The 61,395-nt window shown below is 39.0% G+C and overlaps 1 protein-coding gene and 1 non-coding gene across 2 annotated transcripts; both read right to left on the bottom strand.

Annotated features, from left to right (window-relative positions):
- Positions 1 to 29,512: 29,512 nt before the first annotated feature.
- On the bottom strand, positions 29,513 to 60,366 carry DSG3 (desmoglein 3). Its single transcript, XM_036245794.1, has 16 exons — positions 60,202 to 60,366; positions 50,760 to 50,795; positions 50,130 to 50,258; positions 49,088 to 49,243; positions 48,487 to 48,631; positions 47,803 to 47,969; positions 46,857 to 46,985; positions 46,399 to 46,584; positions 43,391 to 43,662; positions 42,633 to 42,772; positions 40,913 to 41,140; positions 38,969 to 39,217; positions 34,652 to 34,791; positions 34,040 to 34,103; positions 32,433 to 32,698; positions 29,513 to 31,228 (listed from the first exon to the last, which is right to left on the bottom strand). Exons 1-16 carry the CDS (start codon positions 60,247 to 60,249, stop codon positions 30,578 to 30,580), a joined length of 3,006 nt encoding a protein of 1,001 aa, XP_036101687.1. The 5' UTR covers positions 60,250 to 60,366; the 3' UTR covers positions 29,513 to 30,577.
- LOC118619449 lies at positions 41,253 to 41,387 on the bottom strand. The gene has a single exon (XR_004957224.1). It is a non-coding gene; the product is annotated as a small nucleolar RNA SNORA64/SNORA10 family (small nucleolar RNA).
- Positions 60,367 to 61,395: the final 1,029 nt, after the last annotated feature.

Raw genomic sequence — 61,395 nt, 5'->3', positions numbered from 1 at the left:
GAATCAGAGAAAATATAAATGTGGCTGTTTCCACATTTTTGCTTCAATACATTCCTGAAAATTACACTAAAAGGATAGAATAAAGGAAAACAGATCCACCCGCTCTCCCAAGAGCTTCAGATTGTCCTTTTCACCATTAGGTGGCACTGGTCTAACAAAATGGCACCTTTTTAAAAAAATGGAAAATTTTTTAGTTTTTTAAAAAATTATCTTTATTGTTGAAAGTACTATAGATGTTCCTCTTTCCCCCCATGACACCCTCCACCCTGCTCCCCCGCCCCAGCCTTTACTGCACTATTGCCTGTGTCCATGGGTGATGCACATGTGCATGTAAGTTTTTGTTCATCTCTTCCTGCCTCCCCCCATCCCTCTTCCCTCTGAGGTTTGTCAGTCTGTTTCCTAATTCCATGTCCTGAATCTATTTTGTTAGTCAGTTTATTTTGTTCATTAGATTCTACATATAAGTGAGATCATGTGATATTTGTCTTTCTCTGAATGGCTTATTTTTCTTAGCATAATACTCTCCAGGTCTCCCCAAGTTGTCTCAAAGGGTAAGAGATCTCTCTTTCTTACAGCTGCATAGGATTCCATTCTATACACGCACCCAGCTTTTTTTTCTTAATCCTTACCCGAGGACATTTTTGCATTTATCTTCAGATAGAGCGGGAGGGAAAGGGGGGAAGAGAGAGAAAGAAACATCAATGTGAGAGAGACACATTGGTTGCCACCCACACGACCTCAACAGGGGCCGGGGACAAACTGCAATCGAGGTACATGCCCTTAGTGGGAACCGGACCAGGGACTCTCTGGTCCGCAGGCCGACGCTCCAACCGCTGAGCCAAACCGGTCAGGGCTGCACACAGCTTTTTTATCTACTCATCTACTGATGGGCACTTGGGCTGTTTCCAGATCTTAGGTATTGTAAATAATGCTGCTATGAATGAACATAGGAGTGCATTTATTCTTTCTGATTGGTATTTCAGGATTCTTAAGCTATATTCCTAGAAGTGGGATCACTGGGTCAAATGGCAGTTCCATTTTTACGTATTCCATAGTGGCTGCCAAAAAAAACCCCCAAAAAACCAGAAAAAAAGAAAAAGAAGGCAAACTTCAGGAACTACCAGAAATTGGCCAACAGCTGACGCCCAGGTCCACAGTGGAAACAGGCCTCAAATAAGTAGACAGCAAAATTAAAAACAGTGATGATCAATTGCTTTTTGAAAGTTGTATGAATAATTTTGCAGGACTATATCTATGAAACTAGACAAAACCTAATTTACATTTCATCCCTTTTTTTCCTTTCTGGCATTCTAATTTGTAATAAACTAAACCAATTATCTCATCCCAGAAGTTCAGGCCTTAATGATGACAAACCACAGAAAACTGCTCCAAAAGGCGGTCACAGTGAGGCCTTTGGATTGACAAGAGAAACAAGGTGTTGGGGGATCTGCGTTCTATCCAGCTGGGCGCATTAATAATCTTCGCTAAATCCAATGGCTGCTCAAAAAATGTCAAGTTCTCTTCCCTGTACTCCTGTTCCCTCACTGTGAGCTTTCTGAGCACGAGACAAGTTCACGAGCACCTGGGAGACTCTTCGGCACACAGTAAAAGCATAGTGGTAACTGATGAATGTATTAAAATCAAACAAACATCACATAACCTACCCAGGCATTAACTATTTCTTATAACAAATGAAATTCATATTATGATTCCAGCTTTTCTAAACATAGATACTTTAACTCTTAAAATTTTTACAGAATACTGCTGTGTCCAAGGCACTGAGCTAGTTCATTTACGACAGGGAGACCCTGCTCCAAAGCAGCGGAGATTCTAGGAGATAAAGTGTCCCCGCACTACTATGAGACGAAGTAGGAAAACTTAGCTGTGTGAATGATAGCCGCAGAGACAGTTCTGGGGAGCGTGGAAAGGGCACAGTCACTGCCTGCCCGGGAGATGAGGGGAGGTCAGGGCAGGAGGTGGCAGCGGCCCTGGCCTGGGAGAGCAGAACCTGCGTCTCTGCTTCTGCCACAGGGGAAGCGGAGGGAAAGGATTCGCCTCCGAGGCGGCATGCGCCAGAACTTGCAGACTGCGGGCAGAGAACACGAAGTTGGGCAGTTTGGCACCCAGACGATATGATGGGGGCCAGCAGAAAATAAAGACAAAAGGCTGGCTAGGGATCTTCACTGATCCTCTAAGGAGTGGGGAGCCACTGACAAGTTTCTGACTGGGGATACCAGACCTTTAGAACACTAGACCTTCAGAAAGACTGTCTGGCACTAAGTTGAAAGTCAGAGACGTAATGAGGGTGGCAACAGGGCGCTGGCACCGGGACGGGTGGCTGGAGGCAAGGCTTTGGCAATGCCCTGTGTATACAAAGAAGACAGAAGGGGTCAGAGGGTATAACATTTTAAGTCTGAGTGGCTAGAAGGATGTGATTCTCAGAGCACAGATTGTAGAAATCAAGCTTAGATCCTGGGGGAATCCTTTGATTAGGGAGGAGAGATACCAGACGAGGTAAAGGAATGGGGCTCAAAGTACGCAAGGGCAGCATCCTCTCAGCCACTGCTGCTGCCACCCACCGTCGCCCACCCTGCCCCACACATATCTGTAGGTCTCCTTGTGATGTGGGGACAGCATATCCCCCTGCTGTGCTTGATTTCCTCGTGGGCTTTACTCATCTTACCACAGACGATGGTATAGATCCTGGTGTTCCAGCTTCCTTCACCCTAATCCCCAAGCTTTTGCATATGATAGAAATCTCAATAAATTTTAAAAATAATTTGAAATAAGGGAAAATAGTGCAAAGTCATATGTGGTCAGAAAAGAGGGTGAGAACCACTGCAACTTCCTAGAGGGGAAAGGACCTCCAGCAGAAGTCTGTGGAAGCGAAGGAAAGAGGAATTTGAAAGACGAGACCCTCGAAGGTGTTCAAGGATGACGACTGCGTTAGGCCCCCTGCCCAGTCTCTCAGGGAGTGCTTCTGAGGTCTATGGAGACTGGATCTCTAAGAGGAGGGGGTGGGTACAAACTATTGTAACTTTATTATTGTTTCAGTTTGCACTGTAGGGCACTTGAAAGAGTAGTGGGAAGGGGGTGTTTTAGAACAGGAGACATCTGAACTCTCTCTCTTCATCCCCTCTCATCTCCCTGCAAATCTGCCCTCTGACAGCCCAGCCAGCACCGCAGCACCTGCTTGGCTGGTGAGAGTAAATCCTATGACGGTGTGATTTTGGATGTACGACCTAAGAAAAGCATTTGGCACAGAGTAGGCGCTCAATATTTGCTGAATAAATGAATGAATCAAGGCTTAGTCAACCAGATACAGTCACATTTTCAAAAGAGGACAGAGATGAATCCCTAATCAGAACCTCTCACTACTGATCTATCACCATTTCTCAGTGGCGGTTCTGTGATAGGAAAAATCTTCACGAGTGGCCAACTCTTCTCAAAGCTTCTGCAGATTGTAGGTTTACCACCCCTGGACTTGGGAGTACTAAATACTAGTAGCAAACCTGGGACTTGTGACAACTGAAATGTCCCTTCCACAACCGTGTGCCCCCCAACCCTGCAATCTTTTACTTGAGAACTCTTGCAACCAAACGGGCAGTACCCTCCCTGCTCTGTATTCTTTGGGCTTTTCTGTCTGCCTTTGATCCCAACATAGTTCTGGAGTGCTTTCCTTTTTTAAAAATAACGAGTCAAAACTGGACCCAGTTAACTACTATCTCTTCTTTCTTGACTCTTTCCTAAACAACTCAACCAAAACTCATCTTTTATATTCTTAATGATTTGAACCTTCCTAAAAACACTCACTTTTCTATTAGCCCCTTGTGGCTTTCCTTGGTACTAAGTATGGTACAGAGCCATCTTTCTACATGTTACTCTGTCTTATTTTCTATGTTCTAGCTATAATGAACTCTTCCAGTTGCTCCAAGGAACTACACACTTGTGTCTTCAGGCCTAGGCACCTGCTTTTCTCTACCCAGAACATTTTTCTCCCTCCTTCTCTGCATACCATCTCACTAATTTATAATTATTCTCAGATCTTAGCTGGAACGCTCAGTGCTAGAGCTCCTTCTGTAGGTTCCATGGTACTAAGTGTTCTTGTATGTGACTCTTCTTACCATCACATGTTTGGTAGTTAGCCATTGGCTTGTTTACTAGGCTGTAAGCACCATGAGGGTAGAACATGTCTGGCTTTTTTACAGTCTCCCAACGATCCAGAACACTGCCTAGAACCAAGCAAGATGTCACTAAATAGTGGTCATGTGTGGTTAGTTTCTACATAACTTATTTTGTGTGTGTAGGCAGTACTCATCTTACCGTAGACTATGGTATAAATCCTGGTTTCAGGTTCCTTCACCCTAATCAGCAATATTTGCATGATAAAAATCTTAATACATTAAAAAAATTTTTATTTTCTTTATTGAAAATAGAGAGAGAGAGGGAGGGAGAGGGAGAGATAGAAACTTTGATGAGGGAGAACATTGACTGGCCACCTCCTGCATGCTCCTCACTGGGGATTGGGCCCACAACCTGGGCATGTGCCCTGACCGGGAATCGAACCGGCGACCTCTTGGTGCATGGGTCGATGCTCAACCACTGAGCCATACCAGCCAGTCAAATCTCAATACATTTTAAAAATAATTTGAAATAAACAAAAATAGTACAATGTCATATGTGGTATACATCAGATACTTTAAGATAAACTTAACTGAGAAAACAATCTCTCATTATATGTGAACTATATGTTCGAAAGTGTTATCAGCCGTTAAAATTTGTGGCACATTGAAAGACAAAATAAGAAAGCTGTGATTAAGAAATGCTCAAATTGATTTAAAGGTCATTTATGATTTCAATTGAGGTTTCTAATTTTTACTACAAGTTGGTGATTCTAAATATACCAATCCTGAATCAAAATTACAACTAAACTACAGAACAACCATCATTCAGGACCACCTGACAATGAACTAAATTAAAGAGACTGGTAGGAGGGGTGAAGATGTGGACGGGCTGGTGCCCCACCTACATGTGGCAGATGAAAATCAGGAGGGATACCTTGGCTGTGAAGGTCCTCCCTGAGGCATGAGGGGTCCCCATCCCACACCTGGCTCCCAGCTCAGGGTTCCAGTGCCAGGAAGAGAACACCCCATCACTTCTCTCTGTAAAACCAGTAAAACTGAGGTTGAGGGAGGTTGAGGCTGCTGGAGCCCCAGGAAGTTCCTCTTGAAGGGCCCATGTATGGACTTACTCGGATTCGCTCCATCTGGGCTCCATCGTTGGAGAGGCAGCTTGAAAGCCACCAGAGACATACGGGGAAGAACTGGGGCGAGAGCTGGAGGGGCAGCTTTCTCCTGGATAGACTTGCTGTGGGAGGCTGTTGTCCCTTTGGTGAGCCCTTCCCTGGGGCAGCAGATAGCCGCCATATCTGGGATTCCAGCAACCTGGCTCACACCTGCTGCCCTGCTTTGGTGATTCCCTGAGGCCCTGCCCCACCCAACTTTCAGGCCCATCCAAGCTGTTTCCAGTGCCTTTACCACAGGATTGGCCTGTCTTGGATCCTGCTTCAGAGTTTCCTAATATCTCTCAAACAAGCAGCATCTTGGCTCAGCAAGCCCCATACCTCTCTTAAGTGGCCCCAAGTGTGGCACTAGAAGCAGCCAGCCTGGGTTCACAACTTGGCTTTTCCTGGGTACCTCCAAGTCCAGCACAAGAAGCAGCCATCTGAAGATCGCTTTGGAGCTTATGCCGGGTGGCCCTGGGTAGAACACAGGCAGTGGCTGACCTTGCCCCAGAGCCAGCACACCTAATGGATAGCCTCAGACCACCCAGAAGAACCACCACTCAACCACCTCCACAAGTGATACACTCAATGAGTGGACTCAGTGGGTACCAGAGGCCTGCTGAAGTAAGTCTTGCTCTGTGCGTTGGGCCTTACACCACTGATCCTCCAAGGTAGACAGAGGCCAGTGGTCAGTGGACATAGCCAGTCCTTGCAGCTGATCAGCCTGAGTAAAATCCCTCCTATTAATGTGCCAACAGCAATCAAGACTCAATTACAACAGAAGGGTGTACAGTCCACACTAAAGGTGCACCTCGAGGGCCTAGCTGGGGTGATCAGGGAGGCTGTGCCACTGGACCCTATAGGACACCTACAACAATAGGCCACACTAAGAAGCCTAGGAGACATAGCAACTCTACCTAATTCATAGAAACAAACACAGGGAAGCAGCCAAAATGAGGAGATAAAGAAACATGTCCCAAGTGAAAGAACAGAACAAAACTCCAGGAAAAGTATTAAACAAAATGAAGATAAGCAATCTAACAGATGCAGAGTTCAAAACACTGGTTATAAGGGTGTTCAAGGAACTTGGTGAGTCCATCAGGGAATGTAAGGAGAACTCCAAGTAACTTGGTGAGAACATCAACAACATAAAAAAGGACCAGTCAGAAATGAAGGATGCACTAATTGAAATAAAGAATAATTCATAAGGAATCAACAGTAGAGTAGGTGAAGCCAAGAAGCAAACCATCGAATTGGAATATAAGGAAGCAAAAAAACACCCAATCAGAACAGCAAAAAGAAAAAAGAATCTAAAAAAATGAGGATAGTGTAAGGAGCCTCTGGGACAACTTCAAGCATGCCAACATTCGCATCATGGGGGTGCCAGAAGGAGAAGAGAGACAGCAAGAAATAGAAAACCTATTTGAAAAAATAATGACAGAAAACTTCCCTAACTTGGTGAAGAAAACAGACACACAAGTCCAGGAAGCACAGAGAGCCCCAAACAAGATGACCCGAAGAGGTCCACATCAAGACACATCATCATCAAAATGCAAAAGATTCAAGACAAAGAGAAAACCTTAAAAGCAGCAAGAGAAAAGCAGTTAGTTACCTACAAAAGAGCTCCCATAAGAGTGTCAGCTGATTTGTTTGTTTGTTTGTTTGTTTGTTTGGTGGTACGTGCCCCTAGCGAGAACCGAACCCGGGACTCTCTGGTCTGCAGGCCAACGCTCAACCGCTGAGCAAAACTGGCCAGGGCCATCAGCCAGTTTCTTAAAAGAAACTTTGCAGGCCAGAAAGGAGTGGCAAGAGATATTTAAAGTGATGAAAAGCAACAACCTACAACCAAGATCACTCTGTCCTGCAAAGCTATCATTTAGAATTGATGGATAAAAGCTAAAGGAGTTCATCACCACCACACCAGTATTCTATGAAATGTTGAAGGGTCTCTTGAAGGAGGAGAACAAAAATATGAATAACAAAATGGCAATAAATGTTTCTATCAACAATTGGATTTACAAATAAAATGAGCAAGCAGAACAGAAACAGACTCATAAATACAGAAAACTTTTTGTTGCTTGCCAAATGAGAGGGTGAAGAAGATGAAGGAAATTAAGAAGTACAAGTTGGTTGCTAGACTAATGAACCTCAAAGGGAAGGGGGGATGGAAGGCGGGAAGATATAACCCAAAGAACTTATATGCATACATGTATAACCAATGGACACAAAAATTAGTGTGGGGAAGGCAGGAATGGGGCAGGATTGGGGAGGTGGGGGTCAATGGGGTAAAAAAGGGAGGACATCTGTAATACATTCAACAATAAAGATACATTAAAAAAATATATAAACAAGCTGAGAAAAACAAAAAACAAACAGAAACCCAATCCCTATTTAATGTGCAATTTCTTTCCACATTAATATTTGTATGCTTCATTCATGAATACTACTTTACAAAATTCAGACTGGTTATTGTTATTCTTAGACCTAATAATTAGATTAATGGAAAGTTTCTATTAGTACATATTTCTAGATCTCAGCTTTGAGGATTTTAATTTAGCTCATCATATATATCTAATGGTCATGGAGAATACTCATGTCTTTTTGTAAAGTCCTGTCTCTAAGTTTATAATTAAAGAAAATTATGTTAAGAGTTGCCATTTTCCCATTACCTATTAAATTTTAGAAATAAAAAAAAGTAAAATCATGCATTTCTACAATTCCTGGATATGATCACTGATTATTCTTACAGGCTTTAATATTTACCATGTTATTTTATCCTTGAATTTATTCTAAAATCTGTTGTCCAGTTGCACATTAGAACACTGTATAACTTTGATGTTATTGATAATATATGAGTTGAATTGTGTTTCCCAAAAGAAGATAAATTGAGGTCTAACCCCAGCACCTTAGAATGTGACCTAATTAGAAATTGGGGTCTTTGTAGATTTAATCAAATTAAGGTCATTAGTGTGAACCCAATATGATCAGTGTCTTTATAAAATGGGGATATTTGGATAGAGACTCAGACATGCACAGAAGCAAGACAGTATGAAGAGATACAGGAAGGATGCTATGTGAAGACAGAGGATTGAAGCAATGCATCGGCAAGGCAAGCCACGCCGGAGAATGCTGGGAAACCACCAAACAGTAGAAGAGGCAAAGAAGGAAACCTACAGGTATCAGATGGAGTATGGCCCGGCCGACACCTTGATTTCAGACTTCTAGCACCTAGAACTAGAAAACAATACATTCTGTTGTGTTTTTTTTTTTATCCTCACCCGAGGACATTTTTCCATTTTTTGTACAGATAGAGTGGGAGGGAGAGAGAGAGAGAAACATCGACGTGAAAGGGACACATCGAGTGGCTGCCACCCGCACGACCAACCAGGGCCGGGGACAAACTGCAACCGAAGCACGTGTCCTTAGCGGGAACCGAACCTGGGTCTCTCCGGACCGCAGGCCGATGCTCTAACCGCTGAGCCAAACTGGCCAGGGCCATTCTGTTGTTTTGATTCACCCAATTTTTGGTACTTGCTACAGCAGTTATATCTACTGTAGATATCATTGTTCACAGTACAATCTGTCATCAGTGAATCATTAAAATGTAGTTTGATTTTAGAGGACACGCTTTATTAGTCCAAGGCAAAACTGAGGCAACCATCAGAAAAATCTCTTCTCGGAGAGCTCTCTTTGGCAGTCTAGAGAAGCCTATGGAGCCCTTCTCAGAGTGACGTTTTAAAATTCATAAAATAGAAAAAACTAACATGGAATTATGAATGAACCCAATTATGTCAAAATAGTTGCAGAATTTTAAAACACCCACCATATTTGTGATGCAATAATATCACACACTTCATTATCAATGCATTAAATCATAAGATCCAGTAGAAAGCGATTAGCGATAAGGATGGTATTTTGAGATAACTACAGTATGATGTAAAACTACTTGTGAATTCTATTGTGATGAAGTCACGGGTACTGTTAATGTTATTGTAATGTTTTTCCTACACTCATAATTTAAAGAAAGGCTAAATTTCAGTCTGAGGTTAGAGAAAATAGGTATGTAATTTATCCCCAGCCATGTTTAAGGACCCTCTGGATTTTACCTATGGACCATTTAGGAGTTGGTAGATCCCAGGTAAAAAATCTTGAAGAGGAAAGATTCTTTGCTTTTATTCACAAATTATCTTTTTTTCTCATTTAGACAGTTGGCCTAAATGACTGTGGCAGCTATGTGGGCATCACTCAACATCTTCTGGTGTGCCTTCCTGAACTGCAGAGGAAAGTGAAAGCCCACGTGTCACAGACTTCCTTGCAGCTATGATTCTGAAAGTGATTTAGTCAACCAAGCAGGACTTACTTGAGATGTGAGAGAAGAAACTGAAGCAGAAGCTGTTTGTCTGCTATTTTCGCTGGCAAGCATGGGCGTGGATGTATTTGGATTTTTGTAGCAAACTTATTAGGGTGCTAGTGTCCACCACTACATTCATGGGTGCCAAGACAGGGTACAGGTGCCTTTAGTTGGTATGGATCCTAGCAGTTGTGGCATGGTTCTGGGAGGTGGCGGCAATAGTATCCCAATCATGCCAGCTTCCAGATTGTGAGAGTGGCATCGTGTTTCCGGTTCACAGGAGAGGCAGCCCCTCCCTAAGTGCTTGGGTTCTGCTGTGTGGCTCTGAAGTCATTACTGATAGCACAAACTGTAGTCTGTTTCCTCAATCTTTCCTACACTTATGTAATCAACTTAAAGTCCTCTTCTTGCTTTAACCAGCTAGAGTGAATTCTGTTATCTGCAACTGAACTCTGACCCATACAGACTATAATTTATATTCCCTTATATAAAAGACCTGTTTCCTTAAGAACTACTTCTGTCAGATGAGTTGGTTGCCATTCTTTAGGAAAGACGATACAGACGGTCCTTGACTTACAATGGTTTGACTTAGTGATGGTGCAACATGCTAAGCATTCAGTAAAACCATACTTCAAATTTTGAATTTTGATCTTTCCTCGGGCTAGCAATATGTGATAGATACTGTTTTGTGATGCTGGCCAGTGACTGTGAACTGCAACTCCTCGTCAGGACACGATCAGAAAGGTAAACAACAGATACTCTACAGTGTAAAGTGTACTACCTAATGTTTTCGTCAACAATGGACCACATAGATACAATGGTGGTTTCATAAGATTATAATGGATTATAAGCAACAGGTTTGTTTGCGGTGTTGGAAGAAAAGGCTGACACTGACTGCACTATGGTGTTGAATTTCCTGCTAGCTCTGGGTGGTTTAAACAGAAGAGGAGGCTCAGCATGCTGTCTACCTGCCATGTGCCCCCCACTCCTACCCCCACACACGCACACACACTTGTGTGCACACAGTCCCTCCCCTCCCCTCCATTTCCCTTCCTCTTTCCTCTCAGTCCTGTTCCTCTCTCCCCGTCCCCTTCTATTATTTCTCACCTCAGGCTTAGTGCTCTGGGTCTCTTTGGATCTCTGCTCTCCCCTTCTCTGCTCTTCTTTTTCTTCCTCCCTGCCCCCTCCTGCTATTTACTTCCTCTCCAAAAGTGTCTCCCTCTGCAGCCCTCCCCTAACCCCCAAAGTATACATACACATTTTTATACTGTATTTTTAATATATTCCTTAAAAAATACAATATAAAAATAATGTGCATGTATCTTTTATGTTTAGACATACAAATACCACTGTTTTACAGTTGCCCACAGTGTTCAGTACAGTAACATGCTGTGCAGATTTGTAGCCTTGGACCAATAGGTTATACCAGCAATTTTCAACCTTTTTCATCTCATGGCACACATAAACTAATGACTAAAATTCTGTGACACACCAAAAAAATATTTTTTGCCAATCTGACAAAATAAATAAACAAATAAAAGGTATAATTTTGATTCATTCACACCAGACGGCTATTGTTGCATTGGCTGTTGTCATTTTTTCACTTGACAATCTAAGGGAAAAGAAGTCAGTGCTCCTGACTAAATAGTCAGGTATTGCATGTTTTAAATTTTTGTGTGTGGCACACCAGTGTGCCTGTAGCAGCACACTGGTTGAAAATCACTGGCTCTACTATAGTTGTGTAGTAGGCCATACCATGCAGGTTTGTATAAGTACACTCTATGATTTTTGCACAATGATGGTAATGTCTAACAACACATTTCTCAGAACATATACCTGTCGTTAAGCCAAGCATGACTGTGTCGGCAGCATTTTTTGGATCATGTCTTGTGCTTTTGTATCTCATAATGTCTACAAAACGCACATCTCTGTCTCATTCTGATGAGAAGAAGGAACTCAAGATGTAACTCAAGATAACTGCCCGCTGTACCCTAAAGTAAGTAGATAGGCTAGGCTAGCCTATGATGTGCAGAAGGATAGGTTTATTAAATGCATTTTCAACTTACATTTTTTAAAATTGATTTTTTAGAGAGGGAGGAAGGGAGAAATAGAAACATCGATGTGAGAGAGATACATCGATTGGCTGCCCACTGCACGCCTCCCATTGGGGACCGAGCCCAAAACCTGGGCAATCCAACAGGGACCTCTCAGTCCATGGGATGCCACTCAATCCAGTGAGCCATACCAGTTGGGGTCAATTTACGGTATTTCAAACATATAATGGGATTATCGGGATGCAACCCCATCATAAGCAGAGGAGCATCTATCTGTACTTCCAACTTAAGATACATGGCCTCCTGGCTGATGTGGCTCCGTGGTTAGAGTGTTGGCCAGAACACCAAAGGGTCTCAGATTCAATTTCTAGTCAAGGATACTACCTGGGTTGCAGATTTGATCCCTGCCCCATCAGGGCATGTATGGCAGGCAACCAATTGATGTGTCTCTTTTATATTGATGTTTCTTTCTCTCCCCGTGTCTACTCCTTCCTCCCTCCCTTTCACTCTCTCTAAAAATCAATGGAAAAAATACCCTTGAGTGAAGAATAACAAAAATAAAAATATGCTTAAATTATTTACCCACTTCTCTGTAACTGTATTTGAATTAGCCTGCTTGTTATACCATTTGAGGATAAAGGTGATTTCTTTTCTTATACGGAAGGAATTTACTATTTAAGTCTCAAAGGCAGCCAGGTGCTATGTCAGCTTGGTATTTATTACCCTTTGCCAGGAAGTATCACATCGAGGGAATAAACTTGCTCTGTTATTCTGGAGGCCAAAACAAACCTCAACATTATGTCTTCAAAAAGGTTTACTAACAAGATGAACTTGAATTGAAAATTACCTCAATGACTTGGGCAAAATAAAATGGAGAAACACAGCATGAAAATAAATTGGTGTGCCCAAAGTCTGTGGTCCGAATTACCTTGCTACTGAAAGCTCACTGAAACCCATAGACTGGAGTAGTCCTATATTTTTTCCCTATATATATCCGTGTTGGATTATCTATCTAAATTATCACTAGACAAAAATTCATTTAACAAAGCCCTATAAACCAGATACATTTCTAAATCACATGCAAGTCTTCTAACAAAGAAAAAACAAATATACTTTAAAACCCAATTGGAGCATAAAAACTAAGCATAGGACATGTAGATGTAGAAAAGAACATTTTCCAGTGGTTGAAACCCTTTTCTTTAAGATTCACCTCCGAAAACCCCATTGGACTGTGGCTCTACACTTCGATTTTCTGTAACCCTTTAAAATGAGACAAATCTTAACACTATGTCGTATATTATCTTTAACACTAGGAAATTGTTTTAAAACACCAACTTTGTGAACTTTAAGTGAAATAAGTTAAAACTATCTTTGTGTGGGTGACTTTAAAAAGGGGGTTTTAATAAACAACAAAAAAATTTATAAATGTAAAAAATATTTTTTAAAAAGCATATTTAGCCTTTGTGTCTGTGCGCAGTCCAAGAATACAGGCATTTCCGCGGTTTCCCGGCTCGCTGACGTGCACCGGTGCACCTGGGGAGTCGCAGAAAACTTGAGCGAACTTGGAAGAAGGCAGAGCTGTCGCCTCTATCTGCCTCCATGTTTCCGCAGGAGAAGGCTTCAGACAAAGCCCCAGGTCTCCAGGGAAGGTGTTCCCCGCTCCAGGGCCCTCTACACCCACAGATCGCAGATAGAAAAAGGCGTAGGGCTTGGGTCTGGCGGCAAGAACTGAACCGTGGATAGGTTCCAACCCAGCCGGCTCCGCTCCAGCAGTTTTCCCGGAGCCGCAGGGCTGGAGCTCGCCGCTGCCTGCCCAGCCCGTTCCCACCTCCGGGCACAAAGAGGGAGCGCCGGGCGGGCGGGGACGGCTCCGGCGGCGGCGGGCGGGTCGCGGCGCGAGCCCGGCGCCCGCCGGCGTCCTGGCCTGTCCGGGTCCGCGTCCCCTCCCGCGCACTTACCAGAAGCAGCAGGGCGCCCTCCGCGTGCCGCGCCATCGCGCCCTCGGCCCGGCCGCTCGTCCCGCTCGGCGCCGCCGGTTCGGCGGGGTCCCCGTGAGCGCGCACTCGGCTCCTCCCAGAGCCCCCACCCCGCGCCCCGCCCCGCCCCGCGGCACCCACGCGGCTGCCCAGGCGCGGTCTCAGGTGTGGGCGCCGCGGGGAAATGGAGCCGGGGTCTCCGAGCTGCTGGCGCTGAGGTGGGGAATTCGCGGAGGAGAAAGGCGCACGGTGACTCCCGCCTTCCGTCGCACACGCACCTGGGACCGTGACGTCCCCGGTTGGGGACTTTGGGTGGCAGGCCCCGCCCCTGCCTGCCGTCCTCGCCTTCCCAATCCCCTCCTCCCAGGAGAGTGGCCGGGACTCTGGGCCACGCGGCAGGGCCCGGCGATAGCGCAGTCCCGCTCCCTGCCGCGGGGACCAGCTGTGTCTAGTGAGCTGAAAGTCCCAGAGCTTTGTGCACGTGCGTGGGGCCTAGAGCTCAGGTGGCGCGAAGGAAGGCGAGTGACGTGGGAACCCGTGTCCTCACTTCGTACATGGTGCGTGGGGCCCGAGGGTGAGAGAGAGAAACATCTGTGATGAGAAAGAAACACGGGCAGCAGAGGTTCTGGAGGAAGATCTCAGGTGTATGTCCCCGCGAAGGCTTCTCACCTCTTCCCAAGGCCTCTTCAGTGCTTCCCGCAGGTTTGCATCTTACCTGGCTCAGGGAGACAGTTATTGGAAGAATCACAGGTGATCTGAATGGACAGTTCTGTGATCCCCTGTTAACTAGATTTGATTAGGAAAAAAAACTCTAGAGTGTTAAGGTGCAATGTAAACTCTTTGATATGATTTACAAGATTTCTTACAAAAAGCATAATTAGAGGGCAGAACCTCACCCCGGCAGTTGCTTGCTGTGTGACCTGGACAACCTTTCCATGCCTCAGTTTCCAGATCTGTCACATGGGATTAATAGCACCTAACACATAGGCTGTTCTAAAAATTAAATCAGAAAATCTATGTGAAGCATTCTACAATGTCTAACACATAAGGGTAAAAAAAAAAAATGCTAGTTGTTTTAACGATAGTTATTGCAAGTGTAAATGTTAACTTGAACTCTTCTTGAAAAACAGAAACACTAGTATCAGCACCAGATTAGGAAACTTTTAAGAAAGGTTACCTATTGATGTTGGAATAATGGAAGAGCCTGTAAAAGGTATAAAGGGTTGATTTGCTATTAGAAAATTTGTCCAAAATAGCAGAGTTCCTTCCGTGATCAAAAGTGCATTAATCACCCCTCCCCTGGGATCTCCTACCCATCTCTCCCCAGTTCTCATTTGCCAGTTTGCCAGATCTTGTACAATTGTCATCTCCTCTTTAGTCCCCTTCTTCCCCAGCCATCAAGGACCAGTCTCTCTTTGTGCTAAGAGAACCACATCCTCCTCTATTTGATTAGGTCTTAACTGCTGGGTGACTGTTATTTAAGCGGTGGTTAAGTTGGCCGAGGACTAAGTACCAAGGAAGAGTGTCTGCTTAGCTTACCATTCTGTTTCGGGTGCCTAGACAGTGCTGAGGGCCAGGGGTACAGATGAATCAGGAGGGAAGTATGTCTTCTAGTGTCCACTCCTTCCTCCTGAGCCAGACATGGGTGCTGGCACACCTTGGTGATAATTCTCATTCGCCATCACGCTGGGAGAAGTCCTAGATAAACAAGGCAGGCTTTTTCAAAAACACTTTCACAAATCATCCCAGGAAACTTTAAGACTTATCTGAAATTAAAGCTCTTGCAATTGAGTCTTACAGGCAAGTATTTATGCCTCATTATTAAGACTTTGGTTTCTGTTTAGTAATGAGGATAATTGTAGCTTCCAGAGTGCGAAATAGCTAATGCATATTTTACTTCTGTTGGGTTATTCAGCCTCCCCCAGAGGCTGTCAAAGTCGGTTTCAGGGTAGTATTTCTTCTATAAGACCTTTAGTCCAAGGCTTTGAGGGAGCTACAGTGTGTCATTCTTGAACTAGTTCTTCTTTAAAAATTCTAAAACTTGTCACTCAGTGAGTTGAAGAGACTTATTGGAAGTCAAATGATACACAGCTAGTTCTCTGGCTCATGACTTCTCCTTTCTGCTGGGAGGAGAGGAAACTTATTTTGTAAATCTCTGTGCACGAAAACAAATGTGACCATTGCCAACAAAGCATTAATGATCACTTTAAAATAAATTGAAGTGTTAACAACATGTGAAAATTTTAACTTATAAGTTTTCCCTCTAAATTATGTGAACATTATGGTAATTGCACTTTTATTAATAAACGTACTTATAATGCGTGAATTCAGAATATATTTTGTGCAAATAATTGACTTTAACATCTAGATATATCCAAAACACCTACCTGAGTTATATTTCCCGGAGTGCTTGGCTGAATTCATACATATACATGGATGAGAATAAACTTCAAGTGGTTAGCTTATTGATATCATGCCGTAATATTATCTGAAACAAAAAGCTTGTAAAAAAAAAAAAGTTTTATAAAGACCAAAAAAATTAATGTGTCTCTTTTCTACTATTATGACCTCCTTACTCCCAACACATTCCAGCATTTAAGGTCACTTTGTAAATCAACAGTTCTTTGCTAACGGATGGATGGCTGACGTTTGGTTCCATTGAAAATCCCAATGAATATATGTATTAGAATTAATGCCAAAGAGTTGGGAGCTAAATCTGGTTGCTACCTTGTGAAATATCTTAGAAGCAAATAATAGAAATGTGTGGCTGTTGAAATAAATACAAAAAATTGGTTATCATGGTCAAGAGGCTTACTCATCGGAAGTTGATTAATAAAACGTGTGGATACAGAAAAAAATATGGACTACCCCTAGGTGATGTGAGAAGGGCAATGAAGGGAGGAGTGTTTTCTAGTTTAGCTTCACTCATGTATTCCTTCATTTAGCCTGTTGCTGTTCAACAAATATTTAATTTGCACTATGTCAAGGATGCAAAGATAAATGTTACTTCATCCAAAGAAACAAAAATAGACCTTTATGAAATAGATCTTATATTATGAAATAATATAACTATAACTATTTATAAACTATTATAAATGCAGTGGTAGAAATATATGCATGGTTATAATGTAATCACAGGGAAGGGAGTCCCTAACCCACACTTTGAACTATGAGATGAGAGAAATCTTTTTTGGGGGTGGTGGTGGTGGTGGTGTGGTGAGCTGATTCTTAAAAGAAGAATAACTGTGAAAGAGACATTGAACCTGCCAGGACAGTGTAACTCAAAGCATAGACGCTATTGGTAAAGAGTCAGAGGTTTCAGATTTATCCATGAAAAAAGCATTATTTTCATCCTATTGACACAGAAAGGGAAGTCAGAGTAAAAGCTGTGTGTGTGTGTGTGTGTGTGTGTGTGTGTGAAAGTCGAATTGAGCCATATCCAATTAGAAAATTCTGCTGCGTAGTTTGAAATGAGAAGAACACAATTGCAGACTGATTTAGGAGGCAGAAACAGTCACCTAATTTTCTGTTTTTCTGGCTATCTTTCTCAATTCATTTCTTATTTGCTGCCTACCTGTTAAATGCTTATGCCTTTTGAGTACTTTCCTTCTTACTTGGTACCAAGCATGAATCTGTAGCCACTCCCATTGTGCAAACCTATCACAGCTTTCTCTCCTGAGCCTCAAACATGGGACAGTACCATTTGGGTACTTCATAGGGATCTCAAATGACTGCAGTCATTTTATAGGGATATCAAACTCAGCATACTGGCAAAAAGATTTCCCCACCCTTCTATAGCTCTCCAGCTCAATCTTCCTACTTCCTCGTATGCCTTGTCAATTTGGCCACCCAAGCCAGGAACCTGAGAGTCATCCTCAATTCTCCTTTTCCTATACTCTCCATATTCAATCACTTCACTGTTTCCTCCGTTTCTTTCCTTCTGTGGCCCTGTACAAAATGATTCATTTACCTGCCTAGTACAATCACCCTGTGGCTTCTGGTTATTTCATCCATGTCTGCTATTCCACCCATCCCTCCTCAAGATTATTAGTCATATCATATTCATAGTGGGCCCAGCCCCTTGTATCTAGCACATATTAGATGATCAATAAAACTGTATTGAAACAAATGGTAGAGAAAGGTGTTTGGAATATCCATTGTGGATAAGTTAATAGTGGATCTGGTCAGAAAATGTTGGTTTGAGATTGTGTATGTGTGTACATGCATATGTGCACACACACGTACATGTGTTGGCTTGTATGTGTGTTTTCTCCAACCACACTGCAGCCAGGAACAGAAGAATAGCAGATAGTGGGTGTGAGTCAGGGTTGCCTGGTTGATAATTAAGAGTGTAAGTGTCCAGGAAATACATGGGGTTGAGTGTGGCAGGAGAGATGGACCAGGCAAAGCTGGAGGAGTTCAGGGACCGGTTGAGAAGACAGTGTATTACATCAGGTGTGGAGAATGGGAGAGGACTGTTCTCTTTAATTTGGAGAAGGAATCATGGTCCTTTTCCACAGAAACCAAGGCAAGAGTGACAGCACAGACGCTAGGAGTCAGGATGTTGAGATTCTCATGGACTCTCCAGTTACATGGACGGAGAGTCACCTCCACCGTAGGCAATGAAAGAGGAGCATTGGCCAACTTGGGGGTGGGGGTGGCCTCTGATAACAACAGTGTGGGGAAAACTTTGCTGCCTTGCTGAACTAGGACTTACAGAGTAGTAGTGAACACCCAGCAGACTGCAAGCCCGATAGTCTAACACCGAGAAGCCGGCACCTCCCTAATGAACAGTCACCACACTTCGGGGGCCACAACAGTCAGCCCTGAGAGGTCAGCCCCAGATGCCAACGCCCTGAAAGGGTGAGGGAGCCCTGTGCAGTGAGTCACGGTGTCTAACTGAGCCATTCCCCACAGGCTCCTTGTGAGTCATATATGAGAGCCGGCTGCTTGGATGTTAAGTCTCTGAACCAAAATGGCTTAAAGAAATTGTTAACTTTGTTCATGGGATGGAAGAGAATTAGAAGATACTATAGTTGCAAAATAGGATTTTGCTCAGCAAAGAAAACAAAATTGTCTATTCTCGGATCTGAGTAGAGTGCTGAACATATTTTAAGAGACTTTTTTCAAAATACATCATACTGGTTTTAAAAGGCGATAAGACTAATAATGCTGGATTGAGGTGTATTCCAAAGCAGCAATTTCATTAGAAACCTCAGCAAGGCCTTGATGCCCCATCACAATGCCTCTCTCCTACTGACTAATGTCTAAAATCCTTTAGCCAAAGGCTCTCATGTCACATGAGTATTATTGGAAGGGTGGCATGTTATCAGTTCTTCACATCACAGCGTGATACTGTTATTACACCAGGCATGCTCCACCTCAGAGCCTTTGCAGTCTGTTTCTTTTCTCTAGAAGGTTCTGCACCAGACAGGAACAAAGTTTACTCCCTCACTCTTGACCCTCACCCCAAATACTACCTTATCAGTGAGGCCTTTTCTGACCACCCACTTAAAAATTGTAATTACCCCCATCCCTAGAGCTTCCCACCTTCCTTCTCTGCTTTGGTTTTCTTCTTGGCACATCAAAATCTGAAAGACTAAGCGTTTACTTTTATGTATTACCGGTTGCCGTTCACTAGAAGGTCAATTTCATGACGACTGGGGTTTTACACTGTGAACTGCTATGTATCCAGTGCCCCAAACTGGCTGACCCATTGAAGGTCTTCAGTAGATATTATTTGAATGTGTGAATGATGAGTAAATGAATACATTTTCAAGTTATTTTGGAGGATAAGTTGTGTGCATGTGTGTGTAAAACGAGGCTAAAGAGTCAGAGACCGTTGCCCTGGCTGGTTTGGCTCAGTGGTAGAGTGTCGCCCAGAGGACCAATGAGTCTTGGGTTGGATTCCGGCCAAGGGCAGCATGGACCTTGGTTATGGTGTGTCCCAGGCCTCAGTCAGGGTCGTGTGGGAGGCAACCAGTCAATGTGTCCTTCTCACTTCTATGTTTCTCTCTCTCCCTTTCTCATCTTCTCTCTCCCTCCCTCTCTATGATAAATAGAAAAAAAAATATATATATCCTTGGGTGAGGATTAAAAAAAAAAGAGTAAAAGACTATTATATTCCTGGAAGAATGTAAATGTTACCAAACTGATTGAAAGTGTGCTGAGAGGCCTGGTTCACTATGGATAACACCCCCTCCCTCACCGTTTTGTCAAGGATGGGCTTGGCTAGGACTGCCCGGTAGGAGGAGGTCAGAGGCCAATGGAAAGCATTCTGTGTTCCTCCTCTTTTATAAGTCTCCTTTCTTTACAGGGGAACAAGGTTCAAAACCATAAACAATATGGAAAATCCCTTTTCCCTCTGCAGTTGAACAAAGTTAAGTATTCATTAGGGAAGCGAGACACTCGGGAATGTTGATTTTATCTATCCAACTCCATTCTCTGAAAACATTTTGGAATGCATCTCTTGCTTTGGTTTCACCCTAGGATTTGTTTATGGGAATTCTTGGAAAGATAAGGGAAATAGCAGTGACTAGGGGAGAGAGGTGGGGAGTGTTCGGTTGCTAACAGCAGCCCTGGACTGGAATTCAGCACCTGCATGACAGGATTTGCGGGTTCTTAGCAAGCGCAGGAGTGTTTACTCAGCATGTCAGACAGAAACCGTAAATCTGACCCAATGTGACTAACGACCTTAGGAGCTATGCAGAAAAACCCCTCACAAGACAGGAAAGGGTGCTGGTTCCTTGGCAATTACTTTATTTGCACACAAACAAATGACATTCTTAGGTATAATGAAAAAGTAAAATAGAAGTGATGCAGTAATTTTGGAGAGTAAATGTAGAAGTAAAATACTTGCTTTAAAGATCTTTTCAAAATGATCCAGAATAGTGACTTTAATAGAGAGAAGCAGAATCTCAAAAATAAATAATTTCCATTTTAAAGAAAAAAAATGGATTCAGAGATATTAAATTACTCATTTTAATTTACTTTCAAAATTAATCTTGTTGGTGAGGTTTATCTTGGCATCAAACCACTTGTTAAAATGACTAGAGCACATTTCAAGTTATTCAATAATGATGCTACTTACTAACATTTTTGATAGCCCCCTTGGAAGGAGATAGAGGGTAGATTCTAGCCCAGAAGGAGAATGGAGCCTCGGTTCAAACTTGTCCACGAAAGGCATGACCTTGTGAATGTCGTCTGTCACAGGTGTCCTGCACAAAACATTTTGGGCATCACTACTTTGGCAGACAAATTGCAACAGCCGTGCTGACCAAAAGTTATAACATTGTTATTCTCAAATCCCAAATTAGATATTACAGATGGCAAATTATTTGTATGTAGTAACTCTACTTTTGATAAAAAGTAATTGAAGATCTTGTAACAGAATACATAATAATTTAATGAAATTGGTTACATCTATACACCCCCAGGAGATTGCAATGCTGAAGCTGTTTTCAGATATAAAGAAGAAAATCAAAATGTCGTTAGTGTCTGAGCATTTCAGGAAAATGTTTGTTTTTAAACTTGTTTTGTTTGTACTGTGCATTTTTATCTTTTTGTTTTTGCAGTGGGCCTACTTTGAATTTCATTGCCTCGTCTAGTTTCCACTTAAAATAGAGATTTTATTAGGTAGAAATATGATCAAACAATAAGCAAACCAGTTAAGCAGAACTTTGATACAAAGAAGGTTGTGGGAGAAGTTTTCCTTCTACCCTTCTAAGTTGGAAAATTATTTTTCTTCTTCCCTGACAATGGGTAAAAACTGCTCCTGATAATTTAGTTTTAATAATCACAGTGACCCTTACCAGCTTTTTTGAGGACAGTTGTGTTTAAGATTTTTAAAAATTATAATATTTGGTATGAACATTACTATATGCCTTTAAAGTAGACCTCTTATTTATTTTACAGGGCAATTTTCTGTTCATTTACTGTAACTTTTTTTTTTTTTTTTCCCCAGCTGGACCTGAGTAACGTCATACCTTTGCAGAGAGTCACACCCATTTCATGCAGAATCAGCTACAATAAAGGTAAGTCAGTCAACAATGACTTCTTGTGACTAATTCTCCTATGAAAGAGGAAGAGAGTGTACCATTGTACTTCTTTCTTAACTTCAGGATTAGAACATTCACCTCAAGTAATCAGTAAATTTGATGACAACTCAACAAGTTAAGCAGAGAAGACAGAGTTGAACAAAGTAAAATCCACCTGAAAGTTCCTGTGAATTGCTTTATGGTTCATAAAAGTGCCACTGTGAGTTCGCATTGTTTGGCCCTATGAGAGAATCTGCCTGAGCCTCAGAATTTTCAATAATTGGACTTTTAAGTTCACAGAGTATGGTTTATCGTTCTTCATACCATGGATTTACACTTTAGAAGTATGAATAAACCATCAAAAACAAACAAAAAAAATTGGAAGAAGATTGTGGCTTCCTGGCTTTCGGGAATAACAAGATGATGGAAATTCTATAGAATATTTTACTTACTTGTACTTCTTAGAGACTAGATGCATTAGGTCAATTGATCAGAATGAAAAACCTGAGTCCCAGGTGTGCTCTGTGGTCCTACATGGACAGATGCCAAATATGTGATTTGAGGAACATTGGAAAGTGTGCAAAAACACTCAGCCTCCTGATCTATGACCTAATGATAATAAAATTTCACTTTTTTGAGTCAACAGATATTTTAAGCATTACAGATATTTACTCCAGGGAACAGTAACAAAGTGCTTTGTGTGATTTATACTTCATTGTGAATTAATTTATCAAACAATTAAAAAATTAATCAGCTAGTTATAGTCAGATTTTTTTTTTTTTTTTGATACATGCCCCTAGCGGGAACCAAACCCGGGACTCTGGTCCATAGGCCAATGCTCCAACCGCTGAGCCAAAGCAGCCAGGGCTATAGTCAGATTTTTAAAGAAACCAGGAGGTAGTGATTATGAAAATATTAGACGTACATGTTCTAGAAATAATGTAAAAATACATGCAAAGGTAAAGACAAACTTTACTTCCTTTCATTTTACATTGGGTTAACTAACTTTTGCAAATAAAACTCTTTTCACTTGGCCAGAAACTTGGCATCACAAATCGTATAGAAACTGAACATAAAGCATAGTCAGTTTTTTGTTTGTGTGCAGTCACTGCTATTCTAGTAGCATTACCTAACACATGTGTCCTAAAGGGGGTGGGGTCACTAGCATTATTCCTTTCATGCTAATTTTCAAGTAATCCTCCTCCCTCCCCCATCCCACAAAGCCACCTGGCTGCCCTATTCTACTTGGTGGAAATAACATAATTAGAACTCTTAGGAAAAAAAGCCTTCCGCTCTGCCCATTTCCAAGTAAGCTCAATTTAAAATTTCAGTGTGATTCTCATGAGTTTGGCTATTCATCTCTATTTGTTTGTGTATTCAGAGGAATTTTGAGTGCAGAGTAGACTAGACAGAACAAGCCTGTGGCTAAGGCAAAAGATTAGTGAAAGAGAAATATTACAGTCACAGTTTAGAACTGCAGAAAGAGAATTAGCTTAGTCAATTCCTAACTCTGCCTTTGATCAACAAGTTACTTTTCAGCCTGTTTTTTCAGCATCTGTAAAATAAGTCTTTGGATCAGATAATATATGTTTTGAGTTTGTATGGTTCAGTTGTTTGGATGTCAGCACTCTTAGCTTTGTGTTGAGTTCATTTGGAAGATTTAAATTATGAATTACAAAGAGATGCAAAGAGGTTAAGTAACTTGGCCCAAAGACACACAGCTAGTAAGTGGGGAGCTGCGATTTGAACTCAACTAGTGTGTCTCCAAAGCCTGAACTCTTAACCATTAACTTAAAACACAGAATTAAAAAAACACAAACCAACCAACCAAACAAAAACATTTCAAGTTAATTATTCAAATATGTATAACATACCATTATTTTTGATTGACTAATAGATGGAATGAAATTTAAAAATTTCCTCTTAGATCCTCCTGTAGTGGTGTTAATTTTCTGCAAACTTTTACAGGTTTTCTTTCCTTGACAACTCATTGTTTCCCGTCAAAATATCCCACAACATCTCCTGACTTGTTCTATCAGTGGAGACATCCTATCCTATCCTACCCAGAGTTGGTTGGCTGAGTCAGCAGTAGCAAGCGTTGGCTTGTCCTGGAGGCCCTGGGAGAATCTTTGTTGCATAGAGGAGAAGGTCTTCTGTCATCTTGGCAGCGTATGCCTTTGTTGTTGGTTTGAATCTTTAAAAGAATATTCAAAGACCAGCACAAAAGGACAGTTTGAGGGTCCAAGAAAGTGTATATAAAAAGAGTGGCTAGTTAGAAAATCAATTTAAAGCTTAATGATTAGCAGCCATAAAGTATGGGTTTTTGGAGGAAAAACCCATAGCAATTTTTAATAGCTGAGAGGCAGAGGGAAGATACAGAAAAATAAGTATTATTAGAACTTATTAGACTAAGGGTTTATTACACATTAACTTTTTTGACATACAAGAAGTTGTACATAATTAATGTATACAACTTGATGAGTTTGGAGACAAGTACATAACCATAAAATCATCTCCACAATTTAGGCCATAAACCAATCTATCACCTCCCAAAGCTTGGCTACACCATCTTATTGTTATTATTATTATTTTTGTGACAAGAGCAGTTAGCATAAGATTTAACCCTCTTAGCAAATTTTTTTTTTCTTTATTGATTTTTAGAGAGAGAGGAAGGAAGAAGGAGAGAGTGATATAAACATCGATGAGGGAGAACATTGATTGGCTGCCTCCTGCATGCCCCTGGCTGGGGATTTGGCCCACAACCTGGGCATGTGCCGTGGCCAGGAATTGAACTGGTGACCACTTGGTGCATGGGACAGTGCTCAACCACCGGGCCACACCAGGGGGCCCTCCTAGCAAAATTTGAAGTATAAATATGATATTGTTAATTATAGGCTCTATGCTGTATAATAGATCTCTAGGACTTACTCATCTTTTATAACTGAATCTTTGAACCCTTGACAAATCCTTCCATTTCCTATTACACATTTTTTTTTTTTTTTTACTAATCAAAAGTTGTGGATGTCAGTTCTGGATGAGAATAAGTAAAAGTATGGTCAAACAAGTCCTCTTCATTGTGCTTTACCTAAGAAAGGTGACAAATCTAGGTGATTCTTTTCTTTTGAATAATAAATCTAGAGAGCTGACTTCTTGCATGTGTGTTCGGTCCATGGATTTGATGATGGAAAGACACTGCTTCAGCTAAGCCAAGCTACATGGTTACCGGAGGCAGATATGTGTGCATGTGTGTTTGTGTGTTTTACCTCCTAGTTAGGAACATATAAATCTTATCAGTTCTAGTCAGTTGGACATGGAGGGACATGACTAAAGTTAATCACACATTTGGTGTTGAGATACTCATTTTTAGCTTAGTAAAAAAGCCTCCTTGCAGGAGTGAAAACCATGTCATTATGCCATTTAAATAAATACAGGATTACCTGATTCTGTACTGCTTTATAATTAAGAAAGCTTTCTGCAATCCTCTCTTGATGATGAAACAATATAAATGCTTCCTGTGCTTCTTGGGAAAAGAAGAGATACATATTCTTCCAATATCAATGCTTTGCTTATATTATCATAATTTGATGTTCTGTGTTTTCATACAAAATTTACTGCTTTTTCATTTAATAATGAAAAACTCAGCACACAGAAAAAACATCAGAGACGTTCTGAGGCATAAAATTAAAAATGCAATGGTCCCATGTACTTCAGGGGAATAAAGGAGGAATGGAGATAGCTTTAAGGAGTAAAATAATTGCTAAAATGTGTTGTTTTTCACAAATCATGGAAAAGCTAAGATGAATGGACCCATTTAAAGTTATTATTAAAAAAAAACAAAAAAGCAAAACCAAGCTTATAGATACAGAGAACAAATTGGTAGTTGCCAGGGGCCAGAAGTGGGTGGAGAGGAAATGGGTAAAGGGGATCAAAAGGTACAAACTTCTAGTTATAAAATAAATAAGCATTGAGGTTGTGATGTACAGCATGGTCACTTTAGTTAATGATATGGAATAGCATATTTGAAAGTTGCTAAGAAAATAAATCTTCAAAGTCCTCATCACAGGAAAAAAAATATTTTTTTTGTAATTATGTAGCGTCATGGATGTTAACTAGACTTTGATCATTTCATAATATGTACAGATATAAAAATTTTTAAAAATTTATTTTTATATCTAGACACGTCACATAATTTGTTCTAAAAAGTACACTGTCAAAATAATTTTTAAGGAATTTACTAAATAAAGATTCCATGACTTCTATGTAGCTTGTTTTCATTATTAAATGTGCAAGAGAACTGGTCATTGTGCCATGAAAAATAGCCTCACATATACTTCGAAATAGTTGCAAATAACTTATTTGCATTCTTTTAATCCCTCTCTCCATCTCTACCTCTTTCTCTCTCTTTCTTTCTCTCAATGTTAGATATATAGAGAGACATGTAGAGTCCTTTGTTTCTCTCATCACAAACGCAGACACACACACACACACACACACACAGATATGCAAAAGTAGGTTTATAGTTGTTTATGTGGAAAATAATACATAATAAATAACATAAGAATAAACTGTTTTGTGTAATCACAACTGTAAACCTAATTTTGCCCACGCTTGTGTGTGTGTGCGCGCGCGTGTGTGTATGTATATATATATATATATGCCTACATTACACTGCTTCTTTAATCTTTAGAATTATATATAGATTTCTAATCTTTTAAAATTAAAAATAATAATTTTCACTGTTTTCTTTGCATTTTTTTTTTTTATCCTCACCTGAGGACATTTTTCCATTTTTTGTTCAGATAGAGTAGGAGGGAGAGAGAGGAAGAGAGAGAGAGAGAGAAACATGGACACAAAAGGGACACATCTACTGGTTGCCACCCGCACGACCCCAACCGGGGAGAGGTATGCGCCCTTAGTGGGAACCGAACCCGGGTCTCTCTGGACCACAGGCCGATGCTCTAACTACTGAGCCAAACAGGCCAGGCCTTCTTTGCATTCTTTCCAAATCTTCATGTTGTACTCAAGTCTTAGAGATGAAAATAAAGAGATTATTCTGAGGATAATAATGATCAGTAGGCTGAATTATTAGAGATAAACATTTATATTGATGACACATTATAATATGACCTTGAGGAAGTTATTCCCAAGTCTCTTTTTTCATGACTGTAATCTTAGGGTTACTTCAAGAACTACATTAGAATATATAAGTCTCCTGGCCACCTGGTAGGCAGCACTCACCCATGTCTGGTTTCTTCCTACTCTGGTAACTACATACATTTACACTTGTTCTTTTAGACCATCATTCTCTTGAGTTTTTACATTTGTGTTGTGTTTAGATTTTTTGTTTGTATTTGTTAAAAAAAAAAAAAAAAAAAAAAAAGGTCAATGTATAAATGAGAAAGAAAGCAAACAAACTAACCTAGAACGGCTAGTGCCTTGATATCTTGTCATAGAAGGAATCTCAGTACCGTCTGGATCAGATAAAGCAGAAGGAACCTCAGTATTCATCATGAAAAACGTGTCGTTACAGTCACCTGGAATTTAAATGATTGTTTGTCTTGGTTTCTGATCAGTTATTCCCCCTTCCTTAAAACAATCATAGACTATGTTGTTGAACAAGTGTTAAGACTATATAATCTGGGATTCAGAATTACTCTTTGTACGCCCAGTAAAGGAGCTGAGAAAATGCTGAATTGCCAACAACAAGAAGGAAAGATCCTGAATTTTTACTTATTTCTTAATTGTTAGTTGCACTGAAGCTAGTCAGTTGAATGTGTTCCTTTTACATTCTTGATTTTTGAAAGTTAAGGTTTTTTTTTTTTTTATCCTCACCCGAGGACACTTTTCCATTTTTTGTTCAGATAGAGCGGGAGGGAGAGAGAGGAAGAGAGAGAGAGAGAAACATCGATGTGAAGGGACACATCGAGTGGCTGCCACCCGCACGACCAACCAGGGCCGGGGACAAACTGCAACCGAGGTACATGCCCTTAGCGGGAACCGAACCCGGGTCTCTCTGTACCGCAGGCCGACGCTCTAACCGCTGAGCCAAACCGGCCAGGGCGAAAGTTAAGGTTTTTATTCCTTGAATTTTCTAAGACTGGGAGAAACCGGTGATATTTTTGGAATTTACCTACATGGCTTTCATTTTTCCTGAAACTGAGTTGGAACACTCGAGTGAAGCCATCCACTTCTCCTCACTCGGCATCCACTCTAATGTAGTTTCTGCGGCCCAAACACCAAGTCCAAGTCTGCATTTAAGAACGAGGGAAGTCAGTCAGCTGCAAGATCCGAAGTTCTGAAGAGACTTACTATGTGGCATTGCTTTAAATAAAGGCATAAAGATAACAAGTATTCACTGTGGCTAATGGCTGTCAGCAGAGACATGATATATTTTTTTTCATCATGTTAGGCTAGAAATCTTACCTTCTCTTTATTTCAACTTTTCTCTCTGAGTCATCATAGAATGTCAAAACTTTTGCCTGAAGGACAAGTCTACATTACCAAACAAATAATAAACGAGTTAAAGAAACCAGTTAGTAAAAGTTTGCTTTGACCTCATCCAGTACCATCTAGATTCACCTGAAGAAGAGCTCCTGAGTCTCCAGGTATTTTCTTCCTGCCTGGGAAGGTGCAGAATAGGTATCATCTAGAGAAAAAAAAAGTAATATACTGATAAAAACTTATATGTAAGTCACTTTCTTATATCATATTTTTAAATAACTATTAATTATAGAGAGTAGTTGAGCTTGTAGTGAATGGTTAGGGGAGTACTCATAAATTTGTTGCCAGTTTTATTATAACAATGTTAAACTTTTAATATATACTGTTTAAAATTGATGATTCGTCAAGTAAAAGGACAGTTTAGCATTTTCTTTTCTTCTTAAACATTTTTATTTTTGATGAAAAAATACAGGTACATTTTTGGTTGAATTAAGTTTTACACAGCAAATCAGTTTTAGATCCTTATAGACAAGATTGATCTATTTTTGTTTCAAAACACATTTAATTTCACTTATTCCATTATATAACTTTTACTACTATGGCATGGTTTCCTTTCCAGTCTGACAATGCAGCAAAATTTTTATTTCCTGAAAAGTTATATTTTAAGAGGCAAAGTTAAAATACTTTGGGGATCCTGAATATACTTTTGAACTTGGAATAAGGGTTGTTATGACTATTAATTTAATTCATGTATAAACAGAGGCACAGCTCAACAGTGTGTGTGCAACATCCCAGAGAAAGCTTCTTTTGAGAAGTAAGAGAAGAGGTTCCCAGTGATAATAGCAAAGTGACTTCCTCAGGACCTGGCAGGCTGCTCCATTGGGTCAAGTTCCCCTCAACTCAAGTGCATTTCAGGCCTTATTGCAGCAGAACCCTTGTCTTGGAAGAACAGGCTACCTGCACTTCTCAGGCTAACCTAGCATATGCCTTCCTGGAAGTCATGGCATTTGGGAGAGGGAAGAATGCTAGCTATAAGGACATTTAAGGGATCTCTCTCCCCCAACGTATCCTCAAGACTGCACACTTCTGGGTTAAAACACAAACATTTATTACTTTCCACTCCATCTGAAAAAACAAAGATCAGTTTTGAATATGGCAAAAAAAAAAAAAAAAAAAAAGAAAGGAGAATTGTACATGCAATTAGAGATAATGGAACTGGACAATGACCTTGTAAAGACTCAGTTAAGACAATAATGTTGATAACCAGGTAGGGTGCATTCTATGGTTTAAAGGCTCAAGAACTTGAATGACCAGAAATGATTTGAAGAATTGCGTTGCTATCATGGTAACATGAATGAAATAATATATCCTAAACCTTCACTAACTTATTGTTACACTCAAGAATTAAACTTCTGTAGCTGTTTAATTTTAAATTTGTAAGGCTTAAAAAAAAAATAGAGGTTCCTAGTAATCCCTTTTCATATCCTATTTGACCTAAAATTCTGCTTATAATACATATTTACAAATTTTATCTTGTGTTATTCTAGTTAGAGGACTCTTTTGCTTATGAGAAAAGGCATGTTTTGTAGTCCCATGAAGTCTGTAGACATTGTTAACATAATAAACATCATGATATATCGTACGTAAGTTACATCCATCCACTGACATTTAAAAAATAAAGAGCATTTTTCATTAACATAGGATCTGTTACTGAGAAGTGTGTTGGAAGGAGTTCAGTATAAAACATTTTCTTTGGATAGATCATTTCAAGATGATTAAAGAAACCCAAAATACTATTTACACCATACTAAACTTTCCTAAATGTTCTATGATAAAATTATCTTATTGTTAGAATATGAGGCATATAGATGTAGCAAGTTTAATTCATAAGCCAGTAGCACTCAGCTTGAGCAAAAGATGCACTTAGGGTCTCCCAGCACCAGGCAGATGGAAAAAAATTCAACTGTGACTAGTTCTTGTTTTTCCCTACCCAGCAGCTCAAAATGCTTTAGCAAACACCTTAGGTCACTTACATCATTATTAATGATATAAGAAAAAGTGACAAAGACAAGAACTGGGACTCTTGACTCCAAGTGCTTAATCTACTAAAAGTGCATTGCATTTTAAAGCGATAAACACCTTTCTTTGGCACTGCAAAAGTAGAAGCTTAAAAATTGTTAAGAAATTTTCCTACTGAATATGTTAAGGTTTTTCGAAAAACATTAACATTTACTACCACTCAAATGATATTTGAGAATTAAGAGTGGCAAAATCTTCAGTTTGGGGGTGTGAGCTAGAAAATTTTTAACTGTAATTATGATCACTTTATGAGAGTAGCCAGTAAGTGCCAGATTAGACCAATACTCTGAACCTTGCTATGATATTATGGATAATTTGGTCCAAAGATGCTTTTGTGGCCAGTTAGGTCATTCTGATCATATTAGACGGGAACAAGGATCTTCACTACAGATCATTTTACATGGCCCTTGTAGCTCAGTCGGACCATGTATGTTGCCAGGACTACTGGAAATGGGACAAATCACTCTTTCTGTCATGATGACATTTTGCTTGAGAAGTGGATCAAAGATGGCAGGGGAAGGTTGCACGAGGGAGCCAGAAGTTGAGTAAGTCTCCGTTACCAAATAGCTCCCCTGCTGCAAAGGGTCAGGAATGGAAATGGCTGGTTGGAGGACAGAGCCAGAAGCAGACAAAACACACACTCCATGACTGCCTGACAAGGTCTGGCACTTAGAAGGGTCTACCCATTCTGAGTGCTGGATTTCTACAGAATGGCCGCAGGATCCAATCCCAGAACCGCCGCAGGATACAATCCCAGAACCGCTGTCTTTGGTAGGTAGCTGAGATTCTTTGGCTTTGTCGTCAAGCCCAAGGCTTATCTCTGCAAGTTGTTTAAATTTTGGGCCCAGTGAGTCCAAGAAACTCTCATCTAGCTCATCAGCAATAAAACTGCAGCAACCCAGGGAGCCCACAGGAGAACTGGGAGCCCCCAGTCCTTCGTTGTCATAGATCAACAAGCAGTCATTTGCTTCCTGGCCATCGTCTTCCTCTGCACAGGCACATGCTTTCTAAAGGTGGAGAAAAGTAGAAAAATGAAGTTTAAAAGAGACTCAGTTGTTGAATATAATAGCATTCATAGAAATCAAGGTTGGATCATGAATGCGTAATTTAGGCAATCCATAGACATAAAGACATTTTCTTTTGTATCAGCAATCTTACAGAAATTATATGGTGTTTGGAGAGTAGTGTAGTGGACATTCTCTTGAAATTGAGCCTGGGCTAGGCTTATGTTTTAATTCTTGAGTTTGAAGGCACTCATATGGATTTAGGCCTACGAAACAAATGTGTACGGAGCCTGGAGGTTACTACTTGGGCCAAGTGTGAGGGTCCTTGTGTGTACTTGTGTTAATGCATGTCTTTGTGTCTGGGGTAGGGGGAAAGACATCCCACTGTGCACTGTCTGACACAGCTCTCACCCAGACTGGGGCCTTTGCCTAGACCCTGAAGCTCTTGTGGGAGCCTGTCCCTTAACTAGAGCCCACACCACCTCAGAATATCCCAAGAATCCTCATCCCAAACAAACCCTCCGTACCAGGCTGTCCTGAACACAGTGTCAGCTTCCATCTGCTTATACAAGGGCAAGATCCTGGCACTTACCAGTTCTGATACCAAAACTATATGTGAGACCTGTTTGAATGACACACCAGCCAGGAGGCAAGCGACCTGCTCCCAAAGCCCTCTCTGTTCTTGCACCCTTGACCCTTTGCGGTTCTACTCTCACCAAATCTTCGATCACATCCCTCCTCCCCGCTTTATTTTTGGGTCATTGATTCAGTGGTTCTTCAACTTTTCTGGACAGGGACACCTTTGTAAATGTGAAGAATATTGTATCTCTTTCTCATAAGAATGTATATGCACATATGTTCTGACATTCTTTATGGTATAGGAAATACAAAATGTGCTGCTTTGTGTTTCTAAAGAGGATGCTGCAGATCCTGAAATACAGATTTTGCTGTCTGTTGCTCTTCCAGTTGGCAGGATAAGGTGCCACTTGCTACATTCTCTCACTTTGCGTCTATTTACCCATTATTCCTTTGACCAGCAGCCCAGTTTGGGCAGCCTTCCTAGCTGATCTGTATTACTTAGGCAAAGAAACCCTATATTTCTTGCATTTTAACGAGCTGTAAAACAGTGAACTGCAAAACTGAAATACAGTAAAGTAAAAAGATCTCTCATGTAAATAAGACATCAGAGCCAAAGTTTTCCAATTACCTGAGAAAAGTAGGACTCCAAGAAATTCATGCTTATTGCTCCCTCGCAGTAGTCCTTGTGGGTTCCTCCCATGGAATGCCTTGTTTGCATTGTTGCAGACTGTTCTGCAGAACAGAAGCCAAGGCCAGTGGTGGCCCCGAGCCCTGCGACGGCTCCAGATCCCATCGTTGCCCCAGATCCTGTGGCTGCTCCAAGCTTGGTGGTCAGTTCTATTCCTGAAGCTTCCTCCACCGCCATTCCTCTGGTACAGGTATTTGTACAAACTTCTAAAAACGGGAGAAAATTCTGTAGCATATCATGCTGCGATTCTTTTTTTTTATGCTGGTCTTTGATATCCATGAGCAGTCATCAAGTGAAGCAAATCAGTGGGAGAAAACGTAATGATATGTCTAGAGGTGATAAGAACATCCCACAGTCTGTTATGTGAGAGTAACAGAGAGGTGGGGGTATAACAGAGCATATTCGGATGAACCAGCTCTGAAAAATACTAATTGAAAAATATGCAAAGGAAAAGGATTTTCAGTGACAATGGCCAGAAACAGAAAAGTGAAAACACAATATTCAGCACACAGCCGTGGAAAGCTTCTAATGCAATGCTTGTTTGTTTCCAGGGGGGGAAATTGTTATTAAGCTGACATATTGGCTCAATATGAAAAACAAAGAGGAAGTATGTATACTGTAATCATGCAAATTAGCAGATGCTAATTTGGTGTCTTGGTGCCTGAGGAAAATGTAACAGAGTTGTGACCATTCTGCCTTGTTACCTTTACATCACAGACTCATGAAAAGTTCTTTTTTCTAGAGAATGCTCAATATAGTTTTTGCTATGTAATTATAATTGGGGAGCAGGTGAGGACTGGGGTTGCTGATAAAGGCAGACAGTTACATTTTCCAGGACATATACAGATTTTGCAGCTGGATATTTAAAAACAATCTATTGCTAATTATGGAATTAAGAAAAAGTTTAATATTGGGCATTAAGGTCTTACTGTTCCTCTAGCTTATGTCTTAATTGTGGCATTGTGATAATACGAATAAAGTAGTCTTTGGTAAACCAAAGAAATAACTTCACGTATATGACAACATAAGCAATCTTGTGCCATTATGATTGAAATAAGAATTGGTAATTGAACTGAAATCAGGATACTGTTAGTTCCGGGGAAGGAAGAAGGCCACATGAGGCTTTAACTGAAAACATTACCAATGTTAAAAATAGTCAAAGTTGGGTGGTGAGTACATAGTGTTATATTTTCCTTTACATTTTTCTATATGTGTCAAATCTTTTCTAAGTAAAAAGTTCATAATTGACTTTGTGAGAGCTATAGATCAATTTCTTAAAGTTTGAAAATAGTATAACAAATATTCAGATATTAAAAAGGGTGGCAGCAGTGGGCAAATGAACTTACTGAAGCCAGAGCTAGATCATGGAATTGACTAATATACTAATAATGAGCCACTTCATTGAAACCCTGTTACAATGGTACCATCTCCAAGCATCTACACATATATGTAAATTATTAATAAAAGAATTTAGAATACTTCTTATTTTTCATCATTTCTTATTTAACCCACTGTTATTTTAAAAAATACATTTGATGTTCACTTACCAGAATTTCCCATGAAATCAGCTCCACTGGAAGTTATATGTGGCACACAAATATTTGTGATTTCCTGAAAACCATGTTAAAAAATATATTAATAAAAAACAAACAAACAGATTTTTGCGGCTCTTGGCAAATGGTGACGTTACAAGAAACCCAAGTTCTTGCCGGAATAACCATTTTCATGATTTGACATCAAGAACTAAGATCTTAAAAGGCTCCATTCATTTCAGCACTGACTCACGAGGGTCTGTGAGGGTCAAGGAGTCTCTTATTTTTTTTTCCTCATTCGAGGACATTTTTCCATTTTTTGTACAGACAGAGTGGGAGGGAGAGAGAGGAAGAGAGAGAGAGGGAAACATCGATGTGAAAGGGACACATCGAGTGGCTGCCACCCACACGACCAACCAGGGCCGGAGACAAACTGCAACCGAGGTACATGCCCTTAACTGAACCCGGGTCTCTCGGGACCACAGGCAGACGCTCTAACCGCTGAGCCAAACCGGCCAGGGCAAGGAGTCTTTTATTTTTACATCCCATTACCCCTTTCCTATCTGAATATAAATAGAATTTTACTCTATATAACTAAAATAAATGTTTTACAAACTGGATCCTCACTTTGTCTTCAGGTTGGGCTCCTTCGATTCCCCACTGATGAATTGTTCCTTCTGAGCCATCGGGAACTGGGATGAAGCCGGCTGTTGCTCCCCCAATAGGACCCATCCCACAGTCACAGGTCAGCAGCAGAAGGGGCGCCACTAGCACAAAGGAAAACAAAATATCAGAACATTTGAATCCCTTGGAAATGATTCGACATGACAATTGTCAGGCATGTTACAAAGAAAATAAAATATTATGAATACTTATGGAATGTCTAATAGAAAGCACAGCTAGTTTTTATCAAATAAAATTTAGTAAATTAAGCAAACTAAAACTTCATATGATTATGAAACTGAAGGAGACAGAGCAAATCATTCCTGTGATATGTATACTGTTATCTTAAAATAGGCACTGTTTGATGACTGAGAAAGGCGGTTGTTCAGTTCCTCAATCTTTTTCGTAATATGTTTTTATTATTATTGCATTTATTTGTACAAGTTGAGGCTATGTATATGGTATCAAGTGAATATACACCTAGATGGTTAAGATTTTAGGTGGGCACAATGTTTTAGTAATCTGGTCTCTAATGCTCTTAGTAAACAGCAATCGAATCAGCAAACTTCCTCAGCAAGTAGAGTGATGATCTGCTATTAGTGCACTCTTAATTGTGATTTAAAAATCCCTTGCTTGGAGGGGCCTTCCTGCCAGAGTGATTATCATTCTTTCTGTGCCTGTCTGTCACCTCTTGGCAATTAAGACTGAAGGAAACACTCTGGCTTGTGTGGCTCAGTTGGTTGGGTGTTGTCCCATGCACTGAAAGGTTGCCGGTTCAATTCCCAGTGGTCAGAGCACATGCCTGGGTTTCGGGCTCAATCCCTGTTAGGGCGTGTGCAGGATATTTCTCTCTCTCTAAAAATCAATAAAATCTTTTTAAAAAAAGATTGAAAGAAGCGCTTCCCATACTAAGTAGTCAGTGACCACACTTGCCTGCCTCTGACCTTTAAAAGCCACTTGAATTCTAATGTTTGAGCTCTGTCCACTTACAGGCAGCTTAGTGAGGAGTTTAAGTCTGCCTCTGGAGTCAGACTTCTAGGGTTTACATTTTCGTCTCCACCACTCACCATATTTTCTTGCCTCCATTAACTCATCCAAGGAATGGGAGAATAAATAGTGTCTACATCATAGATTGCTCTGAAGATTAAATGAGTTAGTGGGTAAAGGATGGTAGTGAGCTCTGTGAGGATTTGCTGGTATTGTTTGGATAGGCTACACCAATTATGCAAATGAGGCTGGTCATATATATATTTATATTTATATAAATAAATAAATAGAATTAGGCCACGTGTATAAAATCAAGTAGGTTGGATGCAATTAATATATTTTTTAATTAAAATTTAATTTAATGTTTATGTAAATGATATTTCTAAAGGCTTTATTTATTGCCATTTTCAATTATATGACTTTATTAAAGGTTTGGGAAGGATGGAATATTGTGTGTTTTTTGTTTTTGTTTTTTTATCCTCACCCGAGGACATTTTTTGTTCAGGTAGAGTGGGAAGGAGAGAGAGAGAAACATCGACGTGAAAGGGACACCTCGAGTGGCTGCCACCTGCATGACCAACCAGGGCTGGGGACAAACTGCAACCAAAGTACATGCCCTTAGCGGGAACCGAACCCAGGTCTCTCTTGACCGCAGGCCAACGCTCTAACCCCTGAGCCAAACCAGCCAGGACTGATAAATCAGTTTTGAAAGGTGATGAATGCACACCTGTATAGTCAGTATTTTTAGGTGGGCATTATAATTATATTCTTAGGAAGCTTGTTTATTAATCACTGTATGTACAATATGTATTTTATTTTTATATGCATCCACAGAAAATTTTTCAAAGTTTTGAGTATATTTCCACAGACTGAAAAATGTTTGTTCTGTTCTGTACAAAATTCAAATCATGGCATGTTGCAAAGTTGGTTGCATGCGGCAAATGTGATTGTGGGAATAACTATTTTTCTCTGACTGCCACCCTGACCCACAATCCCACAGTGACCTGCAGGACATCTCCGCACCTCAACATCTGACATTTCAAAATCAGAACTCATGATTGCCACCTTACATATCTGCACTTCCTCTGATAGTCTCAGTTTCATTTAATGGTGTCAGCAACAACTGAGTTAAATGGTTCATCTGGACTTCTTATCCCCTGTTTCTGTCCATTAGTCTCCAGATTCTCTCCACGCACCCCTGTGATGCCTCGTTCCAATCTCATGTCAAGGCTCTAATGTTGGCCTCATCTCTTCTGAACTACTACGATAACCTCCTAACTGTTCTTTTATTTCTACTGTACAGTTTGCACTGCTGCACAGTGTTCTGTTTCTAATGTGTAAATATGATCGTGCTAGTCTTTTATTCCAATACGTTCAACAACTCCCCTTTCTCAGAGCTTGAAGTACAAACACCATGTATTTGTAGGCCCTTTCAAGTTGGCCCCAAAGCGTTCCCCAGTTTCATCTTCACTCCACAGTTTTCCCAGGTGTTAGCCTCCTGAGGCTGTGTGATCCCTAAAACAAGCTAAGCATTTTCTGGCTTTGGCTCACACTGTTACTCTTTGGAAAGACCTTTCTTTCTTGTAGTTACTATATCCTACTTCTTTTCAAGGCTCAAGCTTCTGTGAAGCTTCTGCAATATTCCTATGTATTCCCTTCTACTATAGCCTGATCACGGCATAATTGTTTTCCCAGATAGATATGCATAAATCTGTGAACTGAGTGGAAACCAGAATCGAGTTCCCGTTTCAGCTGGAAGCCAGCATAAAGACTCACATGTATTCACTTGAAAAATATTTGTTTGTTGAAAAGGACTAATATGATATCAAAAAATGGAAATTCTGATTGTCAATTTCAGCTAGTAAAGAAATTGCTGCACAATAACTACAGAATAGCAAACAATTTGGGGGAAGAGGAAGGAGAATATACGGCATGTGGAGTAGACCACTAGATGTATGTAAAACAATTTCTTTATTTTTAAAAGAGATTTGAGAAAATATGGCAAATATTAATATCTGTTAAGTCTGAGTGCTGGTTTTAGTTATAAGGTTATATGTGTGCAAATAATCTGTTAACTCCAATTTATGGTTATATCTGTGCCTGTAATGTAATTTTCTGTACTTCTTTTATTTTTATTGATTTTAGAGAGGGAAAGGGAGGGAGAGGGAGGGGGAGGGAGGAGAGAGGAAGATAGAGACATTGATTTGTTGTTCCACTTATGTATGCATTCATTGGTTACTTCTTGTATGTGTCCTGACAGGGAATGAACCCGCAACCTTGGTGTATCAGACAACACTCTAACCAACTGAGCTACCTAGCCAGGGCCTAATTTTCTATACTTCTTTATGGTTAAAAAATATTTCATAAATTAATATTTAAATGAATGGGTTGAAGTGCATATGATCATAATGAAAAATCATTTGTACTCTAAAAGTCTATGCTTTTATAATAAATTAGGGGTCTGACTATGAATTTATCAAGGATTTCTCTCATTTATATAAGAATTTACCAAAAGTTCTTTTAAATTAAAAATATGATTTGATTTACAAGATTTTGATTTAAGTGAAACTTTTTAGAAACCTATCTATTGAGTAAAATACATTTTACTCCTATTGAAAAATAATAATGTATGTAGTTTTCCTAAATGTATTCAATAAACCTAATCATATTAAGTGTAGAAGCTTTAAAGGGGATGTGTATTCAGGCAGTAAGCTATTTTGAGGAAATGTTGGATTAAACAATAACGTGTCAGAGCTTATGATATATTAATGTGTGTTGCAAAGCTCAAAGCCTATGATATGCTATGTATTTTTCCTAAATTCATTTATTCAAAGTCCTGTTTTTATTTTAGAATCTCATGAGACTTGAATATGGTGAGGACATTTTAGAGTGTCTCACTCATGGATAAAGTCATTATTTTGACCATGAATATTACTGGCAGGGTGTAGAGAGTATTCATGCTTTATTTTTTTCCTCTTGATTATCTTGTGCTGTTTTCTAAATGTTTAACCTTTATGACTTTCTTATGTCTTATGCTGTCTAACATTTATGACTATAAGTTATGACTGACATATATGACCTGATTTGCTGTGTATGAATATAGATTATTGGCAAGTGACATATTAACTTGAAACACCAGATTCTTCCTGAAAATGCCACTTCTTCCCAGCTTTTCTATAGAATAATCAGAGAACGTTTTTACTGCATTGCAGAGATGCATTGCCCATGCAGTGCAAAGACCTCTGCAAATGCTGACACCCCGTGAACAACAGAACATAGCTTTGGCATACTCACACAGCAGTAGCAGAAGACCAAGGAGTATCAGGCCGATGGCAGCAGGCCCCAGCCTCACAGATGAATACTCTCTATACCTGGATCCAGTGTGTGGGGCTGTACAGATGTCCCTGTAGTCACACTGACAGACCTCCACAGTCAGACTCTCTGGAGTGTCGCACTGCCTGTCTTGTCTGTCTGTAATTACGAGGGAGATTCTGTATACTCCAGGGGAGGGCTGCTCCTGGGACATTAGTAGCGCAGAGGTAGCTGTAAAGAAACAATCATACACATCAAACAGTGCGATAAGGTGTCTTTTGCTCTTAAAACAACTTATATTTGTTAACAGAACCAGAGTTTCCATAACATCACTGTCACAGATAGTGAGGCTAATAGGGTGCGATTTGAGCAGCTATGAAGACTATAAGGGATTCAGTTGGGTAAATGAGCCTACATTTCCTCCTTGTCCCAGATGGGCCCATTATTCTCCCCCATGGAGACTCAGTTCTACCCTGAATTTCCCCACAAAGAGGAAGGGGGCAGGCATCATTTAAATCCTAGATGTCTCTCTCCTGCGGCTTATCCACTCTTCTGTATGTCTGTGTCTGTACCAATCCCTTGACTCTTGTGTGGCCCTCTGCCTGTATCCCCGCTGCCTAACTCTGTGCTTTTGTGCCTGACTTACCTAGACTGAATTTCTGCTTTGGCTGATGCTACCTCAACTGCTCCTGTCAGTCCTATCCCATGAGCCTAGTGCTGGTTGTACGGGATTCCCTGTGGTGAAGGCCTGCTGTCTATCTGACTCATGAGTATTGATTGCTCTCCATTCTCCGTTGCTATGTTGTCCCTTTCTAAATGGGCTCCAGCAGCACCTCTCAGTAGCTGCAGGGCTGTGTCGCTTCAATTAATCTTTATTTGCTTATTTTACATTCAATAGTATTTTGTATTAGTTCCAGGCATACAGACTAGTGTTGGATCAGCCTTAACTCCACCATACCCTTTGCCGTTATGCCTGGTCCACCCAGTCCAACCACAGTTGTCTGGCTGAGCCTCACCCAAGCAGGCGTGTCTAGTGCCAGGTTCTGTCTCTCTCTGATGTTTTTTTTGCAGCCTTTTCATTGGCCATGTGTCTGGTAAACCCATTTATAGCTAAATGCTACCTGCATAATTTGGAGCTAAACCATACACCAGGATCAGTAAGGCCCCAGGAAAGAAGACCATGGAGAACAAGATTCCTTTGGTGACTTAGCAATGACTGATTGATACCTATGACTAGGACACCACAGAGTACATTTATAACAGGAAGCAAAATTGGTTTAGAAAAGAGTTAGAGAAAAGTGAGTTCATTTACAAGAGATTTGAGGTGGCCTGAAGGCCACTATAAAATTTAGAAAGGGAGGAGATTCTTATTAAGTCTAATGGTTGTTTCTATGAGACTCCTAGAAAAGATAGGAAATGTAAAATTAACATGATAAAGGTTAGATGTAAAGGAACGATGGATTAGCTCTTTCCCACTGGCTAATGGGTTTACAAATCTCTTTTCCCCATGTGCACTTCCTATAAGCCTTGAGCAGGCCGACCCATCCAGTGCTTTCTGTCTGTTCACAGCCTACCCAGTAAGAAAAATCTATGTATTCAGAAATCTAAACAGCTCTGCAATAAAACAGATACCTGACTTTAATCTTTTGGTGTGCTCTGGAGGTAGAAATAACATATAAAAATAAATTAAAAATTTGGAGTCCACATGAAAAAACAGAAAATATTAAATAGTGCTAACATTATGTCATATTATTTCTTTCCTCTGTTGAAAAGAAGAAATTCACGAGGCGAGGACCACATCTTCATTGCAAAGTATTTTCTTCAATTGCTCTTGGAAAGAATTTGCTCCCACATGAGCTCTTATCCTTCTGGAAATATAAAGAAGCAGTAACTCTCATTCATGGATGCTACTGTACTGTTACTCACCATTAATTTCTGTGATACGCCACACAAATGGCAATTTTTGAGGCTGATTCTCTAGTGAAAATGTGTAGGGGCCAGTATATTTATCACTGCCCTGCACTCTAGCAGAGACAACCACGGAAGGTGATGAGCTGCAAATTTGTCCCCTTTCGAGAACAACTGTTGGGCAATTTTCATTAAAACCAGGTACTTCAACATATATGGTGCCTGTAGATGTTTTACCCGTGTTTTCTGTAAGGATAACATTTTAGAGTTAAAAAGATATATAGAGCAAGTTGTTAAAAAAGAACCTTTTATTTTATTTTCTATTAATTAATTAATTAGCTAATTAATTAATTTTTTAGCCTATTATGCCCCTCAAGGAAAGAGTGGCCACTGTGAGGCTAACCTGAGGTCCTCAGGCGACCCTTTCTCTCTCTCCCCTTTACGAAAGCCACACATGTGAAAACCAAGTGTAACAATGCAGAGCTGAGAGAGTAAAAAATGAACCTTTTAAATTTCTCTTGCATGCAGCCAAGTTAATGTTCTTATGAGAGATTACATTTGTTATTCTTACAAGTAAAAATGACCTGCCATCTCTACTTCTTGGGAAAAGCAAATTTAAATTTATTAACTTGGCTGGCATTTCTAATTCGTAGCATGGATTATTAATTTAATATGCTTGGAACCAGGACCTGTAAAGGTGGTGAGTTTACTGACTACAAATGAAATCAACATAAAAATAATAGTTTTCTTAAATGTATCCTACTTCATGATTCCTGCATTGTGTGAAAGATTTTTACTTCTAAAGCTTGAGCCAAAGTATTTTGAATAAGATACAATTTATTTTTGTTAATTAAGATATAAAAGTTTATTGAAGGAAAATTTAAATATGTTGACAATCAAAAACAATAAAATTAAATCTCTCAGTGGTGGGATTGAATCATTTTTTATTTTCCTCTTATGCTTTTTGCTCTTTTCCCAGATGATGTGATTTTTGGTGTTTATTCTTTTATTTTACTTTATTAGTGTTATTTTTGTTAATCCTTACCTGAGGATATTTTTTTCATTCATTTTTAGAGAGAGTGGATTGGAGGGAAGGAGGGTGGGTGGAGGAGGGGGAGGAGAGAGAAACATCGATGTGAGAGAGACATATTAATTGGTTGCCTCCCTCTCGGGCCCCAAGTGGGGCTGGGGATTGAACCTGAAACCTATGATCCTTTGGTGTGCGGGCCAATACTCCAACCACTGAGTCATACTGGCCAGGGCTCTTTTGTTTTATTTTTATGTTTGTTTATTGCCTTAAGCATAAATTATTTTACATGGGGAGACACACACACTCAATGAGTATTTTTAAAACATTCCAGAAGATCTAATGATATAAATACATGAAGTCTCTATGAATAACTCATTCTATAGGTACCTCACATTTGAGTTGAGCTTCCCTGATAGTCTTTCAGTATGAATCATTATCTATTCTTCTCAAAACCAGAAATTCTGGTCGGTCTAAAAAACTTCTGTCCCATTCACAAGCAAACCATGAGGACAGAACACAGAATTCACGGGTATAAGATGTTGGAATGCCCAGTCTTCTTGATTCAGCTGCCTCAGTCTTGGGACCCAAGGCCCTAAACTCATCTGTCTAGTGATGAAGGTAATTTGTTAAATAATCATAATAATCTATTCATAACTAAATGCAATTGAAGTAACACTTTTCTAAATATGATTGAAATATTTTTCTTACCATCTATGGCCAGAACTTCAGCTGTGATTGTCTTGTTAACTATGAAAGTAGAATCCCGAACAATGTTTCTGGCAAATTTGATTTCAGCCGTTTTTGAATCAATAATTAGAAAACCACCATCATTACGTCCCATGATATATCTGTTTTATAATAGAAAAAGGTAATAGTTTTCTTTCAAATATGTAATGTTACCTATTTAATAAAAATGATTCATTTTATATTTAATGTATTTATACTGAATATAAGACATTAAAATATGCTTTAAAAAAAGGCAGCAGAAAGTTAACATGCTAGCATAGACAGTGTTTTTAAGTACGTATTAGTCTTATTTTTCAAATTTATGCCCTGTGCAATAACCTAGCTGTGTCCTCACTCTTTATACTGCAGTAACTACTTTGCATATGCTTTTAGATTTTAAGTGTATATATCTTTGTACATTTGTTCTATCTTATTGTACTATAGCCTATTCTTGAAGACTCAACTGAAAGTTTCAGTGAAACATTTTCCTAACCTCTCTAGACAGACTAAAGCATATTTCTTTTAGTTTCCACTTTTTATGCTTATGTTATTTTTGCTCATAGTACAATATTGTCTAATGATTTAGCTACATCTCTTCTCCAGTTATCGGTTCCTTAGTTGGCCACCTTTGTCTATATTTTTTGTATTCTTGCCATATAATAGTTTAGACGTTATTTTGTAATAATTTATAGATTAAAACTACATCAAGGAATAATAAAATGTTATTAAAATGATCTTACCTGACATTGGAGGCAGGTTTGTTAGTGTCTTCATCAATGGCTGGATAGGTTCCCAGGATGTAATTAGCCAGCTTTTTAATGCTCATGCCTCTCTGGACAGTGAACGTCTTGGAAGCAGGACGGAATGCAATTCCTTCTAGCACATTTATAACTTTAACTGTAACTTGGGTGGACTGGACTCGATACCGAGAGATTACTGAGTGGTGAAACGCAGCTTTGTTTTTGACAGCAATACTAAATTGTGCATTTTGTAGTTGTTCATAATCCAGAGGCTAGAGTGAAATTAGAAGAAAAGAAGTGTCACAAAAATATGGTCTGGCGAACCCAGAAGAGGGCAAGAGAACGCTGCCCTATATGCTATAAATGGATCCTTTTATTTCTAGAAATAGAAATTGCAAAATTTCAGAAATCGTTGTCATGTTGAGATAGAGAAACCTTTAGAATTCGTAACTCGTGAAATCTCAGTTTGGTAACAATACTTAAAAAGCAGGATCCGTCCTTTTAGCCTAGCAAACATCATTATAGTTTCTGTAAGCAGTGTGGTGCAGTGGGAAGAATCCAAATTTGTGATGGCAGCATGGTGGTTTGAATCCTGGTCCTGCCACTTACAATTTGTGTGACTTGGGGCACACTATTTGATATCTCTGATCCCCAATTTCCTACTTCTGAAAAAAAAACAAACTCTTACCTCATCACATTGTTGTGAGGACTGAACAAATTAAGGCCCCTAATACATTCCTATAAATGGCAGTTCTGGCCACTCACAGAATAGTCATTGAATTCATGTGCAGTAATGTCTTTCCCGACTTAAACAATTCCTGGGTGGCCCCGAGTCACACATAAACTTGGCAAAGAGACCTCTGTAAAGTTGTGAGTAGGTGGCCCGTCAGCTTTTTGTAGAACCATCTGCAGATGGTCTTGAATGAGAACTATTTGTTTGACCCTGTTTTTGCAGGTGGCCCAAACCGAGGCCTGAGGAATCCCAGGATAGCCCTTTCTATTCACTAGTAAAGCTTCGAGGGCGATGAGATAAAGAAATGCTCGTTTTGCTTATATTTGTGCATCCCTGAAACTAATTACAGTAAGAGATCTGGGTTTGAGTTTGAAGTTTTCAATGACTGGTTCTATGGGCTCAAGCATTTTCTAGTGGAGAAAAATGTGTAAATAGTTCAGTGTAATATGAGAGATAATTAACAGAGATTATAGAGTCTACGTGTGAAAGCGAGTGAATACTTGTCCTTGAGAGAGTTAGGAAAGACTTCTGAGAGTTCTTTATGTGAGCTGAGTGTTCAAAGATGAGCGGGCATTATTCAGGCAGAGGTGAGAGCACCTGCCAATGCCCAGAGTTATAGAAGGTGATGGGGAGTGGGCTGGCTGCCGATGATAAGAGGTCTCGCCTGAGGAGGGTGAACCTTCTCTCAAAGGCCAGCAGGTGGTCAGCAACCCTGGATGCCTTTACAGTCTCCTGAGAAGCCTTTAAGAACTGCTACCAGGGCTTCCCACAGACCAAGGGAACCAACAGTTCGCACATGCCCACCGGCTAGGAAAAGCAGCTGATTCGAACGAACAGTCAGGGTTGAGGGTTATTTCACTGCTAGTGGAGAACAGGAAAAGGTTTTACAGGGGAGAGTAACTGGTCCAAACCGGGCTTAAGAAAAACATGGTAGTGGGTTGGTTTGGCAGCAGGAGAAGGAAGGGAGGTAGAAGCAGGAGGCAGGGACATCTGGCTGGAGGGATCAGTCACAGTAGGGAGGAGGTAAGGCTGGGCTAGAGCACAGGATGTAAGAAGGGAGACTAGGGCCATATTTTAAGGACAGGTTCTAGGGCAGAATTTGATGACTGGCTATGAGTTATGAGGAAATGCCGGAATGAAAGGATAAGGCCCAGGTTTCTGGGGCCAAAATGCAGGAGACAGGGAACGTCTCATTCTCAGGCACTACTGGGAATTTATGGCAAAACTCTCGTAACTGAGCTTGGTTTAGCCCACTCTTTGAAAAAAGAGCAGAGAGAATGCTGTCAAGACTTCCAGCAATCTCCCTGTTAAGGGGATGCTATGAGTCTATTATTCTGCTGAACTCAAGGAATTAGAGAAAGCTCTCACATAGTCCAATATCCTGTGCCAACAAATGTCCCCAAGTAGTGGTTATTTTTTCTAGTCTATACAATATCCAGGCAGAAATATCCTTTTTTAAAAAATTTTTTATTAATTAATTGATTTTAGAGAGAGGGGAAGGGAAAGAGAGAGAGAGAAACATTTTTTTTTGTTCCACTTATTTATGCATTCATTGGTTGATTCTTATATGCCCTGACTGGGGATAGAACCTACAAGCTTGGCATATTGGGATGATGCTCTAACCAACTGAGCTACCCGGTGAATACTCAGAAATATCTTTTTGTTATTCCAGTTGGTGGTGTGTGTAGTGTGTGTGTGTGTGTGTGTGTGTGTGTGTGTGTGTGTGTGTGTGAAGGGGGGGTTTACTGTAGCCAAGCATATTAAATGGAAACTTTTCTCAATTACTCATTTTTCACCTTACAGCTTTAGTTATAGATTCCTATTTTCTAGAAAAATGTGCCTTTTTCCCCCCTTGACAACTGTAGCTAATCCACTGAAAATAAGTTGACAAATTCAAAATAAGCCACAATTCCATGTGTTTCTACCTCTTTATAACTTCATTTGTAGAGAGTGAATGAGATTAAGTCAAGAAATGTGTTTTACTTTGTTGTGCTTAAATCAGGCATACTTCTAAATATATATACATATTAGTGTGCTTGGAAGGTACACTAATGTATGGTAGCTTGGAAGGAAATAAATCAACATGTCAAAAAAGGCTGTGCTTAGGTAATGGGGCTGTGTGTGTGCTTTTTAAAGATTTGATCCCTTTAATGTGTTTTCTAAGTTTTCTAGAAAAAAAGTGGTATGATTAATAAGTGCATAATGTTTATTTGTAGAAAGGATAGTTTTGGCTAACAGAGAATATTTCTGCCACTGAAGGGAAATCAGACCTTACCTTAACCACTTTCAGGATACCTTCGTTAGTCTTAGCATCAGTTTGTATTTCAAACCAATTTCCTTCATTTCCAGAAGTAAAGAAGTACTCCGCAAGCCAATTATCTGTGAACTCTTCATCCAAATCTATTACTTGAAATCGAAGCAACTCAGAACTTAAAGTATTTTCCTCAATACGTGCTGAATACTAAAAAGGGGAGAAGCAGACTTTAAGATTCAATGTCAGGTTTTATTGAAAGGGATTGTATTTATTCTGAATGCTATCAGTCATTAATTCTCGAATTATGTATTGCCTCCTTGCCAGTTACTGAATTCTTATATTTTACAAAAGCTTATTTTTTAAAGAAAAAGTGCAGAGAACTTAAATACAAGCCCGCAAGCAGACAAATGCTGAATTCAGGTGGCAAAGTATACAATAAAAATCTATAAAAATTATTTTTGAAAGAGTGACGGGTATACCTGAGATTCTTTGAACATTGGGAAATTGTCATTGACATCTTTCACTTTGATGTTAGTTTTACATTCAGTTGATAGTCCTTCTCCATCTCGGTCTGCACCACTCACAACCAGATGATAGCTGCTAACTTGCTGAATTTGGAGCAAAGGAAGAAAAATAGTTACTCTCTAGTACCAAGAATATGAACGACAACTACTTGCTTCCTATGACTAAGAAGGGGGAAATATTCAAGTTCATGTGCATTGTTTACTGTCCATCACAAAGGGGGTAAGCGAGACTCTGGATGGTTGGGTAGATGTCTTTATGGGGCTAGAACAGATTTTCTCTTTTGTGAGCTTCTCAGGGCAAGAAAGTACACTTAGAACAAAAATGGGCAATGATGATGGTGGAATGCTTATCTGAGGGAAGCTCACTTACAGAGTTTTCCTGTCAGTCTATTCAGGGAATCATTTGTATAAAAGTAATATGGAGTATGATGGCATAGTGTACGGTGATGGTGATGTGGTGGGAGAATGATGAGGAAGAGAGAGGAAGGAGATTCTTTAGTGTTCTGGAAGCAGGGGATAAAATGAAAGAAAGTCAGGAAAAAAGTGTGACATCAGAGAAGACATTTTCCCGATAGAAAGTTTTCCCTTCATGTATGAAATTTTCTTTTCCTCCATCAATGAGGAATTAGTCATAGTTGGTCTTTGTCCTTGCATGCCAATGCCTTCTTTTACTCGTCTGCTGTGGCACCCACTGACATGCTGGGCACCATTGGTTTTGCAGGGACCACGTACACTCCCATCCCACTGGAATCATATTAGAATGCAGCCAATTCCCCGAGATTGGCCCAGTTGTGTACGGGAACTCTCTCTTCCTTTCATCTCAGGTGAAACAGAGTCACCTCTCTTGGCTTTCTTAAATAAAATCTTTCACTTTTAAATGCTTCCAAGTGCATTGCTTTACCTCTCGGTCAAGAGAATTGGTCAAAGTACGGATTTCCCCAGTGTGTCTGCTAAGGAGAAACATGGGTATGCCTGCAGGTTCCTGAGAGATGATTTTGAAAGCAATTTTAGAGTTCAGATGGTTTGGTTCATCTGCATCTGTGGCATTTAGTATCATCACCAATGAGTCTAGGAATACAGAAGTTCATTAAACAATATGTAGTCATTGATATTGTGTTCACATTAAATATTCAACACTATTTCAAATTAATCTCTGTTTTTTAAGATTTTATAACTATATGTATGCTCAAAAATATTACATGTCAATTGCTGTCTGTCTTAATCAGGTAGAACTGTACTACCTTTCATAAAAATCCTCCAGTTCTCCTTAAGCTTTGGCTGTGTCGGGGTTGAGAGTATTTTCTGCCTTTGTTTCTTCCCTTGATGGATGGCCTTATGATTCTCCCTTTCCCCCAAATTATCCAAGTAATGTGAGAGTGCTTCTGTCCCTTATAGTCTAAAAAAAGCCCTGCTGCTGCATCCAGGCTACCTAAGACCACCTCTTTAGCTTTATAACTGTGGGGTACTAATGTAACTTGGATGTGTGGAATAAGATACTATTGACCTCATAACAGAGCCACACCTAGAAATACAATTTGACAATTTAAAAAAAAATAGCAGTGCTAGGTACTGTAAAAATGCTTACTTGAAGGACTGTTTTCTTCAATTTCACCCATGAATATACTTTGTGAAAATATTGGCGGGTTGTCATTGATATCTAAAATTTTGACCGTTAATATAAGTGGTTTCTCTACATCTTGTCCTATGGCATTTACAGCATGACATGTGATCTAGAAAAGAAAGAAAGAAAAAAAACAGGGAAAATGTTAAATCTCATTTAACAAACTTACTTTGCATACTGTAAGCCTGCCCTGGGATGTACGGAATTTTTGTGCAAAGGAGAAAAATATTTCCCCAAAGAGTAGACGAAGTAGGGAAAAGTGCCCACTCTAGGCAGGCCCATTGGGCCAGCTGCCCATCCTCCAGGTTGATACTGACTCATGGCAGGGTGAAGCTCTTGGCAGGATGCATGCGGGAGTTTAGTACTCATGCACCTCCTGGTGAGTTTCTTCAGGGGTATGATCAGAAGTAGAGGCTCTTTGTCGAGAGACTAATGATGTTATTTGTTGGTGGATTGATTTATGCACTTATCTGTCTACTAAATTAACCAGTACTAACAATATCATCTTCTAAAGCCATGGTACATGAGGGGGAAAAGGGTGCCCAGTGTTGAAGACACTACTTACGTGGAAGTTTGGGGTTTGCTCACGATCAACGATGGTTGTTATGTTAATTTCTCCAGTATTTTTGTCAACAACAAAGATTCCCAAAGGGGGCCGATCAATTCCCATTCCAGAAATTCGGTAGGTAATTTTCTGTGTTCTTTGGAAATCTGAACTAATCTGCAGTCAACAATAACCAAAATGTTAAGGTGATCATCACTCAGGACTTTTCCTTCCCCCTTTTTCCTCCACCTCTATATTCTTAAATCATCTGTTCCTTTTATTTACTCCTTCTGACACTGTGCTGTTTACTTTTTACCTTGATAGACACTAGAAATATGACATAAATTCCAATTGTTGCTTCTGTTGAACAGCATGGACCAATATGTGTTAATCATTTTGGTTTTAGTACATTTGCTTAGATTGTGGCCACCAGGGTGATGTTAAAAGGTTGAGAGAAAGTTAAAGACACTTAATATTGACAAGGGTACTTCTGAATATTTCTTTTCTTAACAGTTAACAAAGAAAAGACGTTTATTTTAATTTAAATAGGGAAAGTTTGAGAGAAAAAAGGGAAATGTATTATATAGTATTAAAATGTATTGCTTTTTATTATTTTAATTTTAAGCTTTTTATAATATGGAAAATTTCAAAGATATATAAAGTTAGAATAGTATAATGAACCTGATATATTTGATTACCCAGCTCCCACAATTAAGAATACATGGTAAATCCAAAGTTGACCCCCAACTATTTTTCTAATTGTCTCATTCATATATTTTTTTCTATTTGCTAGAATCTGGATCTAAATAAGGATTATCCTTTGAAATTGGTCCATGTGTCTTTTAATTATTTTTTATTACTCTAGGGGCCATAGTTCCTTCATCTTTATCTAGCTCTATTATTATTATTGGTTTGGGGGTTTTTTTTGGTTGTAGATATCAGGTAATTTGTTTTGTGGACTCCCCAGTCTGCATTTTGCTAATTGTAATTGCCCTATTTTAATTTTAATTTATATCTAGTACATTTATTCCAAAAACACACTGCGCCTACTCAGATGACTTACTGTGGCAATGGGGTTTCTTTTCGAGTTGTCTTCTTCTTCTCTGCAGGGTCTTGCAAATTTGACCCATTCACGTTTATATCTCCTTTTGGCTTGTACTGCTGTCCCATTTTCTCCGTGTACTTCTTTTATCTTATGTAAAAAGGGATTCCATTTTATTATGGAATTGTTGGATATTTTTGCTTTGAGAATTGATTATGGATACATAGGTTGAGGAGCCTCCTATGTTTCAAGATACCTAAGGCTGTAAGATGTCTAAGTTGCTCTATACTTTGTCAAAGAAGAAACATTAAATAACTAAAAGAATTACATAGCTATGTGATTTTTAATATAGCATTTAATCATATTTTATATTTTCTTTATATCTTCCACAATATCTAACTATGCTGGGCACATAGCCCCGCTTAATTGAAACCTGTTGATTTAACACAAGAAGAAACAATGCATGATATAAATTATATTAATAACATTTACAGTTTACTGGTATTTAAACATTATTAGTTAGTTGTTAGAATTTTAATTTGTTTTCACAATTAAATTGTTAAATGATTTAAAAAATTTAATATTTATTTTCCTGAACACAATTTAATGGAACTACTATTTTAATTACAAAAAAACCTTTTCATACTTTACCTCTATTCTCATTTCTCCATGAACCAGTAGGATCACCTGCAGACATTTAAATAAAGTAAAATTAAATGTGAATTTTCCAAATAAGTACTAACTACTTAAGATAATAATCCTGATATTTACATTCTACTGTTCATATTATAGTTTGTTTCTATTTCAAAAAAACATAGATTTGGAAAAACAGTATTCAAGGGGTAAAATCCTCCCAGAAAAAAGAAAGTGCTCTCACTATAGACCAGTTCTTGTAGTTCTTTAATCTGATTACAGAATTTAAAAAATATACAGAAGAATCTATTGGATTTTGAAAATCTCTTTGTAACAACCAGACAATCCAAATCTGGCTGTTCTATAAATACTTCCCAGGAGATAAGGAAATTATTGCTTTGGCAACCAATGGCAATCATCTTTGTGATGAATTTCAGAAAGTTCCACAGGCAATTTTAAAAAGCAATGACCGCCCTGGCCAGTTTTGCTCAGTGGTTAGAGTGTCGGCCCGTGGACCAGAGAGTCCCTGGTTCGGTTCCTGCTAAGGGTGCATACCTCGGTTGCAGTTTGTCCCCTGCTCAGGTGGGGTTGTGTGGGTGGCAACCACTCCATGTACTTCTCTCACATTGATGTTTCTCTTTCCCTCCTGCTCTATCTGAGGATAAAGGCAAAAATGTTCTCGGATGAGGATAAAAAATAAAAATAAAATAAAATAAAATAAAAAGCATGGCCTACCCCACTGACTTGAGCAAAGGCAATTCTGCATTAGTTAGCTGCAGGGTAAGGCATTTTTTTAGTTGTTCAAGAGTGGACATAATGGAGTGGGACTAGTTAGGTTTAGAGAATGGAGCATAAAAGATGGGGTTATGTTATTCCAATCACAAGTACTGTTTGCTATGGGTCACGGATCTACTCATCTCTGCCCTATTCAATTTAAATAATGAACTTAATTTTCTTACTTATCTGAAAGATTAAAGGAGGATAAAAGGTGAAGGCAGACAAGCTAAGGTCTTTACTTTCTCAAAAGCATACAGGACCTTCTTCTATGCCATTTTCTATCTTGTTTTCCACCTGGAATGCATTCTTCTTTCCCCTTCACCCACTTAAAGATTACTCATCTTTTAAGATCAATTCAAGTTCCAACAAGGTCTCCGAAACTATTTTTACCGATGTCTCCTTTTCCAAGTGTATACAACGCATATTCTGAACCATGCAATTTAGCCCATAATGGTTGCCATGATTTAGTATTTCTTATTGTTTTATGTGCATTATAGTGCTAAGCCAAGAGAACTGTAAACTTTTCAGATCAATACTTCTATATTATTATTTTTTTTTGCAGTTCTTACAATATCTGTTCCTCAGCAGATGTTTCGCAACTATTTTTTGATCCACTGATCACCTGATCTGAAGACCAACCAGTAGAGAAAAGATTGTGGAAATAAATCAAAAGAAAAAAAATAAAGTAGTAATAGTAGCTAGTGATTATTATGGTTTTGTGTCAGTTGCTATTCACAGAGCTTTATATTTATTATCTTAATACTTAGAACAGCCATCGGAATGAGGCTATTCTTATAATCCCTGTTTTATGGGTAAAGAAGAGGAGACACGAGAAAATGAGTACTTTGACCCAGCTAACAGACCGAGTAGGGACGGGATTTGAACCTTGGCAGCCTGACTCCAAGTGTCTATATCACCACTACCATGGATTCTAACCAAAGTAAGCATAAAGACATTTTAAAAACCGTAGTGGTAGAGAGAAAGTTTTATAATAGTCAATTTCGATTTTTTTCCCTGGCAAAAGCTGCAGGTTACTCCTGAAACAATATAGATTTATTACAATGTTTATTTTGGAAGATCATGATAAAGAGGTAACTCCAAGTCTGAACCAAAGGAGTAACTATATCAGACATAAGGAGGCCAGGATCTTTCCATTCTACAATTTTCATTGAAATCTTTATTTCCAAGGGTGTGTGTTCAAAATGTCATGAAAAAGAACCATTACATACTGTTATAACAGGTCTCAAACTTATTTTATATCTTTGCTGCTTTTTATTAAACGCTATCACAGTTGCATGGGAGAGAACAGAGCAATGTAGTAATTGTACTGCTCCTTTCTAAGGGAGGAGTGGGCCAGGCATGCTCCCCTTTACAGGAAAACTAAGAAGAGTCATCCAGAAAATATGAGTCATGTTGGTAGTAGCTTCACAGAAAATGGTTTTTCTAGTAGACACAGAAGTACAATTTCTGTTTTCCTGGGAGGCATAGGAAGGAAGGACAAACCCTAAACTATGGAGAATGAACATTGCAGAGAGTTGTTTCTTATTTGTTCAATCTTTTCATAGCATGAGAGTCCTTAAAAAGGACTAAACCTTCACTCTTTCTCATCCTCTCTTTTAAAATCAAGAGTGCTCCCTAATTTTAGGGAGTATTGTGAAAATGTGATTATTTTTTCTCTTCTAGGAATCTGGGGTAGTTAATAAGAAACACGTCTAAATTTTGAAATGCTCTTTAGACATTTAGAAATATAATTGTAGCCTGGCTGGTGTGGCTCAGTGGTTGAACATTGACCCATGCACCAAGAAGTCACTGGTTCGATTCCTGGTCAGGACACATGCCCAGGTTCTGGGCCCGATCCCCAGTGCGGAGAGTGCAAGAGGTGGCCAATCAATGTCCTCTCTCATCGATGTTTCTCTCTCTCTCCCTCTCCCTTCCTCTCTTTCTAAAATCAATAAAGAAAAAAATTTAGAAGAAAGAAATATAATTGTAGCCGTACATTATTTAGAATAGTGTTTTTAAGAACTTAATTGTTTTAGTTAATTTGCTAATATAATTATTTTCAATATTTAATAACTATTTGAGGAGTTTCCTGACAATATAAATCAACTAAGTTGTCTCTTCTGGTGGCCTGGGTTAGAAATATCAATGTGGAGAAAGCATTTCTTATCTTGATAATTCTGATTCTTTTCTTTCTCCTTTTTGTTTCCTGGCTATTTTGATAATTATAATTATATGTTTTTTATTTTTAAAATTTTTTTGGTTAATTCTTGCCTGAAGATTTTTTTCCCATTGCTTTTTAGAGAGAGTGGAAAGGAGGGAGGGAGAGAGAGAGAGAGAGAAAGATCAATGTGAGAGAGACACATCAATTGGTTGGCTTCCAAAAGTGCCCTGACCAGAGCCAGGGATCAAACTGCAAACCAGGTATGTGCCCTTGATCAGAAATCAAACTCATGACCCTTCAGCGTGCTGGCCAATGCTCTAACCGCTAAGCCACACAGGCCAGGGCAGATTATATGGTTTTTAAAGCATTGATATGGCATAAATACCTTGGTATAGCTAAGAATTAAAAATATTTCATTAAAATCAAATTGGATTATTAACTTGATAAAATAGCATATGAAATAAACTGATTTGATATCCATATGCCCTATTTGCTAATGAAAATGTATATAGTTATATTATAAAGGTGTGTACTGAATATAGTAGATACACAATCAATAAATTTTAAGGATATAGGTGATTAGATTTTCAAAACCCATTTTAAATAACAACTGCTATGTTACTTAGTTTGGTTATAATTTTATTTGGCGTTACTTCAACCTTTAGTGTGGAAAGGATAGAGAGTTGGCTTATGCATTGAATTCATGGAGCTAGTCCCAGCTGGCCTAGGGCATAGCAACTCTTCTCATCTCTAGAATGGGTATAAGGGAGGACCTCACCCACTCCCCTCTGGCAAATTTGGAGAATAAATTAGGTAATTCAAAGAAATCATTCCAACTCTTCAACATGATTTGTTATTTAATTATTTTTGTAAAAAACGTCATGCAATATATGTAGGTTGGTGATATCATTTTTATAATTGTTTATATGCAATGATTATTAATGTGTCAGGTCATAGAGATTATCAGTACATGTTTGATGAATAAATGACATGTATAATTCTGAAGAAGTGAGTGATTTATCTTTTATAATCTCATCGCTATCTATCATTATCTATCTATCTATCTATCTATCTATCTATCTATCTATCTATCGTCTATGTATCCTTATTAAAATTAAAATTTAACACCCCCTAAAAATTCTAATAAACTTTGTATTCATCTAGGCAAATTTCTTTTTTTTCTTAATTAATTAATTTATTTTTGTTACAGATGTTTCTCCTTTTTTCACCACTGATATCCCCTCCCCTTCCCTAACCGCCCTGTCCCCAGCTTTGTTGTCCACGTCCATTGTTCATGCATACATGCATATAAGTTGTGTGGTTTATCTCTCCCCCCCACCCTCTCTTCTGGGGATTGTCAGTCTGTACCCCACTTCCATGTCTCTGGGACTACCCTGTTCCTCAGACTGTTTTGTTCATTATAGTCCACAAATATGTGAGATCATATGATACTTGTCTTTCTCTGTTTGGCTTGTTTTACTTAGGCTAATACTTTACAGGTCCCTCCATGTCGTTTCAAATGATAAGAGATCTTTCTTTCTTACAGCTGCATAATACTCCATTGTGTATATGTACCACAGCTTTTTTATCCATTTGTCTACTGATGGACATTAGGGCTGTTTCCAGATCTTCAAGCCACATTTCTTACTTGAACAAAAGTGGTATGTTTATTTTCTTGGAAATTCTTATTTGATTTAGGACAATTCAATTTCAGTAATTGAATTTTAGAGTACACTCAATTAATTTAGAAAGTTAAACCTTATATCATGATAGAGATGCTAATAAAAACAAATACCCCTGGATATTCTCAAATGCTCATTTTAAATGCTATATAAGATGCAGTTAAATATAGTAACAAAAAAAATTGCACACTGGACCCTGAATTAAATCCAGTCTCAAGATGGACCAGCTGTATAACTTGGAAACATTACTTAATCTTTTAATTTTCTCATCTGTAAAATAAGGATTAAATGAATTAATAGGTATAAAGCCCATAGAGGAGACCTAGCCCACAGTATATGCTTAGTAAGTGTCAATCACCTCTGCACCAAACTTTAAAAAAAGGTATAAAAGAGCCACTTTGATATGAAGTAACCTGTTATTATTACTATTCATATCAAGGCACATACAAACTTTCTCTTTTTTGAGCATCAGAAAGAGACAAGAACCAGTTCTCCTCTGAACAATTGTGTGGTTTGTTCCTTGCACAACTCCAAGGGGAAGCTGACATTGTAGTTTATGTGAATGCACCCCTGGAACTGTGCAGTGCAAACCCGGCCAATCGCACATGCAAGAAAAATGTGCACATCAGACAGATGCATTTATTCATAGTATTCTTATAGATGGTCACCAATTGTCTATATACTTTTCTCGTGAGGAACTTCCCAAAGCCAGCCCTCACCTTAGGCTATCAGATTGACTCTTAACTGGAAGGGAAGCGTGAAAGGCTAGAGGTTTTTGAGAAGCCTCATGGGTATTGAGTGTTCTGGTTCCAAAGGAAAACTGGTTTCAGGTGTTAGGTAATGGGAGTGGTAATTGGTAGAAGTAATTACACCTTTCCTGACTTCTGCTCAAGTTAGGCGGGGTTGGCCAGAATTGCTTGGCAAGGTTATTCTGATTTGGACACTTAACCGTAAGAGAGGATCAGGAGGCAATTAATTTTCATACCTTAATTAGCATTGGAAACCAGACTGTTTCAACAATCAAGAGAATAAAAGATACCTCAAAGATTTTCCTTCTGTTAAAAATTTGGGCCATTTAGTCTACAACTTTTTTCCCTAAAATTTTATTTTTTAGATATTCTATAGAAGAAGGTGATTAAAGACAGTTTCTCTGCATTTAGAGCACATTTTCTCAGAAGTTGATATTTAAACTACTTCTTTCTTTTAAAAAAAATGTTTTTCTTGATTTTAGAGAGAATAAGGTAGAGGGAGAGAGAGAAACATCAGTGCCCTGCATTTCCCCTACTGGGGATCAAGCCTGTTACCTGGGCATGTGCCCTGATCAGGCATCGAACAGGTGACCTCTTGGTACATAGGACGATGCTCAATCCACTGAGCCACACAGGTCTTTTTCCCAGCCCTACCACTATTAACTTAAAAATATTGTGCTTTAAAAATATTTGGGTTTCAGACATCTCCATCAGTTTTGTAGTGAGTAAAATTTTATATAATATAAAAACATAAAATTAAAAAGCTTATTGTCCTGATAGAAATAGAGGTACTATATGACAAAGTGTGTTTCATATTTTGTGGACTATAAAACACTGAACAGTGTGTCCTTTGAAAACAAATATTGTTTTCAAAAGGTTAGATCTCTGAAGATAAGCATTTTTCAATCACAAATCCTTTCCCCAAAATGCATATTTTATATTGTGCAAAATGGATCAAACAAGCACAAGAAAGTGATAAATAAATAGTAATGCAGAATATTAAGACATTATCAAGAATCATCTTAATTACTAATATATTACAAATGATAGGCGTTAGAGTCTTAAGAAGCATTTTATATTTTCCAAAGGACTTTCTTGCCCACTGTTTTATTCTCACTATGGCTATTTTAACATAGGCAGGGGCTTTATTCATTCTTATTTGACAGTTGAGGAATAAGGGCTGGAGTGAGTCAGTAATGCAGGCGTGGATAGAAGTCTGTGACTTTGCTATTATATCTCACCTCTTTAGGCAACACTTGTGTGATCATAAGATGGTGGAATTAGTTCAAAACCTCCAAACATGTTTTCCCACGTTCAGACCCCACCCTTCAACAACAAAAGATGTGCATTCACACTAGACAATGCTTTCTAAAATCACTGCTTTTTTCCCCGTCACCATACTATTTCGAAACTCTGGGTGGTTTCCACTTCAGAAAGGATGCCATTAGCCTTCACAGAATGTACTTTTCAATATGACCCTCATCTGCCTTTCCAGCTCATGTCCAGATTCTCCTATGCAAACTGTCATTCCGGCCAAACCAGTGCGTCAACTGCCCCTAGGCAAATGTCATAATTGTACCTGCCTTTGCTCACGTTCGTTTGACGGGAAGATATCTCCCTTTGGCCCATCTATAGTTACCAAATCTTACCTAGTCCTGGAAACCTCATTTGCCAATTTCTCTCTTGATTGACACTGCCTTCCACTAATAGCATGAATAGTAGACCAGCATTGTCCAATGAAAGTATAATGAGAACTACATGCATAATTTCAAATTTTCTAATAATCATATTGAAAAAGATTTAAAAAGGTAAAATTAATTTTAACATACATCTTAGCTAATATATCCCAAATACTATCATTTTCAATATGTAAGCAATGTAAAAATTATTAATGATTTATTTCCCCTTCTTTTTTTTCATACAGAGTCCTCAAAATATGATGCATATCTTACACTTAAGTGGAAAAAGCACTTCTCAATTCAGACCTATCTCATTTCAAATGGTTAATAGCCACATGTGGCTCGTGGCTGCTATTTTGGACAGAGTAGGTCTAGACCACTCACTTTAATAATTACGTATAAAGTTATATTGTTTAAATAGCTTGTGTGTGTGTATAAAAGTTTCTTGAGGGGAGAAAAATGTTTAACATTTCAGAGTTTCCTCCATGATTAGCATTATAGAGGCACTATGAGTGTGTGTGTGTGTGTGTGTGTGTGTGTGAGAGAGAGAGAGAGAGAGAGAGAGAGAGAGAGTTATAGTTTAGAGAAGCCTTATTTATTTACTCATTCATTTTTCTATTCTTCAAACAATTTAGTGTCCACTGTAACATAGATATTATGGTAGACATTGGGGATAAAAAATGAATGAAACAGCCTTTGGTATAAGGATCTCACAGTCACTCTGGAATTAGAGGGATAATTAGAGTGATATGCCTCAAAACAGAAAGAGCTCCCCTCAGCTTGGGGGGGTTTAATTCTATGTACTTATGATAAAACTGTTCTGACACTCTCTGCCTTTTATTTCCTAGCTTCCTGAGTTAGTCATTGACTTGGATGTATAGGTTATTAGGTTACCTGTGGTTTAGTCTAGAAATGACCATTTGGAAAGGTGGGAAGTCATTCAACTGTCATATATCTCTTTGTAATATTCTTGGGTCAAATAAATACATTACCTAACCAAAACAATTACAGTTGACTCTTGAACAGCATGGGAATTTTTTTCAATAAATACTGTTAAGTGTATTTTCTCAATAACATTTTTTCTCTAGCTTACTTTATTAGAAAAATACAATGTATTATATACATGTATATATATATATATAAAGCATACATAATATGTGTTAGTTGACTGATTATTTTATTGGTAAGGCTTCCAGTGAACAGTAGGCTTACTGGTAGTTAAGTTTTTGGGGAGTCAAAAGTTATGCACAGATTTTTTACTGCATGGGGATCAGTGCTCCCCTAAATTATAGTTACATTGTCATAATAAAAACAGACTCTAACAAAAAGTATAATACCAATCTTCTGCTTGAACATCATCATGAGAGGGAAGGCTGGGAATCTCCCTGGCTCCCAAGGCAGCCTGTTTTAACTTTAGACACCTTTAAATTTTAGAAAGCTCTTCCTTGAGATCTATCTCTCTGTAACTTCTTGAAATCCAATATCTTAATTTTACAGTTGAGGAGGCAAAGGAAACTGATGCCCAGGCTAACCCAGTTCATTGTTGATAAAGTGAGGAATTAGTATTAGGAATTTAAAAGTTTGTTCATTATTTTGTTATCTTTATGTAACTGATAATATTGTGACTTTTTCCCCCACTAAAATAACATCATTAAGGAACCAACTAGTCTGTATAACATCCAGGCTAGTGCTTTGCTCTGCAGATTCCACTTCTTTTTTGGATGAAAGTACTACCCAACAAAAATATTATTTTCTGAGAAAAGGATCTTATAAAATGTTGTATGTATTTCTCCTACAAAGCTGGATATGTTTTGCACATAATGACTAAACATAGACACTGTTTCCTTAATAATCCTCTCAACTTCTCTAGAGTGCAACATCGCTTTGAATTTATTTCAACAACCCTCGACTATTAAACATGTCATGTATCAAGACCAGGCATGTACAGTTCTTAGCCATATGCTTAACAGATATGTAACCTTGGAAAATAAACCTGGTTCTCTTTTATGTGTTTTAGCTTGTGAATTAAAAAGAAGGATAAAAACATTGCTTTTGAGAAAGTAAAGGTGTTGTGGAAAATAGATCTGAGATCAGGGTTATTTGATTCGCTAACTAAAGAAATGCTAAATAGAGAACTTTGAAATTCATTTCCCTCTGGTTTAGTTTTCTATGTAAAATACATTAAAAAACAACAACATAAAGGAAGAGATTAGTAATCTTTACAATTGCATATTAAAATGTTATTTCCACTGCCCTCTTTTAGACTTTATAATAGGGATTTACAATTTTATGTCTGTTACACTGTACCCTCTTAGACTTTGTAATAGGGATTCAGCAATCAAATATGATACTCTCTAACAGGAAAGAAACAGGGAAAGTTTACCATTATTAGAAGCAAAAGTAGAAACTTACCATTAAAATGGTCAGAGTCCTTGTGATTCTAAAAAGGAACCAAGTCATTGTCTCTGAGTTCCTCTTTGAGCAAATCCCCGGGGAACTGCTGCTTCAGCCCTTCTGCTCCGTCTGCATAGGTTTCTGCGGTCTTCAGGAGTCTACAGAGGACCTGTTATTCGGTTCCTCCCCACCCTCACCCCAGGATTGGTCTCACCAGAAACGCTTGAATCACTTTTGCTCCCAGGTAAAAACTTAGACACACCTCAATTCCTAAAGCAATGAAATCCTTTGTTGGAAGCTGAAAGAAAAGTTCACAGGCTAAAGACAATGTTTAATGGGAAGGGACCAGATGAATAATAAATTAATCATGGTGTGGCAGAGCAAAAGCTAGCCCTGACTACACTGAAAAAGAATCCAGTTGGCTTCTTCTCAGAGCTACAATGAAAACTGAAAAGCAAAACAAAACACAAAATCCCCCAAAAGAACTTTTATTTTTAGCCTTTAGCCTGTGTATACATGAATACATCTAAAGTTAAGCAAAATATAGGTGTTAATAATATATTTTATTGAAATTAACTACAAATCTGAAGAAAACCACCACATCAAGCAATTATTAACGTAGGTTTTAAACGAAAACAATTAGAAATAAAATTGGAGTGCACAGTTGTATGGTGCCTTGGAAATTTGAACTATATAAAAAATACATTGCAAAATCAGAACTCTGATGGTATTCAGATGACGTCTTTCCTGTTGTATTTCATTTAATTTATAAGTTGTTAAAGAGGTAGGTTGCCTAGTAAAGTAAGTTATTTTTGTGCACTTTTAATTACTCAAGACATTTTCCCCAGAGCAGGCAACCTGCTCACTGCTACATACTATAAATTCTAAACATTTGGAGTTCACCCCAAGTTAGGTGATAGTGAAAAACTACTAACACCATTTTAGTTTGCTTGTAATACTAGAATAAAAAACACTTTTAAATATTCCAGAGTATTTAGAGAAAGGTTTGGTAGAAGAGCAATTTTATCTTTATAAGTATTTATGCATCAAGTTTTGGAATCTTTTTAGTTTCAGGGAAACCATGTAATCACAAAATATTTTAGGCAGAAAGACGTTGGTTGTCTGCCAGCTGGAAAAGAATATCATATAGGCAAAATCTTGTGGGGGATTTTTGTTAGCTTTTAATTGTGGTAAAATGAACATAAACTTTAC

Source organism: Molossus molossus, unplaced genomic scaffold (genome assembly GCF_014108415.1).
Source record: "Molossus molossus isolate mMolMol1 unplaced genomic scaffold, mMolMol1.p scaffold_m16_p_6, whole genome shotgun sequence".
Taxonomy (NCBI): Eukaryota; Metazoa; Chordata; class Mammalia; order Chiroptera; family Molossidae; genus Molossus; species Molossus molossus.
This window is presented reverse-complemented; position numbering and strand designations above follow the sequence as displayed.

Bases quoted from the DNA above. Each gene is read 5' to 3' on its own strand.
- DSG3 (XM_036245794.1), bottom strand. From the start codon at position 60,249: ATGACTTGGTTCCTTTTTAGAATCACAAGGACTCTGACCATTTTAATG. The intron at 46,585-46,856 runs GTATACCCGTCA...TCCCCTTTTTAG, and splicing joins CAATGTTCAAAGAATCTCAG to TATTCAGCACGTATTGAGGA. The intron at 32,699-34,039 runs GTAAGTGAACAT...TCCCGTTTTTAG, and splicing joins TGATTTCATGGGAAATTCTG to AAGTTTGTACAAATACCTGT.